The 72,089-nt window shown below is 38.2% G+C and overlaps 4 protein-coding genes and 1 pseudogene across 4 annotated transcripts in view; 3 read left to right on the top strand and 2 right to left on the bottom strand.

The window, feature by feature from the left end:
- The first annotated feature begins 29,030 nt into the window (after positions 1-29,030).
- LOC133994479 (lathosterol oxidase-like) lies at positions 29,031-34,046 on the top strand. The gene is made up of 5 exons (XM_062433739.1): positions 29,031-29,069; positions 30,175-30,392; positions 30,544-30,676; positions 30,780-30,880; positions 31,812-34,046. Exons 2-5 carry the CDS (start codon positions 30,183-30,185, stop codon positions 32,274-32,276), a joined length of 909 nt encoding a protein of 302 aa, XP_062289723.1. The 5' UTR covers positions 29,031-29,069; positions 30,175-30,182; the 3' UTR covers positions 32,277-34,046.
- Positions 34,047-34,445: 399 nt separating this feature from the next.
- plekhb1 (pleckstrin homology domain containing B1) lies at positions 34,446-38,811 on the bottom strand. The gene is made up of 6 exons (XM_062433771.1): positions 38,775-38,811; positions 37,313-37,465; positions 36,665-36,767; positions 36,539-36,578; positions 36,358-36,448; positions 34,446-34,579 (listed from the first exon to the last, which is right to left on the bottom strand). Exons 1-6 carry the CDS (start codon positions 38,809-38,811, stop codon positions 34,446-34,448), a joined length of 558 nt encoding a protein of 185 aa, XP_062289755.1.
- A 2,259-nt stretch (positions 38,812-41,070) lies between these two features.
- Positions 41,071-43,053, bottom strand: LOC133994168 (tripartite motif-containing protein 16-like; annotated as a pseudogene).
- A 1,657-nt stretch (positions 43,054-44,710) lies between these two features.
- On the top strand, positions 44,711-60,571 carry LOC133993799 (tubulin-specific chaperone cofactor E-like protein). The gene is made up of 9 exons (XM_062432888.1): positions 44,711-44,752; positions 45,929-46,024; positions 49,894-50,033; positions 52,036-52,178; positions 53,613-53,794; positions 54,874-55,130; positions 55,241-55,367; positions 55,467-55,583; positions 59,386-60,571. The coding sequence occupies exons 3-9, from the start codon at positions 49,904-49,906 to the stop codon at positions 59,753-59,755; spliced, it is 1,326 nt and encodes a 441-aa protein (XP_062288872.1). The 5' UTR covers positions 44,711-44,752; positions 45,929-46,024; positions 49,894-49,903; the 3' UTR covers positions 59,756-60,571.
- Positions 60,572-70,875: 10,304 nt separating this feature from the next.
- The window catches only part of tecta (tectorin alpha), a 20,729-nt gene continuing 19,515 nt past the window's right edge, over positions 70,876-72,089 (top strand). The window contains exons 1-5 of the mRNA XM_062432883.1: positions 70,876-70,939; positions 71,074-71,213; positions 71,373-71,660; positions 71,808-71,945; positions 72,075-72,089. The exon at positions 72,075-72,089 is cut by the window's right edge and continues 151 nt beyond it. Coding sequence (XP_062288867.1) covers positions 70,876-70,939; positions 71,074-71,213; positions 71,373-71,660; positions 71,808-71,945; positions 72,075-72,089 — 645 coding nt within the window. The remainder of the gene's footprint in view (positions 70,940-71,073; positions 71,214-71,372; positions 71,661-71,807; positions 71,946-72,074) is intronic.

Here is a 72,089-nt window from a genome sequence, read left to right as displayed (position 1 = left end):
ATCTGACAACACTGTGGTTAAATTTGCAATGACTTTCTTTGCCACTTGTGGGCAGTGTGAACAAATTGTTAACACAGCATTGTCATGTCATCACTTTTTAAGTCGATATGTTGTACTTGTTCGTAATAGTTGCTGATTTATATATCCAGTCATTACAGAGCAACATCATTATTCATTTGGAGTTACTAGCACAGATGCAAGTCCAATATCCACTCTCCATTAGCTCTGTTTTGAGGTCGAAGTTCACTATCTGACTATACTCATCTTTGTCTGTTTGGTACGTAGTAGATCGAATACAGTGGGATTTTAGAGCTTTCATTTTTTTGCATTTTGTCTTTGAAAACAACTCTATGCAAATTAGAAACAAAAACTGTAAAGTCACTATAAAGCTTCATAAAGTTGAGGGGAGCTGCAGAGTCACTGACGATTCTCTTTGGGTTCGTCACTTGAAGCGACACCTTTAACAATACACATTGTCATTTGATATATTATTGTTATAAAAAAAAAATATCAATTGTAACTGCTATTGGCAACTTGGTTAGGGTTAAGGAACATCATGGTTTTGGGTAAAAACTACTACTTAATTTGGGTTAGAGGACTTTTGTTGTCATGGTTACATTAATAACACTTTGGTTACAGTTAGAGAATAACCATTGTTGTGGTTGAAAGAAATTAATATTGTCCTAACTGTTGTAGGAAATGGAAAATGAACCACAGCCTGTTTTAGCTTCCAACATTTTGTTGACCTGCCCATCCTTTCCAACCTTCTTGTTAGATTTTCTCCAGGCTGACAAGAGTTATCATTTCACTTGAACATGAACATGGTTTCTGTCAGAGAAAGGAAAACTTGACCACCCCTGCAACAGAGGACCAACAGCTGCTTCTTCAGTGACCATAATGTTACCTTTTGAACAAAACTGTTAGTACTGGCAAAAATTTAGGCAGTCCTAACTGGGCCCTTAAAGTGGTCTGCATCACCTCCTTATTACCTAGCTTAGAAGGATCTACTTTATAATTTTCTGTAATTTTCAGTAACTGATCTTTGGTACACTTATCCAATAATTCCACATTTGGAAACTGTACCATATCCTCCACAGTTGCCATCCTTTCAACAGGACCAAACCAGGCATTAACTCTTTAACCAATGGAGACAAAAGAACCAACTAAATCTGATAAGTAACCACACTACTACCTTAATTCTCAACCTAAGACAGACGTAATATGGCACACAGCCATCAAACAATCACTCAATCACCATGCCAGGCTAAACACAAAACCCTTATCATTGGAACCTGGTGTACTGACATTTTAAAAAAGGTATATAAACCTCTGGAATACCTCTGCCAATCCAACACTACATTCCCTCTCAACCCTAGTCTTCGTGCTTGTCATGACGGGTGATTTAAACAAAAAACCCAATTACCTGGTAAACCCCCAGCACTGCTGTTACTCACCTAGACAGCCATGGTTGTGTAACCAAGATCTTCTCTAGGTTAGTGACATCTTAAATCTTAAATACAGGTGAATCAGGCTGTACAAATGTGCCACATCACCTCTGAAGACCCTGCCTTTCAATCCACCTACAAACACCCTTGACAATAAGACACATACACAACACAAACGGGGTAATTACAGGGTCGTCACAGCTGAAATGACTAATGCTCTCATTTTTCATGGAAAGACCATTTGTTTGTTATATGCCCTCCAGAAATATTGCCACCTTTTCAAAAAATAATGCAAGTAACATGCTGTATGATATGAAAATATATTAACCTTAACATAAGATTGTATGTGTGCAGATTGTATGTATGCTCTTCTAATATAAGGGATATCAAATGATTTACTCATGAAATACAAGCCTTTCTATTAGTCTACATCAGTATAAAACTGGATTATATTCATCTTGATGAGCTCATATTTACCTTTTTATTGATAGGGCTGGAAATTTCAAATAACAACGTCAAGAAAACTGCACTAACCATATACTGAGAGTTGTCTTTTTTCACGTTCATCTGTCATCTTAAAATGTTGTTGTAGATTTCAGGGAATTGTGTAGACAACTGGACTTTTGTTTACAGCAGTCTTAGCTATGAGAAATGCAAATTTGCTCTATATGTTGCTGGTTAGACCTCCATCCAAAGTGCCTCTCTCTGTGATTCCAGTTGAGCCGTGAAAAGGTGCTAGAGTGCCTTCTTGTGGCCAGATGAGGGAGTGCACAAGCAACAGTTTATCAGTGGCAGCTCACTCACACAGAATAAACTGTATTTAAAAGGGACACAGTGACAAAAATATTCAATTCAACAGTGTGAATGACAGATTAAGGGTGTGTTACTGCCACAGTTTTTCTCAGCATTTTAAAGTATATTGGATGCTCTTCCTACTCTGACAAAACCTACAACCAAAAATAAATCGACTGTCATATGATGAAGTGCTGTTTTAAGCAATTAATGGGGTTTTTTTGTTTGCTCATGACATGATTGATAGCTTTCACCAACACCATTCAAAAAACAGAAGCTCTATAAGATAATTACCCGCTCTAAATGATTGTAATTTGAGTTGAACATTACTAATTGGTGTCACTAAATGTAAAGATTTTCATTAGCCTTTGTGTAATTACCCATTTTGAATGATCTGGCCTCTTATTTATTGACATGTAGAACAATACACAAGAATCCTGAATATCAACCTAATAGATCTTATTAGCCATGTCCTCTAGACCAAGGTGAATTAATCAAAGCAGACTTGATTTATATACCCCGCCCCTTCCTTTCTTCCTCCACCTCTCTTCCTTCTCTCTCTCTCTTTTTCTTGCACTCTCTCACACTGAGGCAGCAGGGGATTCATTTGTCTTGCTGATTAATGATGAGAACCATATCCTCCACAACACCAGTAAATTAAAAGAGATTGGGGACAGAGAGAAAGAACATCAAGGTCCATTCATCCCAATCAAATTTCACAGTAGGTCCAATTCATCCTAAGCTTTATTTGCATACTCTTCTATACAAACATAAAAAAAAGAACTAGTCATTCACTTTCTCCTCCCAGGCCTTTTCTGGCAGACTGGGGATTTCAACTGGCACCTTTCCAGGTGCATGCTCATTTTTACAGCCTTCAGGGCACAACCATACTCATTGCTTCACTGGTATGAAAGCAGCATGTCTGTTTCAGATGGTAATTGTTCATCAGCTGCAGCCACTGTGGCTCAGTGGTTAGCACTGTTGCTTCTGTCTGGTTTGATGTCCTCCCAGTCTATAGAAAAACATGTAAAGGTCATTGGAGACTATATTGCCAAAAGGCTAGTGATGTTGGTATGATACTGCATAATATTCTGTATTTTACAGCATTTTTAGTACATGGACTATGTGATGTAATGACCAGAAGAATATGAACCCTCAAACATAAAATATTTTGAACAAAGCTTAAGACTCTGCAGCTATGCTGGCTGCTCTGTGAGGTTGTAGTTAAGCACAGCAGAGTTCTTACATGAATGCCACTGTCAGCATACTAACATACTTACAATGACTGTGCTAAGATGCTGGTGTTTAGCCCATCCTGTCTCCTAGAAATTATATTATATACTACTGAATTTTTCCCCAGTTGTGTTGCATAATAACTGCCTGGATTATGTTCACAGGCAGTGTTTGTTTGTTTTTTTAATGAATGAAGCTAGTTCATACACGAATTATAGCACTAAAATGGAGGTTGGGGTGGATGGTCGGCATACAAAGCACAGGACTCTAGAAACCCAGGTTTGTATTCTGAGTCCTGCATGTGATTATGTTTCTGCAACAAAAGCGCTTATACTAACCTCTATACCTGAATTTTAATATTCTATCTCCAGTTGATAGACAACAGTAACACTGTTTAAAACTTAAAATGTTCTGTATGCACAAATGATCCATATTAATACATAATGTAATTTCTGTAAGCAGTTAGAGTTATTATCAGTTGTTTATAATCTGTTTTTGTTGTCATTGATACAATTTTTTTAAATAGTAATGTTTACAAACAGCTTTTATATCCTGTCCCTTTCTCCTGTATCATATTACTGTAACTGTTGCAACAAACCATTTCCCCACATGAGGAATCAATAGCTTTTCATCTTATCGCATTTGTTGGACTTACCAACTGCTGGACTATCAACAGGACAGTGCAGAGTGTGGAAGGTATTTGTACATTGGGCAGTGACTCAATCAGGTCCTAAATTTTTCAATTATCCCCACAGTGTTTGGCAGTTTCTCAAAGGGCATGAGGCATCCCAAGTGACTGACATCCAGAGGAAATAGAGGGCAGTTCTGAGAAGCACTCAGGTCACATCTCCTTAATTAATGCCGCTTTCCTCTGCTGTTTTAAAATCAACTGTAGTTTCCATCTTTTTTTTCCTGTGATGCTTTCATTCATACCCCCGTTTGATCAGTCACTGCCGTCAAAGTCACTCATGTTGGATAGAAAGATGAGAAGTTACGAGGAAGATTTGACAGTTTGAAAATGTGAACCTCTGCTGGGAGAAGCAGCAGGAACGAGCATTAGATGGTCTGTGAGGTTAGTAACCAGCTGATATTCACTAATCATTATCTCTGTCAGAACTATGCAGTAATTAAGAAAGGCAGGGATGTGATAAACATTAAATCAACAGCAAACAGACTCAAACACTGGTGAACAACCTGTTGAATAACCTTAGCACAAAGGGCTCCAGTGGATAGCTGTTTGTGGGCATGTGCAAACAATCTCAGAGCAAGTTGAAATCCTGACTTTGAACTTTTTAGGCAGAATGTTTGCATATGTTAACCTCAAGTTTTGGAACTTTTAAACAAAACTAGAGAAAAACAATCAAAAAGGATGCCAGTTCACGTTCTATAGCTGAGCCCAAATGGGACAGTCATTGGTATTACAGGAATTTATTCATGAACCAATGTTTCAAACAAACAAAAAATTTGAACATAATGATGACTCTTGAGGAAAAGTGAACGGACTGGACACATTTTCATTTCAATCCATCCATTGGTTTTCATTTCACTCAAAACCACAAATGTCAACATCATGGTGGCACTACAGTAAAAGGTCAGGGCATCAACAAAGTCATCGGGATTCAACCACTAGTCACCACAGATAACTGTACCAAATTTCATGGCAATCCATCCAAGTAGTTGTGTGAAGACATTTTTCAAAAGGGCAAAAATGTCAAACTGCTGGTGGTGTTAAAAGAAACACCAGGGGATCACCAAAGTCTACTGACTGATTCATCCTCATCCACCATTAATGTAAGTGTCAAATTTTGTGAAAACCCATCTAAAAACAATCAACAGAAAATGTATTCATTAATTCACTGATTCATTTGAATGGCTAATACTCAATCTCAATAAATCTTGAAGGACCATTGAAATTTCCAGCTGAATCTGTCTGCATCTGTAATATTATAATATCCATGACCCTCTAACAGTCACAGGCCGATCAGTAGCAAAAAAACAACAACTTTATTTTCTTTACCAAATTAAGCAGCTTTGATACCAAGTTACATGTTACTTGACCAGTGACAGTAGTAACAAATGAAGGATTTAAGATAAAGGCAGTTTGAGTTTTTAATACATTTAGTAATATTATATACTGTATACAGTAGTTAAACTTCTAAATGCATTTTAAATCCATTGCTAAATGTGAAAACTGAATCAAAATCTACATATGTCATCTCAACTTTTCCAATCATTTTGTTTACCCCCACTTTGGTCTCAGAGTTAGATTTCCCAAAAGTGAGACTTCTAATAAGGAAGCATTAAAGTGTTGCAGGTATGTTCAACAAAGTTCACACATGCTGTCCATTATTTACACCTTGCAGTGGCCTTATCTTGAGAATAACTAAATGTGTGGGGAAGTGTCAAAGTTGGCACAGTTTTTAATGCACTTTAAAAAATAAAAATAAAAAAAAAGTTTTTAGATCTGAGACTAATCAGATCATGACCTACTAGAACCATGAGACTAGGACACTTTAACTTTAACTAATGGAACTTTTTTTTTGTATTTACTTTAAGATGTGAAATGATAGCATTGGTCGTTTGGGAAAATGCATGCATTTCTTTGTTTGCTCTTAATTTGTTGAAACAATCGTACCAGGTATGATGACATATGTTAGATACATCACCCACTATCCCTGCATGTGATGCCTTCTTCCACATCAAAATAAAAGCTTGCTCCATCCCAGAGTCACTCATCTCACAGTGATAGTACATCATCTCACACAAATGTGTGTGACCAGTTACATTTTGTGGAACAGAAGTCTTGTTATATATTCCTATCCCCAACCTTACCATATGTTACTTATTTAATAAAAACCTGGTCTATTTGTTTTTATTTTTTATTTTTTTTAAGTCACCACAATGTGTCCGTACCATCATATTTTTCCTGGTTAAGTTATTTGTTGATGACTCTGTCCTTCGAACTTAGGAACTTTGATTCACTTAAGGGTGAGTAACACTAAAGCCAGACCTATAATTGCAAGCTTTTTTATTCACCTGACCATTTATCCTTATTTGCATTCTTGCCAAGAGAGGTGTCCTTTAAGATGAGATGGAATGGACTTTCCTCTCCACGGCACTGGATTACCCTCAGTGCCAATCTAATTCCTGTTTCTGGTCCTGTCTGGTCCTACTCTATCCTTTAATGATCATATTGTGCTCATTTCATGACATTTTTTGGACATATCCTCTGCTGAGCAACTGGTGTCTGGCTCATGTTGCCACAGCAGTATACCATCAGTTCATACCAAGAGCAGAAATGTAGGGAGTGAATCACTCATTATCAGATGTGTTCTCATTTGGTCTCTGCTTCAAGCTTACTATCACCGCCAGAAACACTAATACCATAGATGATGCCGCAGCACTCAAAGCTCAGCAGTACAACAACAGGGTGTCAGGGTTGCAAGCTCTACAAACATTGGCTTCTTTCTACACACAGCAACACACACACACACACACACACACACACCCCTCCACCACCGCCGCTGCTGCCTCCAGCATGTGCTATTTTGCCAACTGCAACCCTGGGCAAGATAATAAGATGGCTAGCAGACATTTTGTCAATATTTCTGTCTTGGCTCAGAGTGCGCCTGGCGAGAGGGGCTCACTAATGCAAAGCAGTTCATTAAAATCAGGCACAAAGCATCTATCAGGGGGGAGGGATGCTGCTAATCAGTGCCTGTGGTTAGTCCAGCAATATGTAAAATGGAGATGGTACACTCCTCAACTGTGATCTTGTCTGGGGAACAGCAGACTTGGTTGATGCTGAGGAGGCCGTGCAGATGATTGGTTTTCCAGAAGGATGCTTTGAGACTCTGCTCTTAGTCTGCCATCTGATTAACATACACAGCATTATTCATGTCATGAATATACAAAGAGACACGGAACAAATAAATACTGACATGCATCCAGGAGCTGATAAATATTAAATGGAGCACACATGGCTTCAGATTTTACCATTTCATAATTTGAACATTCATGCTGTGAGGCCCCTGGCCAAGGTCTAATCTTGGGTTTAAACAGGTTGAGCAGCCATGTGAAGAGACTAAAACTTCACAAACATATTGTGCTTCAGTTAGTCTTAGAGGTTCATTTAATACGTTTCCACTGCATCAACGGTCCAGAAGGGGTTTCTGTATTAATGGGATGTGAAACCTTCATAAAAATAAAAAAGGTGTTATGGGCAGGTGAAGAAATTGGTGTAAGTGTTCATTAGTGAGACTTGATATCATGACTCCAACTGATTCAGTTTCATGGTTGTTACATCTGTGTTTTTGGGCTGGTTTTGTTCAAAAATGATGGTGTTGTGGTCGCATATGTGTTCCCACTCTTCATTATAGCCACCTCTTTAGTTTTTATCACTTTTCTTAACATTTTACACATTCCACAATACCCTTACTAACTGTGGCAACTGGCAGACGGCTCAATGCTGATAACTGAGGTGATGTGATAATGATCTGTTATTTATAAGTAGTCTAGGTCAGGTCATAGTTAAATTTTGTACCTTGTCTGGATTGAATTTGTATTCAGTCTGGATCCGGAGTCCGCCTATTGATTATGCATGGTTTATAGAGTATCACAGAACTGAATGGCAGCACCTCACTTGCTCCCAAATATGACTCTTTTACACATTTCATACAGGAATTGTTACACATTAATGCTGATATTTTTATCAAAAAAATAGCTGATCTTACTTCATTTTTTATTGTTTCTTTTGACAGTTGGGTTTTGCTACAAGATGTTAATCAGTACTGTTCTGCTTTTAGAGAGGCTGATCAAATGGGCTGAATTACAGCTATTTGGTGGCATATAAACTTTAGAAAAATTAACAGTAATTAAATGATGAAGTGTACACACAGCTGAGGTTTATGAGAATGTCATTAGTTAAGCAGGTATTGGGTCATAAATGAACATAAAAGAACTGGACAAATTGGTATTTTAACATGAGGGGGAAAAAACACACAACATGAAGCTATTATAGTTAGTTAATCCCTGGGGGGAACATGGATGTCTGCACCAAATTTCATGGCAATCCATCCAATAGTTGTCGAGGTATTTCTCTCATTAGTTCACTCAGAGCGAAAAAATGTCAACCTGAGAGAGTTCAGGGGATCACCACCAAAGTGTGGGGACAATTTTTGGGAGCTTGAAAAAACTCGCTTGAAAACTTCTTTTCCTTTAACATAAAATGACCAAAGTCAAGAAAGAAGAAAAAAAAACAACCACATATGCCTAGTGATTTTTAAAAAAGCCTTAGATTCTCAGACAGGGAAGCTGAGGGGCGGTGACTACAAAAGCCTGGTCACCTTTAGTTTTGAGTTGGGACTTAAGAGCAGCCAGTAAAGCCCTGCATGAGGATCTGAGGCTGTGCTCTGGCTCATGGAGGAGCAGCAATTCAGCAATGTAGCTGAGAGCTGAACCATGAAGTGCTTCAAATGTTATCAGTAAAATCCTAAAATCAATTCTGAAACGTACTGGTAACCAGTGAAGAGAGGCTAAAAACAGGGCTGATGTGATCTTGTCTTCTAGTGTTTATTAAAAGCCAAGCATATTCATTTTGTACCAGGTGAGGGCATTATTTTTTGGATAAACCACGAATAAAATGAATTACAGTAATCTAATCTAACAAATAAAAGCATAGAACACCTTTGAGATCAGTCAGAGAGGGAAAATATCTGATTTAAGATGCTCCTTAATGGATAAAAAATTGAACAACATTTGTATTTTGCTTTTTAAAATGAAAGGTCACTGTCAAATATTACACACAGGCTTGATATTTGTAGACAGGGATCCAATGTGTTTTTGTAAATTAGGTAATTTGATATGAAGATAATCATTTATGGTTTGTTTTCATTTAGCTGGAGAATGTTTTGGGACATCCAGAACTTTTTCTGCCGGACAAGATAAAATGATGAAAATTGTCTTCACTGGCTTTTATCGGGACATAAATCAGTGTGTCATCTGCATAGATTTTGTGTTTGTGGGCTATGTCTTTGTCTTTCGGTCAGAGGAGGCATTTCCCTTGACTACTGAGAAAGTTGATAGATAGTATTTAAACCAATCTAAAGCAGTGTCCCTGATGACAACCCATTTTTCAAAGCAATACAATACGATAGAGTGATCCACAGTATCAAATGCAGAGCTCAAATCAAGTGTAATTAAAGTTTAACAATCACCAGCAGCAGCTGTAAGTAAGAGGTCGGTTGTCACTTTGATTATAGCAGCTTTGGTGCTATTATGTGCATGGAAACCTGATTGAAATTTGTCAAAAACATAATTCTTGATTTAAAAAAATCTTTCTCTAAAACTTGATCAAACTAATTGAGAAATAGATCTAAAATGTTTTCAATTGGTAGGGCCAAGGTTAGGTTTCTTCAGCAGCCGGTACACTATTTCATACTTAAAGGCAGAAGGGAATACAACCAGTGGACAGAAAGTTTTTATTTAAACAAAAAAATAAAATAATGGTACCAACTTTGTTAAAAACCCCTTTGTGGGATCTGGCAGGCATAACATGTAAAGGACTCGAAGGCTTTAATTTAGCCATCATGTCCTAATGCACTTTGAAAGGGCCTCAAAGTTATTGAGTAAGGCAGAGGGATTGCAGTGTGAAGAAAGAAAAGGTCAACCGTCTGGAGTTTTATTTAATTTATTTTGTTTTTGAAGAAGGAAAAATTTGCTCACAGATCATGGGGATGGCTTCAGTTTGTTGGGTAGGAGGGTTTAATTACAGATTTGATGGTTTTGAAAAGAATTCTGGGGGTTATGATGATTTGTTGTAATGATTTTGGAGAAATAGGAGGACCTGACACCCGCTTCTTACTGATCTTTGATAGGTAGACATCAGTTCTTTCACTATTTGATATGACACCATTAGACTGCCCTTTTTCCATTTCCATTCAGCTTGTACGCATTTTCTTTTTATTTACTCTGGTGTCAACAAGGTGAGGGGAGAAGGTGGACCCACATATAAGTAACAACAGGCAGACAGGTTCAAAAGCAGCATATGCACTGAGGAAAAATAATGAAAAACCATTCTTAAATACTAACTGAAGGAGATGAGGTAAAGATGGGGGAGATGGGCGGAGAAGCTCAGGTGAGGGGAGTGATGTGAAGAAACAGGAGAACACACAGTGAGCCGATTGGCTTGGGGAAACAGCGGGAGCAGGGTAGGGTTGATGAGGCTGATACAGGGCAGATGTGAAGGGAAGGGCAAGCTGGGGAAAAAGCACTGGGAGCATGGAAGGTCTAACGAGCTTGATGCAGGGCAGGTGTGGAGGGAATAACAGGCTGGGAAATGAGTGCAGGAACACAAAAGGGAAACAGGGAGCAAAGAGAAGGCCAAATCCCAGAGAACATAATCAATTTAAATAACTGAGTATGCTATGAGAGTTCAGAGCAAAAATAAAACCTAAAACAGACTAACTAATAAAAGCAACTTAATATCGTGGCAGGTAGTCTTTCAGAGGGTCCAGTCTTCACAGAACAGGGAGAACAGGCGGTGGTCTCTTCAGAATAGCAACCAAGGGACACTGTGACAGAAAACTTAACAGGCTCAATAACCATAAAAAAGAAGTGGAACTGAACAGACACACTTAGTGAAAACAGGGACCCAAAAGAACAAAAACACAAAGAGTCCAAAAACCATTAGTCCATGACACTCTGGTATTGTTATTTAGCCAAGGCTTTCCAGGTTTTTAAGGGTGTAACTGAAGGAGATGAGGTAAAGATGGGGGAGATGGGCGGAGAAGCTCAGGTGAGCCTTTTGACTCTAGTCAAGTACAGCTTTTTCAAGTATTGTTTAAGTTATTTGGCAATTCATCAGTAAATATATTTGATTGGTATGAGGTTATTCGTGAGTTTGCATTGAGGAAATGGGAGGAAATGTAAGTCTCCACTATGGGAGCAGTTTGTTGAAAAGGGTTTTTAAAATAAAAGTTTTGTGGTCACCAGAGGTGTTTTTAGGATTGTGGAAAAATTGGTGGCTTTAGATTTCACCACTTTGCTTCACCAAAAGGTTCCAGTCAGGTGTGTAGGCTGACTTTGACAATATGAAATCAAAATCAAATAAAATGAGTGCAATCTGAGTTCTCATTCAACTTTGTTATTATTTTTATTTTTCTGCAGCAGGAGTAAAAACCCTCTGAAAGCCTTGACATTGATGAAGCAGTCATATGCTAGATTGTATTTTGATAATGTTCAATTTAAAAAAGAATTGGCCAACCCTGGTCTCATAGATTGTGTGTCTATGTTTGACAAGGGCTCCTTTTCAACTATCACAAATTTGAACTGTGACAAATTGTGTTAACTCTGTGTCTTATCTGTCTATCAGATATTCTTCTCTTCTTCACCTCTCCAGTAGCCCTTTTTGGTGTCTCATCTGTCTATCGCACTCCTCATCCCCTCTGCTCTCTCCTGTCCTGCTCAGAAAACGGATGCAATCAGTATATGCCAACCAAGATCTCAACAAATGTTTGATTTTTTTTCTGTGATGATTAGATCACAAACATTATCTATAAATTTAATTTATAGCTAAATGTACTTATTCAATCATTTGAACACAGCAATCAATATCAAATTGTACAAAAGCAAACCATTAATGTACTATTCCATTACACATGGGCCAAATAATCATCAATGCACGTTAATTCACATGGGCTGACAGTCACTCAACACAGCAACAGCTTCAGGCCGATGTTCGACAACACAGCAAAAGTTGATGTCAATCAGCATCCTATTGCTATTTATATGCTTACAGCAGTGTAATCAGTAGATTCTGTGGTCTCTCCATCTGATAACATCTATCTTCATGGTCTTATCCTCTTTTGTCCACTTGTTGCTCTTTCAAGTTATCCCTCTCTCTCTCTCTCTCTCTCTCTCTCTCTCTCTCTCTCTCTCTCTCTCTCTCTCTCTCTCTCTCTCTCTCTCTCTCTCTCTCTCTCTCTCTCTCTGTTATTGTATCTGTAACCACTTCTCTGTATCTTTCCACTCCAAACCATTACTTTGTTATCTGTTGGTGCCTCTGCCCCTTCATGTCATGTCTTTTCATCCCCAAAATCTTTATTCTTCTATAGTGTTGTATCTCCTCTCCTGGCTTTTGTACTGTTGTGTGCAAATATGTTCTATTTTTTCTTCGGGAAAGAACCGCCAGGGTGTCTTCACTTCAGTTGGGAGAATGTGTCAATCATATTGTCATCATCCAATACCTCCAACCAACTCTCTTTCAGTTGAAAACACTGCCAGATCATTGAGCCTATCCTGGCTCATAGTGTGCCTGAGCCAAGTATGTAGTAAGCAAAGAGCACTAAATGATCTCTCACAGCTGCAGCTACAGACCAGGATAGTAAGGGCCACCTGTGAGATTTCCTTCAATGAGGGCAACATCATGGGATCAGGAAGCTTGAACACACTCAGTATTTCTGGGAGATCTTCTGGCCTGTTCCTGTTCAAAATGCTTTTCACCACCAAGACCTCTTCTGGGACTAGTTGGATGTGGTAAGGCTGTGTTGCAAAGCTAATTTCTCTAGAGACTGCATTCACAGGAAGGTTTCAGAGGCAGGTTGATGTGCTTGGATGCCAATCATGACCTCTCTCCCAAAGCATCTGCTTGAGATGTTCTGAATCATTGAACCAGTCTAAGCTAGAGCCAGAGGACACCTCCACAACAAAGTCTTCTACGCTGTTCTGTTTCCTTCTTGAAGTGAAAGAAGGCTCCTCCTTGTTCTTCTTACATGGTCACTTTGTCATGGCATAGATGTCTTCAGCCACCTCTGCAGTTTGCTGGCTGACCAAGGTGTCATAGACAGCGCTCAATCAATCAATCAATCATTATTTATATAGCGCCAAATCACAACAAAAGTAATCTCAAGGCACTTTACACATAAAAAATCAAAAACTCACCAAAAAATCCCCTGTTTCGCCAGAAAGGTGGTAACCAAAACAATGGGACAGAGAACGACCGTACTCATGGTGGGATATTTTTTGGTGAGAGCCAGTAGTTTACCATCGATGGCGGCCAGGTGAGCTCCAAGGAAACAATCGACAGCTACCTCCTCACCATGAGTCCCCTATAATGCGTTTGGAAGGGCCAGTTCAACCAGGTACCTCAGCCGTGGGAGGAGGTGAAGCAGCAATGCCACTTGGTCAGTGCTTGGTCAGGATTAACATTAACCAGAGGGAGGAAGCAATTACAAATGGTGAGACACTTAAGCAAGTTTTCCTTCAGAGCCATACAGCAGCAGGTTTTCCTTCTACCTCAGGGGGCCTCCTGCTTGTCCCTAGCTTGCTGGGGAGTTGGCTCCTCCAGATGGAAAACAGAGGTGTTAAGCTAGGGGGGAAATCACAGGTACCCACATCTTCACTGGAGAGAAACTTTTTTAGCACATCCAACTTGGCTTGTAATATGGTTACCTGTCCAGCAAGCACCTGGCAGTCTTTGCATTGAGGCAGCTGGCTGGCAAACACCTCCTTAAGCACAATGGGGGAGCAGGTAATCTCTTTCCACTCTGGATCAAATGACTCCATAATAAACTGTCTATCTCAATATGTGTCTAACAGTTAGATAACGGTTCAAATTAGTCAAATCTGGTAAAAGTTGCAGATAAAAACAGATGTAGATGGTAAGAGCTAATGCCAAGCTGAGAGAAAAACCAGATAGCAGTCCAGTTGTTAGATTTAGATTTATAGTTAGGTTAGGTATGTTTGTTGTATATTTATGGATCCTTGTAAAAAAGTTTATTTTAACATGCAGAGGCTAATGTTCCACATTATGTTTTGTCATGTTGGACGATGTGACTAAAAACTAACAGTGGTAACTGTGCTCTCAGTGATTGGACATCACGTTATCTGTACAAACACATACACTCTACACAAATATAAACTGTGGCAGCTTAGAGCCAGCAAATGATCCAGCTGTGCCTCTGTTATTGATTTAGAGAATGATGTCTCATTCTCTGAATATGTTTCCTTAAATCCTTCTTTGCTTTTCTGGCATCTGTTTTGGCATATCCCACTAAAGACACAAGTAAGAGGAAAGAAAGAAGACGACAAAGACAAATGAGATTCAACAATATGTTTTATTTTGAAAAGTGTCTTGATTTACCCAAAAATCTGTATCAAGTCAGTCCCACCAAGGGGCATAATTCTTCTTACTATATTGTAAGTGTGATTGAAATCAAGCCATTGTCAAGGTCTGCATTAAACCATATCAAGTATATATTACTTAATAATCTAAATAATAAATAATTGAATAAATGCATAAAGATGAGCAGAGAGGTTAATCATCATCTGTACCACATGTTTCAACATGCAATGAAAGACGTCTGCATGCAACCATGTCAAGTTTACATTCCTTTTTAAATAACAATATAAATAACAAATAACTGAATAAATACATACAGATGAGTAGAGAGAGTAGGTTGATCATCCTCTGTACCATATGTCTAAACATATAATGAATAATTGCTGCATCTGCATTATTCAAAACATCCATGCCTAGTAGCAACATTTTTACATTTGCTCCCTAGCTCCTGTACCTTGACTTCTTCTTTCTCTTTCTAGGCATCAAATGATGTATTCTGTTTGGTTTGCACTTAAAGGACTTGGCTGTCAATTTTCTATATTTTTGTTACTGTTTTTCATGTGCAGAGCCGAAGAAACAATGAAGTGATCCTACTCGAAGGTATTGTATGTGTATCCAAAGCCTCATCAGTTCATTGTTAGTTTGGCTCTGCACATGAGATTTGCTGTCAATAAAACAATATAGAAAAAAGCTCATTGTAAAGCAGAGTCAGGATTTAATTGAGGGCAAGACCAGTCTGAACCGAAGGAGATATGAAAACAAGTTCTAAGACACCAGAAAAGTTTCATCCGAGACCAGAATCCTGCAAACACAAGAAAGAAAATACAGCTAAAAGTACTTTACGCACTTGTCTAGGTGTCTTGTATATGCATCACAGAGCCCAAAATCTGGGGTTGTTGCCTTTGAATCATTAAGTAAAGAGTGTGTGTTTGAAGCTTCTTGATATAATGATCCTTGGCAACTCTGAGAGTTCAAAGTAAATTGGTAAGGGTAAAAAAGGGTTTTCTGCCACTGAACAAAATAGAGAAATCAGCCAGCTATGTTTAATAGTATTTTCATCAGTGCTCAACCAGTCTCTCAAATGGGTTATCTAAGATAATGGCTGCACAGGTTCATTACCTCCTTGTCAAATTAAATTTCTTTCTCTCCTCGGGGCAGATTGGATAGTGATTACATATCTAGCCAAAAGAAGGCTCCAACATTCATTCTGTAAAACTGGGAAAGGACCACAGCAAAATGAGTCTATTTCATTCTCAGGACCTTTGTTGTAAGCTGACCCTGTTTCACATCACAAAGAGAGTAGGTGTTTAATGTGGTAGCACTGTGTATTGTCTTTATTTGCCTTGTTTTTCTCTCTTTGTGTGACTCTTGTACCTCATAAGTGAAGTGTCTGTTGTGAGAATGGAGGTGATGCATAAGGAAACAACTGACATTTACTTAAATAAAACCAAATCTCCAGATACTGCATTGCAGTAAGACTTAATGGATTCTTATTCAGATTTTTTTATTTTTTTAAAGGAAATTAAAATGTTAAATAGTGCGTAGAAAACACAGACATTAAACTCAACAGAAACATATGAAAAGTGTAACTTATCAACCAAAGTGATGCAACTGTAGGCAGAAGACTTATTACTCAATCATTTTTAATTATGATCTATAATTTAAGATTTCAATCAAGGTAGATTGCACAAAACCTGTGGTTATTAATGGTAACAGTGTTTTAAACAAGCAGCAACTACCATGTCTTAAAAGAAAACCCAGTGTGGAATTACCTTAAATTGTAAGTCCCACTGATGGCTTTTAGATGTTCAGGGTCCCAGTTGCCAAATTTGGGACCTCTAATAAGTGTAATGGTGGTCATTTTGGAAATTATTGCTCCATTAATAAGATTTGAAGACTTATAAAATGTTTGATGGTTGCAATATGGGCCTTGATTGACAGCTTTGATTAACAGTTAGTTCTCCCCAGCTCCAGGACTCACACTGAGTCGGACTATTGTTGCAATATTTAACAAAGTTTAATGTCACTTATGACTTTAACCCAAGTGTACACCACTCAGTGTTCCCGGTAAGCTAGTGTTCACTCCAAGGTAGCATGAGAGGCAACATCCTGCACTCCTTATTTGGAAGGAGTTGGCTCCAAACAGAAAAGATGGTGCTGACCATATGCTGCAATCAGGGGTTCAAACCAGCTCCACATGTCGAAGTCTCCCTGAGAAAGCAATGTTCCTCAATGGTTAAGCCAGTGCCTTGAATGGTACCTCCACATACACTCAATGTGTGAATGAACAAGAGTCACTTTAAGTGAAAACACAATGCAACACATTTACCATTTACTTTGTGCGTGGATGCACAGTACAGGCAGATTCCACCAGTAACATTGCAAAGGCAATTAAAGTAAATGGCTATTACGAAGAGAATAGTAAGACTAGTAATTAAAAAGAACTATTTATAGTATACTCTTTTTGCAGGTAGGAAATCAACAGTTTCATACCATCAGGAAATGATGCGTTTTTTCCAAAAGATTAGGTGTTCCTGGTGTTTCACCACCATCTACATTAAGTTTGAATGTTTTCCAGATATCCTCCTCTATTACCTTTTTGCATTGCATTGCTGCAGAATTGTGTACATCAACAGCACGCTTATAAATCAGGTTGATTTTTCTTTTTCTTTTGTTTAATTATGCATACTGACTGTGCACTATGCATACTATGTTATTCTGCACGAACACACCACATACTCAACACCTGATTGGGCTTAGTGTGTAGTAGTATGGATCTGGGACACAGTTTACGAGTCTACAATCATACTCGTACTTAAAGTTTGCTTTGAGCAAAATGCTAATTTGACCATACTTTTTCTTCTTGCCACACTGATAATGTGACTAAAAATGGGGTTTGATTTATTTATTTTTTTTAAATAATAGGAATTGTAATTTCAAGAATTGCTGTAGCACATTGTATCATATAGACCACAGTTAGTAAAAGTCATTTTGCAAGCATGGACTACTGCATGGCAACATGTTTCATTCACTTATACTGGTTGTTGGCAGCACATAAAAAACAATAAAAAGACTTTCCTGACAAAAGGAAAGGAAAAGCTTTTTATTACATCACAAGTTCAAATTAAAGAAAAAATACAAGCAGAAAAAAAAAAATGTTTTGGCCACAGAATGGCCTTCAACATTGGGGAAGTACAAAGCAAAGTGAATGGGGCAAATAAAAAGCTCAAGAGAACCCCTCCAAAAAGCATTTTCTTTTACTCCTCTGGGAGGAAGAATTACATCAGGCTGCACCTCTCAGGATGTGCAGGATCTACAAATAGACGGCTTCAAAGAGATGGAGGTGCCACTTGTGTGATGAGTGAACTTTAATCATCAAAGTGGAATGTTGGAGCATGTTGTGTCCAGAAGGCAATTTGCATTTAATGTATTAGTTGTTTGATTCAACAGTATGTGGATATTTTAAGGAGCCAAATCTCACCACAGCAAATACTGGCTCTCTAAAGAGTTCACTAACTGATATTAGTCTAGAAAATATTAAAAAAACACTGAAAAGATCTTACAGTGTCTTCAAGTGGGTTCATTTGATGTGGTATTCATGACGCCATACATGGAAATGAGTCAGATCTGACAAGTTAATATGTTGGGTTTTTTTAAATGTGGGAGCCTATGAAAATGACATTTTCATAATAATTACTTTTGTCATTAAACCTTTCTTATTTCAAACACAGTATTAAAATGCAGGAAATCATTCACCATTTTTTGAAAGGTGACAATGCAATGCCTATCTTAATTGTCGGTCACCTAGCAACAGTGATCTCACAACTTAAACTACTTGAATGTCAAGCTTATTGTGTTCTTGACTTCTCATGTTGGAAACACGACCTCGAATCCTGCATGTTCTCATTTTACTGTAAAGTTCCTGTCCATCAGTGACTGTGACTAGTTTGAATTCCTCATGGCACACCTGAAACAGTAGACATCTCTCTTCATGAAAAGACAGTAAAAAAAGTGACTTTGGGGTTAAGAAAGTACAGTAGTTTAATGGTTACCTTCGATTTAAACATTTAGCATTAGATATGGTAATTCTATCTTGTATACAAAAACTTCTGAACTTCTAGGTCAACCAGATTTCTAAAGGCAGAACAGAAATAAATGAGAAATTAAAAAAAAAAAAGGTAAAAAGTACTTTGCAATTTAGTCCTTTTTTATTACCCTTATTAAATGTGTTGAATTTCACACACTTTTAATCAGTATCTTGGGCATAACCACTACTATAACTCTGCTGCCATTTTGTTTTGCTGAATGTTTCTTTCTTTTTCATCGGAAATGGATTGAAATGCTTTCATGTAAATTGAATTGAACAAGGCTGTGGCTTTGAGTCAAGTGCTTATTAAACATCCAGAAATGATGAATTCTTTTTTTATAAATGTTAATATTTGACTTTGACCTTAAGAGTCTTTGTATGTGAGTGGACATTTTCTGTGCACAATTGATAGCATGGGAGTAAGGTGTAGTTATCAGATTTTCCATTATTTAGTATACTGTATGCCTACAGCTTGGTGAAACTGAATTTGGGACTGAAAGGGAGAAGATATGCCACTGGAAATGTGTCCAGAAGTGGGCGAAGCACTGGGACAAGTGTGTGGTATTTTTGAAGAAGGCAAGAAAGATACTACTATGAGATTTATAATGATTTAGAGGAAATTATAATGAAGATGTTTTGCATCCCTCCTCATATAGATTTGACTTAATACACTTCACACTTCATAACACAATTTTTGATCATCAATCTCGAGTCATTAGTGTTTCAGGTCTGTTTGACTTTGTTAAGTCAAGTCTAAAGTCTTTAGATTTATGACTCAACTGTCGACATAACTTGAGTCCACATCTCTCATCAGAGCCACCTCATCTGCAAAGCATTCATATTTCCTGGGCTAGCTTATCTTGAGCTTCCAGAAGTTTGTGCAATGATACCCTGATTTTCAAATATGTGCAGAAATACTGTACATGCAGCATTATGTTTGTTTTCTGACCAGAAAATGAACAGTTAAACATTTGTAGTCAAACTTGTCAGTACAAAATTCCATATTAAAAAGAAAAAAATCAATAGCAGAACATTTGTCAGATCAATGAATAGCTAACTAAGGAAAATAGTTTGATATTTTCCTCAAACCACGACCAAATCACTGGATGAACGGGCTGCAGTGTACAGGTGGAAAATGTAAATCACTGTTCATAACACTGTGATGTTAATACAGTTGAAGACTGTCCTCAAATCAGTTGTATAAGATCAGAGGCCTACCGTATACAGAGAGCTGAAGTGAAACCAAAACTTAGATATACCACTTACATTACTGTTAAACATCAAGACTTGACAACGGAGTGCAAGAGTAAGTTGAAGTGTCGTTGTTAGAAAAAACCAAGAGGACTGAACAGCGCAAATGTTTTTAGACAGCAGTGATGATTAAAGCTAAAGTGGTGGGAAAATTACATTAGAAGAGAGCTTTGGTGAAGGGAGCTATACTTTTATGTATTCTCAAAAGGCAAACATGCAGCTTTAAATGTATTTTCTGAACTTCTTGTGTGACAACAGAATCTAATCTAAGCTTTTGTCACATAACTCCTTTCATGGTCATGGAAAAATATGTTCGCAGCATTTAAACACAACATAATCTGCATTTCAGAACTAATTCTCATTTCATGAAATTTTATGAGGCTGTCTTATTTATGAGCAGATGCAACCCCGACCCCAAACTGACTAAACAGCAGCAGCTGTGTCCTGCACCATCCAAAACCAAAGAGGAGGTGAAGTGGTTCTCATGGCTGGCTATTTTATACGTAGAATACTCTGATCTTATGACCAGGATAAACAAGATCCTGCCCAATTTTGTCAATAAGCGCAGGATTATGAATTATCTTGTGCAGGGTCTTCTAATCTCCTTTCCAATTAACTGTGAATGTTGTGATATGCATGTGTGTTGGCCTGGATCTCATACTTATTGGTGTTGCTGAGAAGGTACGGCTCCAATGTGTCCCTATGAAATATGTGGATGTCAATTAGTTTGTGCTCAGCAGCACCCGGGTCTGCATGTGCGAGATATGAAGCTTGGAGCTGCAGAAAAAGTGAGCATAATTAATCTTTTTGGATAAAATTAAAGGATATTATGGTTTATTATTATTATTAACTTTGTAATTTGGTCATCGTTTTTGTCACTTATGATAACATTGGCCTCACAAAAGTAATTGCTGAGATCTGGGAACCGTCCACAAGCCAAGAGGTCATGTGATCCAACTGAAACCAACAATTTAGCCAGATTATCGAAATTATAATATATAATTCCTCATGTTACTGTGTTTTACTGAGCGTACGTGCACAACTGCAGCAGGTCTGGCAGATGGGAAGTTGGATAAGACTGTGATGGATGGTGGAACCTGTCTGATTGAGTGACCACTCATCTTTCTTGCCTTGTTGGATTTCTTTTTAGCATGGCTGCTTTCCCAGATTTCAGCAATTAACTTGGTGAGTACAATGTTTTTATTACTGATAGTAATTATGAGAATTATATATTAATATAACTGGGACATTTTGGAACGGACACCCATGGATTAGCTATGAATAGTTTATGATGCCCAAAAGCGAACTGTTCCTGATGTACAAAGAAAGATAGTCTGGTGATGTTTGATACAAACCTACATGAGGAAAATATTGTCTGATAGAAAACAATACAGTGTGGAGCCTTATGTGAAGCAGAAATGATCAAAAAGTCAAAGATGGTTGTGTGCATTAGATATGAAAAAGAAACCCCACATGAGGCTTTTGTTTGTGTACCTTTCATCAGCATTCAACATGATGCAGGTGCATCTTTTAATAGAGAGGTTGCTATGTGACTTCAATGAGCATTACCAGGTTGTATTATGGATCTTGGACTTCTTGACTGACAGCCCAGCCAGCATGTCCATGTGGGCCCCATAAGGTTCAATTTGGGCTGCAAATAAGGGTAGCAAATGGGTTTGTCTGCAGTTGCCAATGTGGCCCCAACTGTGTTTGCCCATATGGGCTTCAAGTGGAATCTGACTGGGTTTCAGGTGGGGACATGTAAGCCCAATATCTTTGCCCATATGAGGTCTAAGCAGTGGCGTGCACAGACTTTTTGAAGGGTATGGGCGATATGGAGTTTATTCCCTATCTTAATTCAAGAGCATATAAAATGAATTTGAGAGCAGTATTTATTGATTTCATGCTCAGATTTTGTGATATTTACTCTCAAAACTCTGCTCTCGCGCTCAAATTTGCTCTGCGCATGCTCGCACTGTGTCCTCGCACTCGGTTACAACGCTGCTCGCCTCGAGTTCTTCCTCTCGCGCTCAGGGAGTTTGTGCTCGTTTGTGCTTGTGCTCGCGAGAGTTTTGAGAGTAAATATCACAAAATCTGAGCATGAAATCAATAAATACTGCTCTCAAATCCATTTAATATGCTCTTGAATTAAGATCGGGAATAAACTCCATAGGGCAAAAAGAAAAAAAAGGGCACATACAGCGCGTTCTCACCACGGAAGAGGGCACTCAAGAAGGCAGTTTAGTGTGTTTTGCAAACCAGGAGGGCACCTTAGCATGCGTTTTGGCTCTCAAGAGGGCACTTTAGTGCACGTTTTGGCTCCCAAGAGGGCACTTTAGCGCACGTTTTGGCTCCCAAGAGGGCACTTTAGCGAACGTTTTGGCTCCCAAGAGGGCACTTTAGCATGCGTTTTGGCTCCCAAGCGGGCACTTTAGCGCACGTTTTTGCCACCCAAGGGGGCAGTTTAGTGTGTTTTGCCAACCAGGAGGGCACCTTAGCACGTGTTTTGGCTCCCAAGCGGGCACTTTAGCGTGCGTTTTTCAACAATTGCCCCCCCCCCCCTACAACATAAAAAGAAATCCTCATAACTACTATCTTATTAAAACTATTAACTATTAATTTACCAAAAAGTCATGTCAATAGATATGGGTCAAATTTGACCTGGAACAGCCTCAATGGACAAAGGAAAGTCATCGAATTTCAGGGTAAAAGACATTTGGGGTGTTTTTACAGATGTCAAATGTCAAAACGGGTCAAATTTTACACAAACAGTATGTACGGTTTTAAAAAAATTCTTGAGGTAGGGAACCTGTTGGGTTTATTTTATTTGAAGAGCCTGATATAGAAGTCAAAGCTGTTTGCAATATAAGAACTTGTGTTCTGTCTTATAGGTCGAGGTGAGCTGGGCATTTAAATATGCACGACACAGTTAGTACCAACCTATACTTATGTTATACCTGGAGAAGTGTGAATCAGAAAGGCCATATCAAGTCACATCAACCCTGTGACAAGATAATCAAATATCTGAAGGTTTAAAAAGTTGCACAGTGACTGTGACTCCAGTTGTGACAAGTTTCTCCAGTTTTTGATTACATTCCCCAAAGCGACACATCCACTGTTGTTGCCTACTGAGGAGATGATGAGCAGCAGGTTATCTGGGGCTCAGCGTGAGAGTTGCTTCTCTGCAGATATCCTGATTGGTTGATGTGTGTCTGAGCACAGAGGAAGATGCCTCCACAGACTGTTAGACAGCACCAGATCTATTCAAAACACCAACTTTTCTTCTAAAGTAGAGGCAGTTCCAGACAAGCTTCCACAAACAAATCTCTGTTAAAAGAACAGGGTTTCTGTCTCTATACCGACAAGATATTTAACAACTGTTGTACTCAGTGTGGAAAAACCTACTGAAAAACAAATAGATCTTACAGATAACGTGTGGTTTCAACACTGGCTATGTTTTATCCATTTCATCTATTTTGATATTTATTCAGGTGGATTGGTTTGGGAGCCTAATGGAACGGTGGCTTTTTCCCATTTCTTATTCAGAGCATAAAGGTTATACATCTCTTCTTTTATCATTTTATTTGCACAGAGAAAATGTTGGCGTTGAGTAATTTTTACATTTAAGGTCGTTAAATCACTTCCGACTTCACCCATAAGGATACCAAATGTCAGGCATATTGCATGAACAGAGGGAGTCGCATTCATGACATAAAACAGCCTACAGCTTTGTATCGATGAACACAAAGGGTGGCCATCTGCTGTCCTTCCAGCATCAAAACCAGAGCAGCCGAGAGGAGTGTCATGCTAAAAGGGTGGCGGGCATGCTCTATGTCATGCTAATGGAAGGAAATCTTGATCACTGCTACTGGCAAGCTAATATCTCTCAAAGTGTGTGTAGAGGTAGCACCAATGCCACCCTATAGCCACCAAGCCATGTTAAAAAACCTTTTCATTTAGTGCAGTAATTGAGGGGGAACAACTACTATTGATGCATTTCTTTAATTTTACTGACCAACATATGTGGTCAGTAATTGTCTGAAAAATAAAGTTCATATATTTGCAGAGACAGTGACCACACACACACACACACACACACAATATGAATAAGTGAAAACACTGGATACATTCTGAGACACGTTAGCAAATCAAAATAGCAGCTTGAACTCTTCAAACTCCACATTTGGCTGGCAGAGTGTCGCCAAATGATGCCAATGTGATGCTTGGAGCAGCAGTTGCTAATCCCCGTTTCAGTCAGAGACTCACGTCTAGGAGTGACCATTTATAACAAAATGATAATACAGTTAGATTTAGCAGAAAAGGCTCTGCTGTTTGAAGGAGCTCTCAAAGAATCCAATGCACTGAAGTGGATTCTGCTTAGAGAGCTATAAGCCCTTTAGTAAACATACATGAACATTAAATCTTAGTTAAAATTAACAATATAAGAAGGAGGTAAGGTGACTCAATGTTACCAGTAGGGTTGCAATGGGGTGGCAAATTTCCGATAAATGTTTGGTAAATTTCCAGAAACTTTCCATTGGAAGTTAAGGTGGGGACTTTTCCATGGGAATTATGGGAATTTACTGGAAATTTGGGGTAATTTATGCAAACTTTGCATCTGTGCATGTGATGGAGGAATGCATGTTGGGGGTGCCTGTTGGGGGTGTGGCCCTGCAGTTAGTAATGTGCTATGTGCAATAGGGTAGCTATTCAATTGTATTTACATTTAAATTCCCTGTTATAGGTAAACATGAAAGTTTATTTCTGTTAATACCCATGGAAAGTTTCCAACTTTGAAAATTCCTCTAATTGTGTAACCCTAGTTACCTGCCACCCAGATGTGGATGAGTGACTATGAAGCTGAAGTTAAGACTTCAGGGTTCTGCCTGAACTATATACTCCATTTACTTCTATTTTATTGAGTTATTGGCACAATTTTGAAAGGTGGGTATGTCAAACCTCTGCACAATAAACAAAAAGTATCGGCATGGCTTTATAGCACTAGCACCACTAAATTATTTGAGTTTTTTGTGTGATTTTGATAAACTGTGTCTTTAAATCTTAAGAAAGAAAATTAAAAAAAAATTATGTAGGATTTGTTGAAATGAGTCAGAAACTCTATACAGGAAAAAAACAGCTTGAAAGGTGCTAAAAAACGTTTCTTTTATTAGTATTTTTCTTTGGTTATCTAGATAGCGGCACAGCAGCAGCAGCTTCTCTAGGTCCCATTGTTACAGTTAAACCCAATTTTAATGTTTGTTTGCATGTTTGCTTAATGTGTTCAACGGGACCTGAGTACTGTATTTTGTTCTTTCATGCACCTACATGACTGAATGACGAAGAAAAAATCCTTGAATCTTTGAAGTACTGAATCCTTTTTGTGTAAAGTATGAATCTCTTATTGTAGGTGTGATTTAAAATGGTGACCGGGCATCAGCAGAAGCAGCAGCAGCAAGTGTAGCATACTTTACACCACTTGCACTATAGGTGACATTGTATTTCTTAATTACAGGGTTATAAGTCACTGTATAAGTTAATCAGCTGTTTCTCATTACCGTAAAAGGAGGGTGAAAAGAGTATAAAGTCATGTCCAGAGCTACTGTCGGAAGAATCATGCTTACAATAGAACTACGGTCACCTTTGCAACATTGGTTTTGTTTGCATCTCAATGACCTCCCAAGTGTCTAAAGGTGCCTCTTGAAAAATGGGAATAAATTATAAAGCCAGTTGGCAATGGCTCCTGACATTCCCCAAGGACACAACTTTTGAAAGTGAATAGAAGATCAAAACCTTTTTATTTACAGGACTTAAAGTTGATTGAGGGCCCCCTATGGCAATTTAAGGGTTGTGGGTGGAGAAGAAGATTCATTTAAAATCTTTGGCAGTCCCTGGTGGTAATATATGCATGATAATGAAAATTGATCAGTAGGAAAATTGGCAATGGCTTCTATTTAGGAGTAAGGAATGAAACCTGAGGGAGAAAGAACTACCGGCTTAAGAAAGAAAGTAACAAGGGCACAAAAACAAGACCGATTCTTTAGAGAAAATGATGAATTTACATCATGCAGAAAGACCAAATTATTCAAAAGCCCCTTTAAGTGGCTTATTGACATGAAGATGTATAGAAAAAAATGCAGAGTGCACAAGCTCTTAATTGGGAGGATATTAAAGCTATGAAACCAATGCCTGTCCTTATTATGGAAATGGGCCACTTTTCTTTATGAAACCAACCTTATAAACCTCATAAAAGTAAAGTAAATAAAATTACAGGTCAGGTGGATGGCTATAAGCTTCTCTCTGCTGTAATATTTGTATAATTTTAAATGAGCTTATAGTGTGTCTAATTTAGCATCTTTTGATTAGCTTATCTCTATTTTTACCACTATAATACTCCTGTATATTCCAACAATGACTCGTCACCCAGTGCAGTTCATCATACGCTGATGCTGCTATTTCTCTTACCTTAAAGCAGTGGCGACATCTTGTGGTTGGATGGGTGTCAGTTTAGCCTTTCATGCTGTTCATTTTCTGAGTCAAAATTAGTCTTTACACCAATTCACATTCATAAATTCCCATAGAGATTCAATAATAAATGTTTCAGTAATCCTTAATGAAGTTGTAAGACATTCAAAATGACTATATATGGTGCAGGATTATATTTGATAGAATATAAGGAATGTTCATTCTTTTCATTTTTAATAAAGGCAGTTCAAATTTGGACATTTGCATAAACAAAAATGTATATGAGCTGCACAAAAATGTCTAAAAGAAGATGCATTGTATTTCCTTTTTTTTTATTATATATATTTGGGGTTACATTAGGAAAAGTCTACCCTAGAAGAAAGGTGTTTTTACAGCTCTCAAATGTAAAAGTGGGTCAAATTTGACTCTGAACAGTATATAAAAGGTAAAACAGCAAAAAGTAGTTTCTCTGTATCTCTGCCATTAAAACAAAACTATATATATTTTTTAAACATTTATTCTACTTTGAAAGTGAAATTAAAACGTTCTGCTGTCAATTAGACAAAATGCAAAACTTACATACAAACAAGGAAAACTGAATGTTGTCTCTCTGTTGATGTAATAAATGTCTGAATTAAAATATGTATTTTAAAAGGCTGTATTTTCTATAATATTATTATATATGACACCTCCCCCCTGCTCATTGATGCACTGTACTGTAGTGACAAACTACCCCCTTTATGTCAGTGATATCTGTATATCTTTACACTACTGACACACTTGCACCACTATTTTATCTTCACATTATCCACAATCAACTTGTGAAAAGATGCCTGACACAGTTTAATGTCCAAATGCACTGAAAGCAATAACTGACGTACTTCAATTGATGCAGGCAGGTGCAAAGCAGAGAGATACAGGTCAAAATGAGAAGTGTTTCCTCAGAAATACACATTGTTCTCAGTTGTCTGTTCTCAGCACTCAAACCCAAAATATGCTCTATGATGTGAATAAAACTCTTATCTGTTCTCACCATTTCTCACACATTTACACAATGTGCACTACAACCAGCACTTAAGTACCACCACACCTTCCTTTAAAACAAACCTATTTTCTGGAACAAATGATTAGAAGAACTCTTCTGTTTGTTGTTTATCAGTTGAGGATTATATCTCATTTTGTCTCTGTGTGTTTCAGGCTGGATCTCTGTCTCAGCCTCTGAGTTTCACACTATGGAGGTCTGGTTTGGTGAAGAAGTCACACTGCTGTGCTCCAACGTTTCCACTTCTCCCTCTCAATCTACTTTATACTGCTCAACAGAACCAAGCCCTGATGTTTCCTCTCTGTACAATCATATAAAGCCTGCTTTTTTCTGTAATAGGAGTCAAAATGGAAAATTTGAAATAACATCCAACATCTACACTTTATTTCTCCAAATCAGCCCTCTGAATTGATCTGATACTGAGTTGCACTTTTGTTGATTTTACATAAACAGATTAAGTAACATTCAATGAAATACATTACAAGATATATTATGTAGGATTTTCTTTAAAAACATGCATAGGCTCATACAAAAGTAATTCCTCTCAATCATCTCTTATGACTCATCAATAGTGTGTGGCAGTGTACTTATCTACAGACACTTTGCACTCTGTCTGTATTTTTTCTTATTATTTTGCTGTGTTTATTACACTTGTGGGCTTCAACCGTTGGGCAGTGGGTGCATATATAATAATATATCAGTCAGAGGGACCAAACCACTACTTTTATTGTAATAATTTAACTACATCAAGATCATAATACTTATGTACTTTAATTGTAATACTTTACTACATTAAGCTTATGTACTTTTACTGCAACACTTTATACATCAAGCTCATGATACCTATGTACTTTTACTGTAATACTTTCACTTCATCAAGCTCATAATACCTTTGTACTTTTACTGTAATACTTTAACTAGATAAAACTCATAATAATTATGTACTTTTACTGCAATACTTTCACTACATAAAGCTCATAATACTTATGTAGGCTACTTTTACTGTAATACTTTATACATCAAGCGTATGTACTTTTACTGCAATGATTTAACTACATCAAGCTCATAATACTTACTTTTACTGTAATACTTTAACTACATCAAGATCATAATACTTATGTACTTTTACTGTAATACTTTATACATCAAGATCATAATACTTATGTACTTTTACTGTAATACTTTAACTACATCAAGCTCATAATACTTATGTACTTATACTGCTATACTTTAACTACATCAAGCTTATGTACTTTTACTGTAATACTTTAACTACATCAAACTCATAATACTCATGTACTTTTACTGTAATACTTTGAACTTTTACCTTGTAATGGTGTATTTTTTTTACTTTGCTGTACTGTTATCAAACTGGATTTGAAGGGAAAAATTTGGGGGCGTTTTCAGTCGCTGCTCCAGCTATGCCCACAGTAGCGCTGTTTCTCTTGCCCCATGATCAGATCCTCCAATTGGCCAATGGGATAACATAACAAACCTACCGTGATGAGAAACTGCGCGCTGATTGGCTGCGCTCTGCATGACATAACAGGTAAGTGAGTGCTGATTGGTTGCTCGTCTGCCTTTAGTTTAGTACACAGCTCTCCACTGTTGTTCCGCAATACGAGCAACCAACCCAAGGTACAGTGCTGTTTAAATTACAGATAACTTTAGTAGATTAATATGATATCACTGTATAATATGGTCGTGTAATGCAGCTTGTTTTATGTTTGTTAATGCAACAAAAATGTGTAGTTTTTGGCTATGTTGTTGTTCGTAATGGTCGATAAGGTAGTGGTTACATAAAAATATACAGGCTCATTTCTAACGTGTTTGCGCAGAATATGTATAATTTAGACAACCCTTCAGATTATCTAATGTGCATATAGTATGTGTAACTTCATGTTCGATTTGTTTTTAATTTAAATAGCTGCATAAATCAAATGTAGCATGATAGAAAATGTGAATGAAGTCAGGATGTGGCCACCAGTCAGGGATCAGAGGTCCAGTCAGGGTCCATCATGTCAATAACTTAAGAAATATACATACACACATGATACACAACCATACACTCACTGTCTATTATTAAGGATATATAATGTGTGTGTAATGTGCAACATATGTTAGAAGAGAGTCAATACTCATTATCATACTTGTTTCTCAGAAGAAGAAAAAACTCCAAAAGAAGATATTAACTTTCATTTTTGTTTGGATTGTTTGTTTGAATTCTGGTTTAAAGCTTTATCTTTTTGTATTTTTGTCTTTATATTTGGCCTGTAACTAGTCTACTCCAACTGAAACATACTGAGCTTATAGATACTTTAATTAGTCAATAAAATACCTGTGACATGTACATTTTTGTAAAACTACAAAACTCAAAATAACACATAAACTATCATTGTTATTTGTATTTTTGAAGGCTGGTTTAAAGATGTATCCATTAGGGTGGAAAGAAAATGTGGACATCTTTTTATTTGTCTTTATTTTTGGCCTATCACTACTCTAAGTGAAACATTGTGAGTTTATAGATACTTGAATCAGTCATGTACTTTTGTGTAGAACTACAAAACCCAAAAGAAAAAAAAAGACATTAACTTGAATTATTTATTAAAGTGTTAAGACACAATAAAATGCCTACAGAATATAATGAAATGTTTTGTATAATTTGCATAGTATCATTTTATAATGTGCCCTTATGTGATATCGGATATCGGATGACTTCCTCTCTTTGTCCCTCACTCCACAGATTCAGCCATGGATCTTGTGCTGAACGTAGCTGACTATTACGTCCTCACGCCATACGTGTACCCTGCGTCGTGGCCTGAGGACGGGGCTCTGCGGCAGATTATCAGCCTGCTTGTGTTGACAAACCTTGGGGCTGCAATCCTGTACCTGGGCCTGGGAGCCATCAGCTACTTCTTCATCTTCGACCACAATCTGATGAAACACCCTCACTTCTTAGAGGTATTAAGCCTGTATCTTAGTTTATGATTGCTACAGTAATAAACTGAGTGTTGGCTAACTTTATAGGCACACTTCCAGAATCTATTTATGTTTATATTTTCCATCCTTCACTTCATATTTTTATTTTAAAATGTCTATATTTCCTATTTAGAATCAGGTTCGGAGGGAGATCAAATATGCAATGACCTCGCTGCCCTGGATCAGCATCCCTACTGTGGCTTTGTTTTTCGCTGAAGTTAGAGGATACAGCAAACTGTACGACAGGGTCGATGAATCTCCCCTAGGTGAGTTAAAGAGCGTCCTCACCGGCTCTCTGTTGCTCTGTTATCTCGTCATTTATCACGAGGCTAAGACCTGAAAGTGGTGACATGACATGTGTGCTTTCAGGTTGGCCGGGGCTCTTCCTGAGTATGATCTCCTTCCTGTTCTTCACTGACATGTGTATCTACTGGATTCATCGCTTCCTACATCATAAGCTTATTTATAAGGTGAGTACAATTGTGGTTTTTATTTGAACTCATGAAGTGGCTTTCTAATGCATTTAACATTAACACTTTATCAATTTGGTACAGTATGATTACTGAAAAATAGACGTAAATGGGTCTAAAGCACCTTTTAATTTCTGTAACGATGCCACATTATTGATTATCTCCCAATATGATAATATCAGTCTGGTACTATTTTGCGTCTTTAATATCATGAAGCTCCAATAAGCAATAAAGGGTTAGTTCACCCAATTAAAACAAAAAAAACTTGTTTCTTGTTTGCAGTAATCGACAGACATATTTACCCTGCTGATTTATCAGTGCCCCTCTCCCCTATTTAACCCATATGTTTTCATGACACTGCCTTTACTTCCACCTTGTTTGGGCCCCCAGACATCCCACTGATGCACTAATAATAGTAGCAAAATCAAACATTTATTTCCTTAAATATTTTTCCTTTTCTTCTGAGATTACTAAAACCTAAAATGTAACCCTTTCCTTTGCCACAAACTGGGCTTTTACATTTGAGTAAAGCCAGTTTGAGTATATTTTTATTATTTTGAGTGAATATTCCAAGTTTTATATATTATTTTGCCTATGCCAGGTCAAATACTGTATGCATTCCTTTTTGCATAAAAAGTTCCTCACAGACATATAAATGAACGGTATGTTAACCTGCATGGTGATGTTATATTGTTGTTTGGGCTCAGTTAGGCAATAAATATAATTATAAATAATTATTATCCTTCAATTAGAGGTGAAACTCTTACAAACTTCAATCCCTATACCTAACCCAACAGTAATCCAAATAGACTTTCAGAGGACTTACACTGTTTGAAAAGTAGCATTAACACAAATTACTGAGCTTATACAAATTTATTTAAGATCCCAGACAGAAGTAATGCGTCATTTTCTGTTCACCTGTCTCCAACAGCTGTTTCACAAACCACACCACATATGGAAGATCCCCACTCCCTTCGCCAGCCATGCCTTTCATCCAGTCGACGGTTTCATGCAGGGCCTCCCGTACCACATCTACCCCTTCTTCTTCCCCCTCCACAAGGTGCTTTACTTGGCCCTGTACATTTTCGTCAACATCTGGACCATTTCTATCCACGATGGCGACTACCGTGTCCCCAGTGGCCTGACGGAGGTCATCAATGGCTCAGCTCACCACACTGACCACCACCTCTTCTTCGACTACAACTACGGCCAATACTTTACTCTGTGGGACCGCCTGGGAGGTTCCTACAGGCACCCCTCCGCTCTGATGGGGAAAGGTCCTCACGATCTAATCCGGAAACTTCAAGCAGAGGGAAAGTTAGGAGATGACAGAGTGAAGGGTAAAGGGCAAGTGAATGGACATGCTCAGAGAGGAGTCACATGTAAAGAGGAGTAAGAGTAGGGGGAAGTTTTGATTAATCAGCTCTTTCTGAAAGTGATCACTATTTTTGTAAAGACAATGTGAAACACCCGCACTTAACTGGAATACATACTGGAGAATAATTTGAGTTCCTGTACTTGCCAAATAAGCCGTTGTGAGATTTTGAGTTCTGGTGGAATAGGTGAATGTAAAATGGCTGCCCCTGGATTGACATCACTGTAGGCAAGCTTTGGGATCGCTCCATTCTCTGACATACCAATCATGCCAATAGGCAAGAAAGCAGATCAATATCTGGCGCTGGGTTTATAATCTTGCAGGGCTTGTTATTGAAGCAGGGAGCGATAAAGTCACTCTTTTTGTGTGCGCCATAGAAGAGTTTGTAGGGAAAAGCTTTTCACAAATCAATACACAACAGAGCCAAGAGACTTGAGGAGCAACAAAAGGCTGGAACTATGTGAGCTGCTACGCTATCAGTGAAAAGACTCTTTGAATGGAAGTTTGGCTTTGTGATCATGAACTGGGTCTGGTTTCATCCAAAATGACTTTGATTAAAGTTAGATTTAATATGTATTTCATCATTGTAAGTTGAGAGTGAATCTGAAACACACGGAAAACCAACAACCATTTTAAAGAAAAATGATGGTAATTTCCAACAAGTCTCATAATTATGGCCATTCTGACTAATGGCTACTGCTAATTACAAATACACATAAATAGAAAATCAAGCAAAACTATGTACAGCATATCGAGGCAAGCAGGACAAACTGTCATAGGTATTCAGAAATGCTTTTAAAAGACCTTCAGAAATTGTGCCAACAATACATACCATATAAACAGACTCATTGGAAATAGTAATTGTCACCTAGGAAACTTCTGATATATTACTGGATTAGAGTTGGTGATGTACTCCTCTTAATTTACTTGGTCTTTTCTGGAGCTGTTTAAATCACATTAGTTTTAAGCAAAACCTCAGACCAGCTTATCTCAGCAGACCATTAATTCCGTGGTGGCACTAACTTGGTATGATGAGGCTACAAAACCATTTATTTTCACTCAAGAAAATAAAAAAAATAGTTCATGGCTCCTTGGTTCCTTACAAGAGTTTTTCAGTAATCCTGAATATAAGGGACTGCTAGGATATGCTTCCTTTAATTACATTAAAATGTACTGTTTTTAGTTTTTCTTACACAAAATTATACACCGGATGAATATTTATGCAAATAATGTAAGGTAACATTTCACAGTTCATGTCTTGCCTCTGTCTGTTGAGGTGATTGCATGCATTATTTGTATGATTAGAGAACACCTTTGCTACCAATCTTAATGTGTTGGTACAGAGTTGACATACTTTTTGGATATAAACTGATAATAAATACAAAAAATGCAACTTACACACTGTTTTCACTTTCTATTGTCTCTGTGGTTCTATATGAATACAAAAAGTTCATTACTGACTTTAGGATTAGCACAAAAAAATAATCTCATTAAAGCTCTTTCTGGATCTTTTGACTCCACCTCATGGTCTTCATCAGTGGATGGAGCTTGCTTAGTAACCATGCAGATGGATATGTTCAAACTGAGCTTTGTAGCTGTTTGCATCCAAGCATTTTTACAACTTCTAGTCTGATGTGGCTTAAAGAGTAACCACCAAAGTTAAATCCTGTTCTTGGAAATAATACTTTGACTAAACAGTTCAATCTCATTAGGGTTTGTTTGTTGTATACAACCAAACAATGACTCCAGATCATCCTTAATTATATTTTAATAAATCCATTTATTTTTAAATATTGACTACATTTTTTTTACAGAATATAACTTTTCTTAAGCTTTGTAAAGTGTAAAATTCAGGCAGCAGATAAAAGAACATTCAGATACAAAATGAACCTCCTGTTATTTTGCAAATGCTCATGAGTAGACTGAGTGTGCTGTAAGCAGGAAGAACATATCAGCTTTGTACATGTTCATATATGCATATATTGCACATAAGAAAAGAATAAACTGAACAACCAAAAGAGCAGCTGCTTGTTTTACAGCAGTTACCAAAACAGATGATACAAAAGACGAGGGGTTTTTGGGAGGCTGACCCAGAGAAAGCCATTCTACACGTGCTCAGTTGATGTCATGCTCCCTGTGTGTGGGGACAGACAAACTGTGTGCAGTCGTATTATGTCAGTTATGATCATCTCAGCAGAAAAAGAAGGGCATCCAGAGGAAGGATCGCATGGCTGCCCCTGCCGCCATGCCTGTCAGTAATCCCAGTGCAACAGTCTCCGCCACTGAATCAAACGGGTCCCTCTGAACAACCACCTGGTGGGTGCCTTGGAGAAAAGACAGAGGAGAGACACATTTAATGTTCACGGTCAACTTGTTGGCTGAACTTATGGTTGTCAACTCTGAATACCTGAGGGCAGCAAATTGCTACTCTGAAACAGTCTCCACCTTTGTGTCCTACATCAAATGTGGTGGATGTACACTGAGTATAAACTGAGTTTATGAAGTGGCTCCTATATTACGATTAATCTATAAATCTTGTTATCTTGTCTTATAGATGGATCATTTGAAAATCTAGCTTTAACAATTCATATTTGTATATTATAATACAAAAACCACAAACCAAATAAACACAGCAGATCTGGGGCCAGTTAATATTGACACTGATCAGTCTCTGGGGCTAAGGGCAAAATACAGAAATGTGTGTCTTGTGTAGTAGTGTGCACTGTATCTGATAAGAAGTTAAAAGGAGCAGGTACAGTACAGTAATACAGCCAAGGCACAAAATCCATCCCATAATACTCAAGCAGTTAATCATTCACAGACAGCAGATGAACATAACAGATAAAGCTCTAAATTGCACTTTGAAAATATGGGTCATGTTGCACAAATTAAATTGTAAGCAAAGACGTGAAATATTTACACCATCAGATGCCTTAAGATATTTCAGGTTTTTAATAATAGTACAGTATTTTCTAGACATTTTGGACCTTTGTTAGACATTACAGTTGAGTCCTGAGAGAAAACAAGAAGGGAGAAAAAGAAGAGGGATGAAAAGCAACAAAGGTCCCCAGCTGTACTTATAAGCCTACTGTGAAAATGTTCGTCTATAGGTCACCAAGCAGCTCAAAAATCCTCTAGATCCTTCTAGTGTTACTGCTTATCTTTGTTTCACACAAAACAGGTTGAAATGTCACACAGAAATGCTTTCATCTGTTCTCAAAGGACTCATACGTTCAAATCAAACTATAGTATGCCTCACACATATAGATCGGACTGATCTTCTGTGGGGTTTATTTGCAAAGCGAGTGTATCAACTGGTTACCTGCCACATGTTACTCAATACAAAGAAATTACACGATAATACAGATTAATATTATTATTGTACATCTACTTAAATCGGGCAGGTTAAGTGCCTCCAAATCGAACACTCCCACAATCTAATTAGGCTAAACATCCAGCAGGTGAGTAGGGTTAGAAATGTGTGGGAAGAAAAGAGAAATGTTTGCCTGATAAGAAAATCTAAATGTGGTGCTCTGAGGAAGAAAAAAATGTGAAGCTTGAAATGTCCATTGCATGTAACTGGATTATCACATGTGTGCATTGTCACTTAATTAATAAGGTATATTGGAAGATATGAGATCTGGCAGTGGGAAGCAAAGGGTCCACAGCCTCATTAATGTTCTATTAATTGCAATGTATTAATATAAGAATGTATTTAGCATCTACTGCGATGACTTGGTTGTTGATTATTGCCTGTTTGTTTAATAGCATGAGTTTGCTGCATTTTAATTAGTTCTAATACCACCAAGTTTTCCAAAAGTGTCAAATATTGATATCATGAGGCCAGGCTCCCCCAAAGCAGGTAAACTGAATAAGAAGTCTCTAAAGTTATTTCAATATTTGGATTTTTCATATTTTATTTGTGCAGTTTTACTTTTTCCCCCCAAAAAATGGTCTAAATGTTGTTTATAAGCCCACACTTCCAGTAAAAAGAGTCTGGTAATGAAAAACTGAATCCTTAATTATTTTATTTGGACTAAAAGTAGCCATATTTAAACTTAATTTTTCAAGTTCAGGCTCCAACATCAATCAGTATACATACCTGGTCCTGCTCCAGGTGTGATGTAGACAGTCTGATAGCTGTTAATGGGGATAGCCTGGTAGGAGTCATCATATGGGTCATATGTGAACACCTACAATACAGAAAGAAAACACAAATCTTGAGCACCGGAGCATAAATGCCAAACATGACTGAGAACGAACTGACAGCATGGATCACTCACCGGGTTTCTCTTGGTCTCTAGAAGAGTCAGTTTCCACGCTCTGACAAAGAAGTGAAAGTAAAGAGGAATTGATAGACAGTAATAAAGGGAGACCGAGCAGAAACGAGTGGATGGGAGAATACCTACATAGATTCATCCTCGCTGTTGGCACACAAGTTGACTGTTGAGCCGTCTGCGAGCTGAACCACGACGAGATTCTCCCTGGGATGACTCTCTGGTGGAGTCACACCTGCAGTCAAGTTGAAGGAGTTAAATATATTACCAAAGTAATCTAGATGTTCGTTAATCATTACTTGATTTAATTAAATCAGCTGGAAATCTTTCGAACAGTTTGAATACTTAATAAGATTTTACAGTTGTTTTAATTAGGGTTTTGACACAGGAGTCATGTTTTTGCCAACTCACAAATAACTCAAAAGTCCAATATTCAAGCTCCTTTTACCTCTGTTTTTGGTCTCCTCTGACTTCTGAGAGAAATATCTGGCTCTTAAGCTACTAAGTTAAATGTCTGGCTTTTAAGTAAGTCTCTAACTTTGTTGTTTGGTGTCGAGCAGGTGGCATACAGACACTTTAACAGAGCCTTTTCTATGAAAACAGGTTTGATTGAAAAAGGGTTTGCAGGCCAGAAAATCAAAGCAATGAGCTGAAAGAGGCTGAAACACTATAGATCTGCTATTAAAACATTGATTAGTGCATCTTGAGTCTGTGGGTCTGAACAATGCTTGTTCTCTACAAATGGACCCACAAAAAAGGGTAAATGGCACTGTGCTGTACCTCCACATTCCAGGCCTGACCGCACATCTATGCATGTGGTCTTGAGGCTGACGCGGTACTCCAACTCTCGTCTGCTGTCGGTCTTATAGAAGCAAAGACTCCCATCTATCCAGAGGTCACACCAGTTTAACTTCCAGCGTTTTAGGACAGAAGCTGGAGAAAAGACACAGTGTTACACGTATTGTTTGTAGTGAAATTTGCGAGATAATTCACCACAGGCCTGTTTTGTTAAATGCCTGAGGGTCGATAAAGTAATTGTCGTCAGTTAAATGATCAATAGCCGTGTGGAATGTAAGAACATTCCAGATCGATTATCTCCCCAGTTAATTCAAGATACAGGAAAAAGGGATAAGTTAAATTACATTGTTTCCCCCTTTTTCAATAAGCTAAATTAAAAACAAACTCAAGGCGTGTTCATTGATTAAACATCCCTCTACAGTAAACCCATTATCAGTTCAAAGTCTTTGTGTTTGTTTTGTAACTGCGTGTTCGGTCAATTGGCCCAGACTGAAATATCTTTGTGCTAATTTGCAAATGTTGGCATGGTGAAGATGGTAAACATTACACCTGCTCATCATCGCCATGTTAGTCACTGTGAGCATGTTAATGTGGCACACTGATGTGTTTTTGCTCAGAGTACAACAGATACATCCCCCATTGACTGGCCTTCGTAAGCCACTTAAAGACATGGCGAGGGACAATTAATATAATTATAAGGTTAGAGTTTCATAACAGGTTTTCACTTTCTAGAAAATGTTCCTGGTTGAAAACAAATCATGGTCGTCCTCAGAAGACAAAACCACCTTTTGATGTGTATTTAATGATGAACTTCAGGTGAGGAATTTGTGTTAAAATAAAATAATATACTGCGTGTGGATTGCTAAATAAATTGGGTGGATATATCAGACATTATGATCTTCAAACAAGAAGTAACATCACAGAAATACAAAATATGTGTTTAAGGTAATTTGATCCATATCTTTTAACTTAACAAAAAAGTTAATCATAAAAAGCTGACTTTGGTAATTTATATTTTAATATATAATTATTCAAACATAATTCTTATAATCTATTTGTGTTGCATAAAATGTTCTGTTTCAGTTATAGCTATAGCTCAGACTTTAAAAAAAATATCAATTCAGAAACGCTGCAACATAATGATTATTTTAAACCGTAATTACTTTTTGGTTTTGTTCTATAACATGTCAGAAAATAAGGACAAATGTTCTTTGCAACTTCCCAGAGGCTTTTCATTTTTCAGTTGCAGCAGTTTTAAATTTAGACAAAGGTTTTTTGGTCATAAAGACGAATTGATAATAAACATTGTCAGTAACTTTTCTGTTGGTAAAATAATCAATTTATTGTTTAAGCACAAAAAGTAAATCAGAACTTTAGTTTGTGCTCCTCATCATAACAAACCTATTATTCTCCCTTTGTGCTATAAAAAAACAAACAAACTCACTCTGTCTCCACAGCCAGCCTGACCTCAGGAGCGCCATGTCTCCAGCTGTTGTCCAATTATTGATAATCCAGTAGAATAAAAGAGTAGAAATGAACTGTTATTGACAGGATTTAAGTATCCAACACCTTGTTTTGGACTCCTCTACTTCAATTTATGTTCTTTATGTCCCACTGGCAGTGAAGTAGTGGTAGATTAATCTGAGGTTTGAGGCTGACTCACAGGATCACCCTGGATTAGGAGTGTTTAGCCACGCCCCCGCTAGTCCAGTCTCACATTGCTCGCTCTTTCTGGACTGATTTCCCTGTTTGACTATCACACCATGTGCCACACGCCACACCATGTTTATATTGTTGAATACTATTAGTACATGCTCATAAACTTGACTCTTTTGGGCACCTTCACACTAATACAGCATATGTAGAATGCTTTCACGTGCTTATCCTAGCACTGACATAACACCATGAGATTAGCCTGATTTTAACAGTCCCCAGGTCAGTTATGAGAGTCTTCCCATGCAGGACGTCTGCAGGCTGGTGACATAATTTCCTTTTATAGCTTGTAGAGAAAATTCTGGTCTATTCTGTGTCAGTTTATTCATGTGATTATGGATTGAACGTCTTAATTGGAACCTGTGTGTTCTTATATTTGTGGCCATGGTGTCTACAGGGAAATAGCAGTTAAACTAATTTGAGAGCCCTCTAAAGTGATTATTCACCAGCTCTGACATATTAGAACTTCCCTTCCAAGTACTGTGACAAACTCTAACATGTCTCCTCTTTCATAGTTTCATCTTTTCTATAACAGTGGCAAGCTAACTCATTTAGAGTAGCAAAAATATGTGTGGTAGGCCTACAGCATCTGAATTTGTTATGATTTGCAACTCTGATCACATCACTCAGTCAGTATACCGTTAAGGCTCAATGAAAATTTGAGGTTGGTGAGCATTTCCAAGTGAATAAAGCAGTGAGTGAACAGTCTAAATTGCCTCTCATGTAATAATTTAAAGTACTAAAACTCTCTGCCCCTGTTGTGTGTTGGCAATATTGCACATACTGCAGCATATTTTCATGAAAGTCATATTGAATAACATACAAAACCATACAAAGACAGTAAATAGCAGAAGATATGCATTAGATATAGCGGGCTATAGTTTTACTTCCCCCCAGGAGTTTTATTATATGAATAAATATGAATGAAAAACAACAGAATACTTATATAGAAAATATTGAAACCTCCAAAATTGATCATGGTAAATGTATTTATGTTCATCGTTATGCCTTATGCAGCAGTCACACGAAAACTGTCCCTAATAAAATACAGTTGAAAAATGACCAAAATTCTGATTTAATGAATAAATAACAATTCAACAATACATTCATTATACAATACATTCATTATATATATATATATAAATAAGAATATAGAATATTTGAATATTTTTTAAAGATTTGTATTACAGAACTGTGTATTTTAACCTGGTAAAAATCTAGTGGCCCTTCAGATTTATGTTGTGACCCTGTAATGTAATACCTCTGCATTTTCCTACATGCATGGTTTAAATGCAAGATTTTATTTGTAATTTGGGTATTTTTAATTAAACTGTTGTATTGGTACTTTTATTAGTACAGCGTTTTGGTGGAAGAGTGTCAACATACAAGTTAATCTATTAAAAACTGCATTTGTAAAGTCTGGAGTCAGTAAGAACACAAAATGAATGTAAATGGTAACATGTGTATTACTGCCATCTGGTGGCAATATGGGGTAATCATATTCTACTCTTAAAATTACTGTCAAGTATTTCTATTGCATATAATTCTAAATAAAGAAGAACCTTTAACTGATTAAGTTTAGCAGAAGGGCACAAATACATAAAAATGACTTTATGTATTTGATCAGATGATGGAAACTCTATTCTACGTCTTCCATTTACATGTTGTAAGTGTTACACCAGTTTATAAATCAATGTAAAAACCTTTTTGCATCCAGTTCCCCTTCATATTACATGGAAAGCCAAATAGTAACACCAAAGAGTTCCCATCTAAATATTCAGAATATATTTATGCTATTTGGAATTTAATGGATTTTTTGTTTGTTTTTTTGTTTTGTTTATTGTTTGTTCTTGTTTATTAAAGTTTTTGTTTTAAGCAAAAATGTATTTCCAATGCAATCATTAACAAGCTGCGGATGTTTGAGTTATTTTGTTATGCTGCATTGTCATTTATAATATTTATAATATATAATAGTATCAAAATAAGTGAAACTCAAAGCTATTTTATTGAAATTACATTGTCAAGAACAGAAGTTACATTTGTGCAAATGAAAAAATAAACTCAGCAGATCCCGCAGGTCACAAAAGGCAGTTTTCTACAGATTTAACACCTCCACCAAATGATATTTAAACAAACCACCAAAAAATCAAAGTTAAGAGAATAGGTCTAAGCACTGAAAACAGATTTGTGCATCAGAAATTAGTTCTTCTTTCCTCTCCCATTAATCATCACGCAAAAATGAAGAAATACAAACACAGAACCTGACAGATGAAATCTAAAATGGTTTCTGTCTATTTGACTTTACAGAATTATGTTGTACCTCCACAAGGATTATCAAGCCAAACTCCAGCATAGAGAGGTTCAGTGAATGTGGTCTGGACTCTGTGGAGGAGAGTCATGGTTTCAGAGACGCTGTAGAAGGACAGAATACCTGCTGTGTGATCCAGGTACACTCCGACTCTGGAGGACTGAGGACCTGAGACGGGAGTTGAGATGCTGTTGAACAAAAACGTATAACTGTTATTTTTACAATCTAGCGCCCAAGATTGTCATTTTGGCCAAATTTAATCCCTGCTCTGCTCATATTCTTGTATGCGACTGCTACATAAACTCCTTCCCCACTCCACTCCACCTCCCAGTAACAACGTCCAGTCAGACTCTCTCTACTCAGGATCTGCCACCATCCAGTGAATCTGTCTGGGTGACTAGAGTAAGACTGTTCTTTATGCATGGATGTTACTTTTCTGTTCCCCTCAGATAATAACAGCCGTGTGTGTGCTGTGTTTGGATCCAGTGTGATTTCGCATGAATATTTTAAAAACTCTGTTTTTGAATTAGACAGTAAAACGTCAACTTCAGTAACTGTCAGTGAGATGTTTGTCCATTTCTCTGTCAGGATGTCCTGTAGTTTATCTCTGAGCTCTGACACAGCTGCTGTTACATCCTCAAAGTATCTCAGAGGACGGATATTGATGCTGGATGAATCTGTAGATTCACTGAGTTGTGACAGTGAGGGGTAGTTGTGTAGAAACTGGTTGTGATCCTCTGTGTGTGAGAGTTGCTTCAGTTCAGCATCTTTCTTCTTCAGCTCAGTGATCTCCTGCTGCAGCTTCTCCTGAAGCTCTTTGACTTGACTCATCTCAGTTTCTTGCTGGGATCTGATCTGCTGCTTCACATCACAGCTTCTTTTCTGGATGAGACGGATCAGCTCAGTGAAGATCTTCTCACTGTCCTCCACTGCTTTATCAGCAGAGAGACTGACAGCCTTCACCTCCTGTTGAAGCAGCTTCACATCTTTCTCTCTGTCCTGGATTCTCTGCTGGATGTTTTGTCGACTCACCTCAAGCTCTCTCTGCTTTTCAGTCCTTTCTGCTGCAGCTGAGACTGTGTCGTGGCCTTTATGTTCCTCCACACAGCAGAGAGAACAGATACTCTGCTGATCAGTACGGCAGAAAATCTTCATCACCTCATCATGACGAGAGCAGATGTTCTCCTGGAGCGTTTTGGAGGGTTGGACCAGCTTGTGCTTTTTAAATGGACCTGCATCATAATGAGGCTGGAGGTGTTTCTCACAGTAAGAGGCCGGACAATTCAGGCAGGACTTGAAGGCTTTCAGCTTTCTCCCAGTGCAGACATCACAGGCCACATCTTCAGGTCCAGCATAGCAGTGATCAGCAGGAGCAGCTTGGAGTCCAGTCTTCTTCAGCTGCTCCACTAAAGCTGCTAACATGATGTTTTTACCCAGGACAGGCTTCGGTGTGAAGGTCTGCCTGCACTGAGGGCAGCTGTAGATCTTCCTCTGATCCTCCCCATTCCAATATGTTTTAATACAGCTCATGCAGTAGCTGTGTCCACAGGGAATAGTCACCGGATCCTTCAGTAGATCCACACAGATCGAACAAGAGAAGGTTTCCCGGTCCAGCTGAACTCCTTTCTCTGCCATTTCAACTCTCAGTGGCAACGACTGTCTGACTTTCTCTTTCTCAGAAGTGAAACTAGTTTGAGCTCTGATCTAACAGCATTAGGCTGACAGCTCATTGTACTTCAACCCATGTTGGTTAAACCCATCTTTAAAACTGTAGATCTGAAGGGGAGGGAACAAGGAAATGTGTTTGAGAGCAGGAAGAAGAGGGAGGAGTTATCAAATTGTGATTCATTCCAGGAAGAGGAGCAGTTTGAGAGAGACGATAGAAACATAGTTAAATATTAAAGAGACAAGACAAACATCAATTTATAGACTTAAAAGTTCAAAGTATAGTAATATACAAACAACTGCACTTAAAAATAACTTAGCAGCTAGAGTCATTTATCTTTATCTTAGTAGATGTTGCACATACAAAACAAAACAGACCTAAAAAGAGAGTGAATGTTAATTTACATTTGTCAAGTGGACAGAAACATGACTGCAGATTAATGCTAATGTTGCCTCTTGTCTGCTGGATGAGTAAATTGGTAACTGTTTGGTAACATGTTCACCACATCCTCTTTATAAGGTGATAATACTGTATTCTGCCAGTGATGTTTACAGTGTGCTCTGCTGCCCCCAAGTGGTCAAAATGATGTATTTAATGCAGGTTAGAAAAAAACACTTAAAGTTCCCTTATTTCGTATTTGTTTATTTATATAGATAGAAGAAACATGTAATAAGCAGTTTATAAAAAATGTACTAATAACTTTCCTTGGTCTAGCTCCACTTTGCATTTCTGAACTCCTCACGCCTAAAAATTGTAAGGCTACTAAATTAAATGACCAAATATGAGTATGCACATTTCTGAATGTTTTGGCAGATATAAGGCTGCTTTGTAAAAATAAAAGTATGTCTAAACCAGTGTCCCAGGTTACAAAATCCACAATTCTGAAACTTCTGAGTCCAATACCTTAAATTGTCTTCTGATTTAACAAGAAAACATCCTTCATGATGGTTTTAGGTGTTGATATCATGTACTGGATTCATATGTAAATAGGGTAAACAAGTCAGAATTGCAAAGTGTCCCACATTACCCTAATCCACCCTAATACTAATACTTATATACTATTATTCAGGGGCGATTCTAGGATCAGTGGCGTCAGCTCCTAATGAGAAGTTGACATAAAATGTGCTGCAAGTGTTCAAACCCCCTGCTAAACTACTCATTTCACTAGATAACGCAAATTACAACAAGAAATATTAATACATAGTAGAGTGGTCTACTATTTTGTATAATAAGAATGGTTCAGAATAAACAATCACAGATTTCTACAGAGAGGACTCTAAGATAGTTAATAAACGCTGAGGGAAACACAATAATAATGACAGAGTACATTAAACCTGTTAAAATAAAACCAACCATCAGACGATCTCGCAAGATAATACAAAAAATTAAAAAAACAATAATATTTTATTTATTTTTAGGGGTACTGAGATAAAAGGGTGCTGCATCTCTAAAACGTGTCTAAAATCGCCACTGCTTTTATTTATGTAAGATTTTTCTTGCAGGACTCTACTTTTAAATTTAGTTTTAGTTTTTTTACATTCATTACATTGCTGTATTGGTACTTTTACTTAAATAAAAAATGTGAGTTAAAAAAAACCACCCCCCCCCCCCCCCCCCCCCCTCGCTCTCTAACAAGACATTTAAACTACGTCACTTCCGGCGAGGTAGGTGTGTCTTAAACCGTCAACTAACTGAAGAACAACAAAAACAAACACGGAGGGGTTCCGGGGGGACGGTGAGTGCCAAGTCTCTTACATATATATACCGTAAAAACTCAGTATCAATGCATGTGGGGGGTTTCTAGGGAGGTCATCACATTATCTCGACACTGAAAAACTCATCATTACCATTGCATTATATTTATATATATATATATATGTGTGTGTGTGTGTGTGTGTGTGTGTGTGTGTGTGTGTGTGTGTGTGTGTGTGTGTGTGTGTGTGTGTGTGTGTGTGTGAAGGTAAGGTTAGCCACAGCGATGCAGAGCTTGGTGTAATATAATAGTTAACCCCTCCTGCAGCTTTTATAAAATGTCGATTTCTTTAAGGTTCGTTGTTTTTCAGTATTTTCGTCTTTGCAGGAGAGCAGGCCTCGGATGTTCTGCAGAAAATCACTAAATTAAACCTATCCGTGTTTGTCAGCGAGTGTAAATAACATATATATTAAGATATTTTACCGTTTATGAATCTACATGGATCGCTTTTCAATTCGGTTTTAATATATAGATTAATATGTTTGTTGTTTTCTGTAAAACTGGACATGTTTATCTGATAAGTTTGGCTTTTGACGCCTTGGAAGTAGCTACCGACAGAGGGCAGTAGTGAGCAGTATCAGGAGTTTATTTACTTAATAAATGCACATTTTAGCAACAAGGCAATTCAAATTTAATTATATAAATAGTTCAATGCATTGAGAGATTATACAAAAGGAGACACACCTCAAAATGACACTATAATACAAGCAAAAACAGACAATGAAAGAGCCAACAGTTTAGCTTTTAAAGAAAAATAACTTATTGCTTGATTTGTTTGCAGGATTTAAAAAGGCTGAAAAAAACAAACAAACAGCCAATCTATGAAAGGTAGAAGTATAATTGTAACTGTAATATTATATGGAGTTTTTCCCCCTCTCCATAATGGGGAACATGTTTACTAGACCATTTTTACTAAGAAAGATGTCTATCTTGTCCCTGCCTTAAACCCAGCTGTCACTCCACCTTTATTTTGTCAGCCTTACATAATGCAAGTTTAAAAAAGGCAGTTTTTCATGGTATAATGTTTTTTCATCCATATAAAGCTGGTTAACTGTTTATATTTGCATGCATGTATTTTAAATAGATTTTCACTTATCTCCAAACACTGTTTAGCTCCTTTTTTCTTTTTTTGAGTCTCCTCTTCTTGTTTCATTCCAGTTCCGATCAACATTTTCTCTCTCCGGTGGGAAGAAAGCATGTGATCTGATGTGTTGTTGAAAACAAGCTTTCCTTTTGGTCTCTGCCACATCAGAGGTAAGAATCAAGGGATCTGTGAAATGAGAAACTATCTATGACAGAAACATCAGACAGAGTCCGGACGCGACGCTCAGTCATTTGGCAAACGCAGCACCTCAGGTGGGCCGAGTTTATAGATGATCATCAGACCCCGTTTGTCTGAAACTGATAGCGCTGATCAGAGTTGAAGAGAGACTGTGAGTCCTGGCACCTGGATGCTGTGTGTAGACAGACATGTTTGAGGTTATAACAGTTAAAACTATCATCTTTGTAGGCTAATTGATTAATGCAACAAAAAAACTGGAACATTTAGTTTTTTTTTTACTATACTGAACTTACAATACTGTTAATACTTTTGTTATAACGTTAATTTCTAATGTTTCTTCCACTGCTGCTGCTGCTTTTTCTACTGGACAGGACGTTAGTATGTTTTAGATTTGGTTGGCAGGCTGGCAACAAGCCATCAGCTGTTAGTTACCAAAGATGACTGAATGGTCTGTGTATTTTAATTATTTATAATTGGAGTGATAGGAGTCCTGTGTCCTTGTTTTTTTTACATTTTATTTTTATTCCTCATACGTCATTAATGGAAAATTAAGTAGTTAAAACACACGTTGTACAACACAAATTGCCATCTGGTTTTGTGTCAAGAATACATTTGGGGCTGCAGCTGTTTGTGTCACATCTATTAATTGCATCAATTAATTATTAATGATTGTTTTTAGCCTGTAAAATTTCCAAAAATGCAGATTTTAACTTCCACCCTTTTCTCTCTTCCTCCACCTTAACAATAATCCCAGAAATTTGTGTCACAATTCTATAAAATAGGGGGAAATTAACAAGCTCCTTTGTTTAAACGGTAGATCATGAGTCGAAACTATTCGTGATGCATTCATGATTCGATTTTAAGCGATTGGGCAATTAATCAATTAGTTGATGAACAGAATATCAATCAAGCAACTATTTAGATAATCAAATAATCGTTAAGTTGGTTTTAAAAAAATCAAAAATACCATAAATGTGCTGCTCTAAGCTTCTCAAATGTGATGATTTAATGCTCTTCTTTGTCACATGTGAGAGAAAACTGAATATATTTGGGTTTTGGACTGATCTTAAGACATCATCCTTTAAATTGTAACATATTTTTTCACAATTTTATAGCACAAACGATTAATCGGGAGAAAAAAATCTGCAGTACAATATATATATATATATATGATATTTAATGCATTTGTTTCATATTTACACATCCTGGATGTCAGTATGAACAGGTGTCCCGTCTTCACTAAGAAGTGCTCTGGTGTCAGCTGTGCACTTGCTCTTGTCAGTGCTGCTGTACCTCTCACGTTTCTGCTTCTCTTGTCTCGTCAGTTGATGTCGACGGGTTATTTTTAGACCTTTTTTTTTATCATCCAGTGCACACACACACACACACAAACACACACACATACACACAAACACATACACACAGCAACACACCAAAACAAAAGAGATAGAAAAATGTCGAAAAGCAAGACTGAGTGAAAAGGTTTGAAGTGGTCGACAGTGATCTAAATCTGGTGGCCCGAGGGAGCCCTGTCAAAACCTGCACAGAGCATACGCACGTAGATACTTCTTCTTCTTCGATTTTTAAATCGAATAACAATGTTTATCTGTCTTGTCCCTGTCAAATAATCAAGTAAGTAAACACAGTTGCTCCTAACTGCAGCTACTAGTACTACAACTTCTGCTGCTTTGGAGCTTTTATTTTTTAATTGGGTTATTTTAAAAGGGAAAATGCAGATTAATAAACACTTCAAATTTAACGAAGCTCATTTTTGCAAGTTAAACAAACTATTATTACCACTACTACTGCTATTTTAGTATTGTAGTTAAACTAAATCTACTTCTAAGTAGTATGAACAGAGGTGATAGTCCTTTTCAACTAGTTTAAATCCTTTGTCTGGTTGTGAAAATCAGACTTGATGGTGTGATTTTGAATGTTGTGTTTAAAAAGCTCTTGGAAATGCAGGTCAAATTGAGGATTATTGCAAAAAAAAAAAAAGACTCCTATTACATACGAAGTGCATTTAACCCCTAAAATGCTTCAGTTAAGTTACACTGGTTAAACTGGTTACACTGGTTCAATTTTCACTGTGTTACTTACTTATGATCATACAAGTCCTTTTGCATGTTTTGGGGCTTTTAACTACAAATCTTCACCACTTAACATTTTCCTAAATAGATGTCAATCCGTACTTTTGGTGCAGGTTTATTCACACTCAGTGCAGCTTAATAAATGTCTGTCTTTAGATTTTTTTAATGTGCAAATGAACTGATCAGGGTGTTTATGGTGGGGCCACTCTGAGCTGTGCATGAAGAATATCTCCCAAAGTGCTGAGTTCACTTTTAGAAGGAACACGAGTAGCGTGTACTGTAAGTGTGTGTGATCCTTCACCTCATAGGAGATTGACAGGCAGAGCGACACTGAAGGTGCCTTGAAGGAGAAAATCCCTTCCGGAGTAAACGAAACGTGCTCACAAATGCTCCCATGTTTGCTCTCGTGGATCTGTGTTTGAGCTAATCATTACAATTACCACTGTAAGTCCTCACAATGTTACAGAGGACACTTAAATTTACTGTTACTGTCGCCTTTTATGCTTCCTGATTATTGAACGTTACCTTAAGTGCCGGCAACAGTTGCTTTTTTCAGCTTTACATGTTAATCAGTAGCTCAAAAAAGTAAAATAAAAATGTAATTAGAGCTGCAATGATTTGTCAACCAACAAAAAACTAATTGCCAAGTATTTTGGTTATAAATTAATTAATTGCATCGAGTCAAACATACTAAACATCTGCTTGTTCCAGCTCATTAGACTGATATAAGTTATTCACACTGTTGTACTGGCTCACGTGTGCTGTCATCACCATGAACACGGACACTAGTTTATTTTGAGTCGATCCCTTGTGCCATAATTACTCCCTAGTGCAACGTATCCGCAGCTAAAAATAGCCCCTAACAAATTCACTATTTATTTGCTATAAATCCATCAAATAGTCTGTGTTATTATAGTTAATTAAAGACTAAAACTTAAACTAGCAGTGAAAAAAAAACTAATTTAAAAAAAACTAAATAAAAACTACAATGAACAACGCAAAACAAACTAAAATGAAACAGAATTGCAGATAAAATCAGCTTCATTCTGGATATTAATGCAGATTATTTAAAGTGTTGCTTTTGATTTAAGCTTCAGGTGATAATTACTGAGCATTGTTAATGGTTAAAGAATAAAATAATAAAATGGCTTTGTACAATATGATACCTTTTAATAAACAGTGACTTAGTAAACCATATTTGGTATCATGTGTTCTTTCATCCTCCTCCTAATACCTGAAAAACTAAAACTAAATGAAAACTAAACTAGAACTACTTAATCACTTGTTAAACTAACTTAATTCAAACTGAAATAATTGAAAAGCTTTATTAGGATAACCCCTTCAGATGTGCCATCTTGTTTTCGAGGGGAATCCTTAACAAAATACAACACAGCAAAAACATTTAACAAAAAAAATTACATTAAAACAAAAATAAAAAATGCAACAAAAGCACTACAAACATACAGATACAGACAAGACAACATAATAAACAGCAGGGAACAATGATCATTCAGTATATAGTACAAGTGTAAATGTAAAATGAAAAAAACAAACAAACTGAGAAACTAAATAAAAATAAAAACTAATGAAAATGTCAAAACTATAATAACCCTGTAAATAGATTAAAAAAACTGACTCAAGCTTTGTATATTTGTTGTATTAAACCCACACTACTCAGTAAATAATTACTGAATAATAATTAACAAAATAAGTAAATAACTGTTGTTTTCACCCCTCTGTTTCTTGCTCAGGACTGATACAATGGAGTCCTCTGATGAAGACGAGATGCACACCTTCGTCCAAGTCATCAGTGAGAAGTACAACCCCGAGAATTTCCCCTATGGCCAAGGAGTGGTGGTCCTACCCAGCCCTCCTGGATCCCCAGTAAAAGGTGACAGATGATGATGATGATGATGCTGGGGATGATGTCAGGGTTATAACTAGGCAGACTCCAGGAACCGGTCGCACCAGCTGTTCAGAAGTTCAAACTTAGCCTAATTACAACATCGGTATTTACATAGTGGAGATTTACACGTCACTAAACGTCACACAAATAAGTTCTTACACCTTTACACCTTCTACCTGCCAGGTGGAATGACCCAACTGACAAAGCTAACATTAGCAAGAGGAAAAAATAGGTAAAATGGAATATGGTTGACACATTTCACTTAACCCTTACATACTGTTCATATTTCACAGCATCCCCTCATAATTAGTCTCTATACATAATCTCAGAACCTCAAATCATTCATGAATAACCTCATCAGTCGTTAATAAATTGGTGATTAATCCTTAATGAAGCTTTCAGACAGCAGAGAGAGTGTATTATTTAGTTTTTAGGGTTTTTTTTTTGATGGAGAAAAAATATTTACAATCACACAATATAATAACCCAATGTTACACAGCACTGGAGAACATAACGCTTTCAATTAATGACATTACATGTGAATAAAACGTGTTTTGTTTTTTTGTTTTTTTTAATAAATGTGAGTCAAACCCTCAACAAAAATGTGTATAAGCTGCACAAAAACATTTTTGTAAAGTTTAAATATTTCCATTTTTTCTATTTTCTGGGTCACATGAGGGTGAGTCATCAAATTTCTGGCTAAAAGGAAAGTTTTTAAGGTGGTTTTTTTTCTTCTCTCAAATGTAAAAAATGGTCAAATTAGACCCTGAAAAGTATAAGGTTTAAAAAAAAATACACACATTAAGGCCCGTATTTAACCGCACAAGTGCAACAACAAATGCAAGATGTCAGGTCTTAGGCGAACAGGCTGTGTGAGCGTCTCCATGCACACTGGCTATTTTAGTTTGTGTATGTGCGGCGGAGCAAAGTGTAGAACGGCTGGGTGAAGGTGAGTATAGATAAGCGGGTGTGGTGATGATGAAATACTCTGTCGGCCAGTCATATCGCTGCTCTCGCTGCTCCGAAACAGTTGTGCTAATCACCGTTAAACGTGATAAGGACACCTCAGTGAAGGGAAAGCTTGATAGCTCTAGTAGAGAATAAAAATATAGAGCTGTAAATGAGCATATCAAGCTACCTTAAAGTTTTAACGGCGCAAACTGATTTATCAAATCACGACAACGGTTAGCTGGTGCAGATTCAAAGACATAATTCATTTAATGAATCATGTTAACCCTTAGATACTGTTCATATCCTACACCCTTGCAGTATATATCCCTTCATAAAAAGTGTCTATACCAAATTGTCAGCCACAGATCTGTTTAGAAAGCATCAATAGTTGATATGACTTTATCAATAAATGTGTGATTAAACCTTTATTCATGTTTCAGAGAACAGAGAGAGTGTATTTTTTAGGTTTTAAACCACTCATTTTTGGAGAAAAAACTGCTCCTATCACACAGTATCATATCCTATTTTACCTAAGACATGAAAATATAACAAAGCAATAATGATTGAAATGTTATTTTATTGAAACTGAAAATGACAAGAACTTTATGGAGCTGTGGGGTTTATTGTATATCCATTAGAGCCATCAGTCTTCACTGCAACATCATAAAAAAAATCCTCATAAGTACTATCTTATACTATAAGTATACTATATACTAAAACCATTAACTATTCATTTAACAAAGAGACGGGTCAAATTTGACCTGGAACAGCCTCAATGGACAAACTTTTGTAGCACCTTTACAGAAGTGAAACATTTTTAAATATTTTAGTTTTTGTGCATTTTGGGCCACTTTAGGAAAAGTCATCAAATTTCAGAGTAAAAGATATTTGGGGTGTTTTTAAAGCTGTCAAATTTCAAAACTCTGCCATGACTAGTCAAAATTACAACTTGACATCATCACATAATTTTCAGTGCACACTTCCTGCATATCTTAAAAGTTCAATTAAAGGCTAAATCGAAAGTGTTTTCTTTCAGTGGAGCGCCTCTTCTTGCCCAGCATCCTGGTCCTGAACGACTGCGGGATCAAAAAAGCTGGCGAAAAGTCGGACATCGCAGCTTTCTGTGCCCATGTGGTGGAGCTGGACCTTTCCTACAATCAACTTAACGACTGGGTGGAGGTGGGTGTCTTACACAGATCTTGAAGTATTTCTCAAAAGCAAAACTAATCAGTCTCATTTATTTATTAATGTCGACCACAAGTGGTTCCGCTATTATTTAAGTCGTCATTTAAATCCAGATTTTTTAAAATTTAGATGCTTATGACTCATTCAGTAGTCGTACTTCACATCAGCTGCTGCAGAGACAATACGTGTCTGGTGACTCCTCTCTGCAAATGTCTAGACAACTAAAGCCTGTGTGGTGTGTGACTGCCAGAAGTGGGACAGGGAATAAGCTTGTGCATGGAGGCGTGTTACCAGTTTTACCACAATGAATTCTTCAGTGGCTCGTATCTATATTTCAGATTATTAAGAAGCAGTGCTGCATAAGAATTATTTCTGTGCTTCGGCGGTTTGGAATAAATTATCATAGAAAATTCAACGTTTGACCGCAGGTGTTTAATTTAACAATACTAACGATGGCTCTGTTCAATTCAAGTGTCCCAGTAAGCTATGACAGTGTGACGGTGAACCACAACAGAGGTCTCCAACCCTGCTCCTGGAGAGCTACTGCCCTGCATGTTTTAGGTATCTCTCCACTTTAACACACCGGATTTGTATAATTAACTTGTTATCAAGCCCTTTGACAAGCTTCAGCTGCCTGATAACGAGCTAATAATTACAATCGGATGTGTTAAAGTGGTGAGATACCATAAAACATGCAGGGCATTAATTCTTCAGTAACAGGGTTGGAGACCACCGCAATACAAGGAGCCTGAAAATGAAGCAGCCAAAATGAATTCAGCCATCGTTAATGTTATTATTCACACCTGTGCTTTCCCTACTGTGACATGTCACAAGTGAAAAAGGGTCCATTGTATCTGTGTGTACGCTGTGCCTGCAGGTTGTTAATAGGGATGTACAAAAAATACACATACATCAGTTGGATGTAAGCAGATAATCCCAGCTGGAGGCTGCGCCACCTGTTCCCACTCAGATTAATTGGCTCAGGAATGGTAACAGTGCCCTTATTTATTAATAGATGGGTGTGCATGATTGTATAGACGTTTAGTGATATTATGATTTGTGGTTGGATCTTTCCATTCGGTGAGTTTTGCAGTTGTTAATCAAATAAAAGCAAAAGCTAGAGCTTGATGTTGGAAACATACTGTAGAAAGGGAGATTTGCATTTCTTTTTTTTATTTATTATAAAGCAGGTGTAGGTGCTATAAATACTGTGAAAGTGTCAACACGCTCAGTCCACAGAGAAATGCACACAACCCATATACAGAAACGGTGAAGTCCTTTAAACAAGATTATGGAAGCTCATATAAAGCACTCCCAAAAAAATGATTAAACCAAATCAAAGTTCTATGTTTTGTATATAATCAGTGTTCTTTGTAAAATTTCCTTTTTTGTGTCTTTATTTTAATATGAATACCTGTGGGTCACCAGATCTCCACCATCGTTTCCAACATCCCCCACCTGGACTTCCTGAACCTGAGCATGAACCCTCTGACCGGCGTAGAGCTGGAGCCCAGCATGGCCGACGTTTTCTCTCGAGTGCGACGACTCGTCCTCAACAATACGCACGTCAGCTGGGACACCGTGCACACGCTCACACGACACACGCCGGAGTAAGTGATGAAACATGTCTGTCGTTGTCTGTCGTTGTGATGTTGATGGAAAGCACTGAACAGACCAACAGGCACAACACAACCCTTCTTTCCACGTCTATATACAACCATACTGATCACATCAAAGTTAGAAACACACTAACAGAGCTCAAAGCAACATTTAAGCAGTCTTACTAAACCCTGACAACAACAATTTGGCAATCTTCTTATTTGTCACTGTTAACAAATCCCACGAAAGACCAAAATTACAAATTAATTGTTCCTACTAACAAGTACTGTGTGTGTGTTTGTGTGTCTGTCTGTGTGTGTGTGTGTGTGTGTGTGTGTGTTTGTGCATCCGAATCCTGACATAATTCATTCTCTCAGCTCTATTGTTGTCCAAAAACTATTATAAACACATCAGTGACTCACACGGTTGCGCTGAGCGACATTTTCCTTAATTACATTTTAAACCCACATGCACCATCCTGCTACTGCCAATACTGATCAGAGCACCAAATGTGTATTAATCCACTGCTAAAAATAGTCCCCTACAAATACGTCTATGCCTTACGTATTTACTCGGCTGTTTTTGGAAATGATTTTTTTTTTAAACCCCAACGTAAGTTTTCAACCACAAAGAGCCAGGAGATGCTCAGAACTGTCATTTTTGCAGAAAACATATTAAATGAAGAATGTTTTATTTTAAGCCTACTGTATGTTTCTCACACTTTTAACAATTTACTGTATCTCTTCATCCAAATTCACCTCTTCACTGTAGCCTTTAACTCCCTTTTACGCCATCTTCACACTAATGCACGATTGAACTTCTTTTAAAATGTTGTATTTTACTTAATTTTATATATTCTATTTATTCTATGTCTTAGATACTTTTACTATCTACTTTTTAAATTATTTCTTTCATCTTTGTTCTTTTTTTAACATTGTTTTATTCTCCTTTGAGGCCCTTTATATGTGTAGCACTTGTTGCATGTATTTCTTTTGTTGTAAAGCACTTGAGCTGCATTTCTAGTGAGAAAGGTGCTATACAAATACAGTTATTATCGAGTTACACAATTATTATCATTATTATTATCCAGGCTGGAGGAGCTTTTCCTGTGCCTGAATGACTACAACACTGTGTCAGACACCGAGACGTCCTGCCCGTCGCTACGCCTGCTGCAGATCACAGACAACCAGCTGCAGGAATGGGCAGAAGTGAGGAAGTTTGGGGTGATGTATCCCAGTCTGAGCACACTGGTCCTGGCCAATAACAGCGTGGCCTGTGTGAGCGACACTCAGGAAACACTGCAGCGCCTCTTCCCCAACCTATGCAGCATCAACCTCAACAACTCAGGTCTTGAGAGAGATAACAGAAGACCGTGCACATTTTTATCTGTCATTGTCACTTCATGGTGTGAACAAGTATTCAGTGTAACCCTAAACCTCTGATGTTCTGTTATTCAGGGCTTAGTAAGTGGGAGGACATTCAAAGGCTGAATTTTATCCCTAAGCTGAAGGAAGTCAAAGCGAAGGGGATTCCTTTATTGCAGCCTTACACCACCCACGAGAGACGTAGCCTCCTTTTAGCACAGTAAGTCCGAACATCCACATCAAATCTTTATTGCCCTTCGATCGATCTTCATATTTCCAAATGAAAAGTCATATTTTTTTGCTCCGCTGTTGCCTGCAGGCTGCCGTCTGTGGTGGTGCTGAATGGGGGCGCGGTGTCTCATGGAGAGAGAGAGGATGCTGAGAGGTTCTTCATCAGGTACTACCAGGACTGTCCAGAACAGGAGCTTCCTGAGAGGTACTCAAACATAAGCATGTGTTATACACACACACATACGCATACTTCTCACTTTACACCTAATTTTAAAGCAGGTGTATTTAGTGATGAAATAGCTGGTATTGTATTTCCTTAACACCCAGAAGAAAGGGCAGCATGGTGCTTCAATACCACCAGAAGTAAAAGAATAACAGACAGTAGGGAAATTTTGCTTAGACTTTTTAGAACCAATACCAATCACAGAGAGCTTAAAGTCGAACTAGAGTCATTTCCAAATTTAGAAGGACTGAAAATTAAAAATTAAAAACATGTTTTTCCATGATTGTATTCTTGAAAGAACAGCTTGGTTGGACACGCGTGTGGAGGAGAGTGTTCAAAGGTGTTGCCACAGCGGTGACACAGCAAAATATAATCACCTGAGGAATGCGTTGTATTTGATGTCAACAATAGGACTGCAACTAACGATCGTTTTAAGTATCAGTTACACTGGTGATTATTTTTTATTTTCGATTAATCGATCAGTTTTTTTTAAATGTTAGTAAATGGTTAAAAATGTCACTGTTCCCCAAATCCTCATCTGACAATCTGTGATCAGAGAATTTTGATAATCGATAAATTGGTGCAGCTCTTTGTCCCAATGCTACAGAAGCAGGTAATGTTGCATGTCAAATTCAAGTACAAAATATACAATCTTTATATTGTATATTAAATCCATTATTTTACTATGTAGCTAGGACTTTTTATGCTTTGTATTAATAAGGAGAGACTAAATATACTGTATAACACAATATAATTCAACAGGACCACAAAGTAAAGCCTCAAAATGACCAAAAACTGAACAATTTTAACTAAAACTGAACATTATAACCTTTATGAAGGTTGGATTATACGGATTTAGTCTTGACATAGACTGCATTTAGCTCGGGCAACCGACTGTTCAACCTAACTTGGTATAAATGACACAGTAGCTCAAGGATGGCTTAAATATTTATTTATACAATATAAAGAAAAGTAAATCAAATATTTGTTATATTTTTGGTTAGGAACGGCCTATCAATATCAATATATTCAATTTATGATTTAGCCTCCATATTGGAAGTCACAGCAGACGTAGAATAGACTTCATGCATTGATTGACGCTGAGACACGCAGGTATTTAACCCCATTATACAGTCTGATTTATCATAATCTTTCCTCTCTCACAGGCTTTTGAAGGAGAGTTAAAGATTTCAGCATCTCAAATCCATAAACATCGCTGCCAGCCGTTAATAGCCCGCATCAGTGAAAAGCTAAAATATTAAGCAGCAAGTGTCGACATGTGTTCCCACTTAGAGGATTCTTACCTGAACACCTGTAAAGTTGGAACAATAGCGACAAACCCTGTGCTTAGTCGTCAGTACTTTTACAGTATGAGATACAATTTTTTTTTGTTTTGTTTGGCACAAATAATTGCCCACACTATTCACCGACTGCATTCCACTTAACCTCAGCAGAATGTCGGGGAGGGATTTGTGAAGGAAGGTGTAGTCCCTGACTTGGGGGGGAAACTAACCTTTGGGAGACAATGCCACCAGTCTCTCCCTGCTCAATGACTCCTTTGTGCTGCAAATTCTCTGATTGGAAAACTGATACAAAAGGTAGCAGGTTGATTTTTTTCTTCTTTTTTTAAATGTATACACCTACTCTTGTCAACTACAAACCTTAAGTTGGGAGATTGATTTGTTTTCTGATGTCAGAGGAACTTGCGAGAACCCAGATGCATTTCGTGATCATGATGTGTGCTTCTGAAGTCGTGTTGTGTCCATCATGCATCAAGACATTTTTACTGAACACCACGCTCATTTCCCCTCCACGTGAGCCGTGTGTTCGTAGTCTTGGTACAGAGCCAGGTTCTCAGTGTAAATCCGAGGTTTTGGGGGGGATCACCATGACTGCATGAGGGGTGTTGTGGGGTTGTCGGACACGCTCAGTAAGCAGCGAATGCACCGCTATCCCCTTTCCTTTTCGGATGGGGCTGTGGCCTTGCTTACCCCCAGAGATCAGAGCTTGCAGGGCGGGTCGCAGCCTCTCAGGTGAACAGATCTGACATGGTCTGGCTTTGAGTAACCATAAACGCAGCTTCAAACCATAAATCAGACTGATTTCAGAGATCAGAGATTGATTGAAAAAAAGAAAATTGGATAATCTGGGAGTGCGGTAGAGGGTCAGCAGTACTAAGAATCTTCCAGGCCTAGTTCCAAGTGTTTTGATTAAGAAACAGACATAAAAAAGAAGGAAATGTGTTGGCTGGAGAGGAAGGATTAGTTGCATGAAAAAGAGAGAAATCTGAGAGTCAGCGTATCCAGTAGAATAAGTAGAGAGGGAATGAGAGGGGGGGCTTAAAGGAGACCGGGCCTGGAACAGAGGACATTGAGGGTCAGTGTGGGAGGTGAAGTGGGGAAATCAACATTTTAACTTTTTGAAGCAGGTCATCTTTCAACAAGAGGTCCGTCGCAATGAGAGAATGAGGTGGGATGAAACGCCAAAAAAAAAAAAAAAGAAGGCAGCTAAGATCTGGTGTAGATAGTATCTGCATTAGCTCCAAAAGCTTTTATTTCTGTTACTACTTTACTGTCCATTATTGAAGAATGCTGGAAAGGACAATAGGAATGCTGGCTTGTTATCACCTGCCGCATTGTTTGTCCCATTATACCATGCTTACCATCTTAAATGAAGCCTTTTAGCTAAATGGCCTCTCTCAGAATGGCACTTTGTGCGCCGTGGCCTAAGAGGAGAATTCCCAGGGCGTACCACCAAGTTTTGGCCAGAAACCCCAGGCCAGGGGATTGGCTTTGTGGGGACGTTTTTGGAGAGGGAAGGGAAATTGCTTTGATTGGCCCAGCTGTTACAGTAGCTTTGAAAGCACAAGACCTTTTCTCCTGGATTTTATTTAATCGTTCCTGGGTCCTTATCTCGAACATGCATTCCCCGGAGGTGGCAGAGAGCTTTCTCACGGCAAGTGAGAGGCAGAGAACTCAGTGTTTCTCTGCTGCCTGTTAAACACACACACTCCAGGCTGGTTTTAATGCTAATTTTTTTTAAGTTTGCATGTAAAATAACCCTGAGTGGAAATACTGACTGAGGTTAGCATGTTGAAAACGGGAAAATGTAATAAAAAAAAACGGTTGGAAAAAGTTTTTTTTTAAAGAGAGCGCCACACGGTTGCTGTGTCTTGCTCGATAGACGTAACATGTCATACTTCTACTCACCGTTTAAGGCCTCCACTCTACCAGAAAGAAGAAAAAAAGTAAAAATGAATGGAGGGGTGGATGTAACTTCAATGTCCCAGGTTTAAGTCCAGACAGTCTATATTGCCATTCTGGCGTGATGTATAAAAAATCATTTAAAAAAACACGCACACACATAAATGCAATCTTAGGTGGGAAGCATCAGTGAAATGCCATGATGTATCATTCATTTATCATCATTGAGTGTTCTCCATAAATTAAGTCGTACCATCACATCTTTTTAAATAGATTCACATGAAGGTAATTAGTGTAAACACTTGGATTCATATTTTATTTTGGGGAATTTTCAGGAATAAGGCGTAGGAGTAGTTGAACATTTTGAGAATGCTTATTTATTGTATGTAAAAGTTAAGTAAGTAAGTTATGTAAAACACAGTTACACTTGTACACATATACATATGCAGCAAAAACCCTCAAATGAAAACATATGTTAAGAATTTTTCCCATCTTCACAGAAATCTTCTCACCTACTTGTCACTCACTCGTCTTTAGAGCAAATAATAGCAAAACCCTTCATCAGCTCTGCTCTCTCCCAGGTATCACATCCTTGTATCCAAGTATGGTCAGCTGGCCCCGCTTGCAGAGGTGGACCTGCGACCCCGCTCCACCATGGTGGATGTTCGCTGGGGTGAGAGGGTTGAGGCGGTCAGCCTGCGTCTGGAGCAGACGGTGGGAGACCTGAAGAAACACCTCAAAACTCTGCTGCAGCTGCCCACCAACGGAATCAGGCTCTTTTACATCAACCGGGAGATGTGTTCAGTACTTGGACCTGAGGAGTTGAGGTGCGGCTGCCGGGCCCTCCACTCCTACAGAATTCGAGATGGGGATGAGATACTAGTGGTGCCCAAAGTCAAAAGCCGCTGCAGCTCCTCAGGGGGGTCAGGGGGCTCTGTGGTTTTTGATTGATGGGACTTCAGGAATTTTAGATAATGAACACTTACTGGATACTAAACTTTGACTTGAGCCTCTTTTTTTTTTTTTGAGTAAAATAAGGTATATTGCAGCCTTGAATGTAAAGATGTTTGCTGTCCACCATATAGATCAAATATATACAATATTCTATTTGCACATAGTTGTTCCACATTTACAAAGATTTATCTAAAGTATTCCAGTCGCACATTTTTGTGATTGAGTTGCTTTTAGCTGAGACTACAGTTTACATCTCATTTCTGAAAAGTTTTATATAAACAAACACGGTGCGAATAGTCTCTCAAAAGAGGAAAAAAAAAAGCTGCCATCATTTCCAGTCGAAAATGCATAAATTGCACATTCATTTTAGAGCTAAAACCACTTTTTAATTAGAGTATTTTGTCTGATTAGATCTGAGATTAGGTCTGAGATTGTAGGACTTGCTTGCCTGACTTGCTGGTGACACTGCTGCACCATGCATAAAGAATAAGGTAATGTATTAGTATTTATATTCAGGTGAAAATTGGGTGAAAGGAAAACACAAACCTTCGGATGGAAATTGGGTTTAAAATCCACGAGCATCTGTGTTTTTACATTCTGTAGTTTCAATTGCGTTTTCTTAGTGACTTGCTGGCTTTGCTGCAGCATAATCAGCAGCTCTTATATGTTCTTTGAGACCCGTTAACAGCAAACTGTGAATGGTGTTCTCTGGCAGCAGTGAAGAGTTCAATGTTTAATGTCTGTGACTATGCAATTTGGGTGAAAGTTTATGGGTGTTGGTACTGCCAAGTGTTTGCATTGCAAAAAAAGAAACTTCTTCATGTTGGAAAAAAAAAAATTACCGTTTTTTAACCATTATTTTGCCAGAGTAGATTTGCTAATTAGACTTGCTGTTTTCAAGGAACACAAATCTTTTCCCATTTCTTCCTATTTCAAATCCCTCTCTTTTCACATGACTCTTGATAGCAGTGAAATATCCTGGGATAACCCTCGAAGTGAAATCTCAAGGATAACAGAGCACATGGCTGCCGCTCAATCAAGACGCCCTGGCAGAAAGATGAGACAAGTTGTAGGTGAGCTCGGCTCTGGGACGGAGAAAAGAAGGAGTGTAAGACACTCAAGTTACTGCAGGTCTTCTAGCTGTCCAGGCCATGAATGGAACAGCTCTCTCTCTTCTGCAGAGGCAGCTGAGAAACGTTGAGGCCCGGTCTGTATGGAAACCACACACCAGTTGCTGTGTCATGGACACTTTGACTGCATTTAGGTTAGAATAGGTTCACCCAACAGGCTCTCACCCCTCACCTGTTCACCTCCATCTCTCCTTCACATCCGTCTCACAAGCACTTTTAGTGTTCTGCTGTTTCACGGGACGGGGGGTTAATGAACTTTTCCAGTGGCTCACATTGGCATTGATTTTCATGACAGACATTGGGAGAACTTGGAAATGACACCAGGATCACTTTTCTGTAGGCTGCTTTTAAAGAAATTGCTGTGTGCAGTTTGTTAAAATTTGTCAAATTCTAAGCCAAACCTTGAGCCTTTTCAAGAGGATTTATATAGCTTCATACAAGGAATCACTCTGGTTTCCTCCCTTTATCCAAAGACAGACAGGTCAGGTTGACGGAGACATTAAATTAAATTAAAACTTGAATGTTTGTTTGGATCTTTTCACGCCCCTTGCTCAACGTATGCTTGGATAGATTTCAGCACACCTGAGCCTAAACAGCTCAAACATGTTGAGATGTGTGTTGCAACTGTATACAGTGTATAGAAAATCGGGATCAACTGCATGTTACCATAAAACCAAAACTAAAAGGTCGAGCAGGTCTTTTAAAAGTCTCAATGCTGTAAGACCTTAAATACAAAAGAGTTTATGTAAGGAGGTGCTAGGTGAAGTGCTTGTGTCAAAGATGTATGATATAGTCAGTGATTAGAGCTGCCTGTATAAAGTGTTTCTCTCTCATACACGTCTATACAAACTATACCTTCCAGTGAAATTTAATGTTTTTGTTACAGACAAAAAGAAAATGTGTCAAGGTGCTGTCGTCCTGTAGGAGCCTTACAGTGCCGTCTGGATCACTCCTCTGACACAGACTTGCTTTGTGTAGTAGATAACTGGAGATCTCTTTTGGGTGTTTTTTCCTGTACTGTCTTGACTCACTTGCATTTGTATTATGTTATGATTGCGTGCTTTACATGGGAAGTAATGGGATGATGGTGAAGTGGATTGCCGTAAGGTTTTGGTTTGCATATTCTGATATTTCTTTGATATGTTTGATTAAAAATGTCAGCGTGCATAAGATGTGTCATTTCAGGGAAACTGTGTCATTTATGGGCATTTGTAGTTTTGACATTTTAAAATATAATTTGTGCTCTTGTCACCCTCACCTCTATCTTCCAGTTATACCAAATGCAGAGGTTATTTACAGATGTAAAAAAAATTATATAAGAAAAGAGATAACTGCTAATCTGTAATACACTTTGCCTTGCGCTGTTAAGAATATGGTATTTAATTTATGTCACATTTGCTCTCTAGTTTCTTACATGTATCATGGTATTTTTAAAGGTAAACTCTTGTTTTCTTTCTTGAACTCATAATGCCATTTCCACACCTGTACTGTATAATGGTGTTTTCACTTCTATTAAAGAAATAAATTATAATTATTCCATTTTATTGTAGTATTTTTAAATTAAAAAAAGCTCTCAGCTAGTTTAAATGGACATCTAATTTAAGTCTGCAGTTATACCCACATGATGCACTCTTCTCAGACATGCTATACTCTGCCCTCTTTTGTGCATTGCCATTCTCACCTCTGCAATTGGTAAAGTACAGCATGAGTTTTTGCTAAAAGTCTTGTTTCTCTCTTGGCTTTACTTGAGCACAATGGCGCTGAGCTAATGCTACATTTACATTGTGCCGTGTAGAACTAAACAATGATTTACCAAAGTTATTGCAACTTATGTGAAGGGAACATGAATGCACCAAATTTGATGGCAATCCATTCGACAGTTGTTGAGACATTTGTTAGCCTCATGGTGGCATTAAAAAGCAGCTACCACTATTTGAGGTAAAAGCAGGCGGGGAGTTGCGGTCCTCTGAAATAATGCCAACGCGGAAGTAACTTAAAACTGCATTCTATCAAAAGGCCACCAGGGGGCGACTGTTTGGTGTCAAAAGGACTTCCATCTCAATACAAGTCAATGGAGAATTCACCAACTTCTCACTTGATTTCTAACCTCAGTAAACGTTTTCAAAATGTGTTTATGGTCTCAATCGCTAGTGTAAAGCCTTCTTCAATGCAGTATGATGTTCATTTGTGAAATTTTGGCCTCCCTGATTATATTTGACGATAAAGCAGGGTATGCATTAGGGCGTGGCTACGTTGTGTTTGACAGGTTGATTGGTTCACAGGTTCAGGAGGGCGCCTCATGCCCCTCCTGATGCCCATATAAGTAGAATCCGTGTTTTTATTTTTCCCGGCATGCACCTGAAATTTTCAAGATGGCGCTGCTCAGATCCGATACTATTGGCTTCCGAGCAGCAGTCCACAAACCAATGGGTGACATCACGGATGTTACGTCCATTTCTTATGCAGTCTGTGGGTAAAAGCCAATGCAAGATTGCCAGATGGTAGCATGGATAAAAATTATTCTTAATAAATCAGTACAACATCACATTTGACCCCACGACTAGCTGTGTTCTTCATCGACACACAAGCTGAGTGATCCACCACTGACCGAGCTGTCACAACTTTTTGGATGTTTTTTTTTAACACAGTGGTTAACACTGTTGCCTCAGAGCAAGAAGACTCTGGATTCAAACCCACCGGCCGGCTGGGGCACTTCAGAGGGGAGTTTGCATGTTCTCACCGCGCCTGTGTGGGTTCTCTCCATGTCCTCTTAATTGGTGGTAGTTGGTTAATCGGTGACTCTAAATTGCTCATAGGTGTGAATGTTTGTCCTGGTTGCCCAATGGCAGCTGAGATTGCCTCCAACTCCCACGTGACCCACTGGAGGATAAGTAGTAAAGAAAATTAATAAATCAGCACAAGTACAAAAAACACATTGTATAACTGAATTGGCTTCCTTACAAATTAACCACTGTATTTCATTTCAAAGTCCTCATAGAAAAACAAGTTATGTAGTAGGGCAACTCTGACAAGATCACTCATGTTACGAGCAGAATGTACATGTGATCAGCGTGCACTGCTCTGTTTCACAGGCTGAATGCTTGGCTGTGGAGAAGATGGGATTCTGAAGATCTTCTCTCTTTCTGGCAGGCGTGTTTTAGCTGAGCTGCAAAGAGTCCATTCCATACATGTCAGGCGGTGTTGTGTTTCTGGGGCATTCCCTCTATTTTCCCCCTCCCTTTCTTCTCTAATCCTGTGTTTGATATCTAAGCCACCCACTACCAGCCACACACCTTCACCAGAACCACTGAGCCATTTGGTCACAAAATGTGTTCTTCACGTTTATGTAATTGTATTAAGGAACAGCTCCTGAACGAAGATACACAGTTCAGAAATACGTATGTGTACGTATAAGCCTTTTTTGCACTGGTCTTTCATAGTTTATCCAATTTGTATCTCAAGTTGGTGAACTGTTTCATTTGGTAATCTTCCACTAGCTGGTTGGCCATAGTTTTTGCGCACATTGCACCAGTATGTAACATGACAGCATTAGAAAATTAAAAAATGATCTGTCTTACTGGTTTGTCTTTTCCAAATATCAGCCACACATCCGCAATGCAGTCACCTTTCCCTTGAACGCACTCCAACCCAAGCCCAACCTGAATATACAGCACAGGTCAGGATGCTGAACTCCAGTTCTACTTGGAAATAGACCCAAATGGATATTGAATTTCTAGATGGAAGCAAATATGACCATTGGTAACAAATATGCTGCATTAGTCTTAACGTGTTGGGTTTTTTTTAGAGATAAAGAAGAATTCCTCAAAGGTCACTGAGGTTTCACAAACAATGCATCGATCCAAGAGTGTGGCTGTAACCGACTGCTGTGGTTGAGCTTGGAGATGTTCACTGATGCAAGATGAGACTGAGGTTGGATTGATGTGGTTGTGCTGTATCGATCGCACCTAGCATAAGCAGGACCTGGCTGTGTAGTTGGTATTCTGATCTGCCCCCTGATCTGCCCCATTGCATTATGAAGTGGGATTGAGGGCAGGGGGGTGAACAGGGCCTTTTGTGCACAGAGGTGAAGGAGTCTTTGGGGTAAGAAGGTTTGGGTTACTGGAAGGAGGTTCACCATTGTGAATGGGAAGGAAGGAGAGGAGGGCAGGGCAGGGCAGAGCCAACCGCTGGGCATAGGGGTTCAATTAGAGTGGCCCACTCCACGGATTAGGTGACTGCCGAACAGAGCTCAGCAGGTATCCAGTCCAGGACCTTCTTTGTGAAGGTCAGGCTTGATGGATTCTCCAGAACTTGTGATGCTGGATACTTTGACCCTGTTCCCACACATTACCCTCCTGCAGCTTTGAAATCATTGGTGTAATTTCTGTCTTTTCAAACAATTGGAAAGGTGGTATTAAAAAAAAGCTTCTTCTTCTTTGAAGTCATTGAACAAGGTCCAATATTTGGCTTTAAGAACACAGCAAAGTTTGAAAATTCATCATATCTCTGGTATTTCATGACTCATTGATACTCTCAGCCCCCATCTACATCCATTCTAACGATGGATGAAAGACATTTAAAATCAGAGCTGCAACACGTTTTCTATCTGCAGTACACTGACATGTTTCTTGTCTTAGGCTATGACAGCTCCTGCTGTTGCCTCTTCTCCAGGGATCAAAGCCCTTGGGCTAACTCCATTTTGACTTGATTTCTTGAACTATTGCAGCATCACTGAACTTTTTCTGCATCTCTATGTCAAGTATGATGAGTTCACAGATGTGCAATATACGATTATAGATTTGACATTAATATGACGTGATGTTGTGACAATGAGTGAGATAGAGTCCATGGCTTAAAACCATTAAGATAAAATGTACTAACCAGAAAAAAACTAAACAGCCAAGTTGTCAGGATGCTGATTTAATTTGCTTGACTTTCTGTGTTCTGTTGATGGTCTTTATTGTCCCACAATATAGAGTGCAAGAGACAGGGAGGACTACAAAATTCAAAATGAAAGAAAACAGAGGACTATTGTGAGAAAAAACAAAGTATCAAATCTATCAAACACTTTTTTCATCGTTAGGTTTCCATATGTGAAATTGGTTGTAGCACAGCATTAGGACACATCAACTTTCTGCATCCACAGATTTTAATACCAAATGTTGATGGTTTTATGCTGAAAAATGACTTCAAAGCTAAATATAGATCCTTTGACCACTTTTTACGCAGCATTGATATATCATCACCTTAAAAAAGTTGCAAATAATTCTTTATTTACATTATTTTCATGCATTCACATGGCCTTTCCTCGCCATGTGACAAATCCTATATTTCTTTTCCTTTCCACCAACTCCTGAGGGAAAGTATCTGGCTCTTAAGGTGTTATATTTACCAGCTAGTCACTAACTTCTCCTGTCTGCAGTTTGGTGCTGGGCGGGTAGCATACAGTGGGTAATTGAGAATATTTTTACCGAAAACAGTCTCCTGCTCTGGACATGGGGTCAATGAGAGTGGTCTAAAAAGAGTTTTCAGGCTGTAAAAAACAAAAAAATTCAATGAAAGACACTAAAACACTTTGTAGCGTTGCAGAGTCCAGTATTTTCTTTATAGGTTCGTCACTATAAGCAGCCCCTTTCACATGTTAATATAATAAGTTAAGCTTTAAATCGACCACCCAAGTATAGAGGAGAAAAAAATGAGGGTTTATAATTTCCTATCATGTTTTCTATTCCTCATGAATTGTTTTTGTGCCAGTGAATGGGAAAGCAAGGGTGCAAGTGTGAGATATCAGGTGTATCAGTTCCCCATCTTTCCCACTTTACCTTCCTTTACCACCCATTTCCCAAAACACAAACCCTATGGTGAAGCCCCCCCCAGCCCAGCGGGTCATCTGTAGCTGTTGAGTTTTTTTATCCCTCTTTGTGCGACGCTCTCTTTCACAGGTTGGTTAAGATGTATGTGTCCATTTACACAACAGGATTTTGGAGGTATAAAAGATGCCTCCACAGAGAGCCTCGGTGCTGTTTAATGGGAGCCAGGGTCCTGCCCTCAGTCCTGCTGCCTTTCACACATCTTGCTCCCTACCTCTCCAATTACTTCCACTGTCCTCCTGCAACAAAGACCCAACTGACTGCCCTCTCCTTCCCAGACCCTATCGGTGTGGATCCACCTGAGATTTCCCCTCGCTATCTCTCCAACATCTATGGAAATGAAGTGTCTTGTGTAACCTTGTAAATGAGGCTGTTCCTAATTAAAAAAGGGGTTACACAGAGTATCCAAAGTGACTTATGTTGATTCTGTAACTCTACCTACCACAGAGCTTGAAAAGCAAGGATTCAGACTGTGTGTGTGTGTGTCTGTTTTTTGTTCATAAATGCCCCAGAGTGAGACTATACTACTTTGGTTAGTTTGTGTGCTCAGGTGCTCTGAGGTTTAACTGTACTTAGTGAACTCAGGCAATTTCTAAACCGCAATTGAGGCCTAAATCCAAAGGCAGAGTCCAAAGAAAAAATACCAAAACACTAAATGTACTGTCTATTTTCATAGAAATTGTCACTCATATGTGAGTGAAACATTCAATAATGAAGCCTCGGTTTTCAAATGTCATTGCCCCAAAAAGATAAAAGCCACAGTGTTTCCAGACATATTTTATCATCATTTGGCCCTTTGCAGGTGTCAATGACAGATCCTGCCCTGTATCAGAGCCTCTCTTTGTACAAAACATTCCTGTCCTCTCACATTTAGAATGTGTCGGGAAGCAGTATTTCTGTTTGGTTTTTCCAATTCTCTCCATCATTTCCAGATCTCTGACCTCCCATTTCTCCTTTCTTAGATATTGCTGTGTTTCCACTCCCTCTCTTCCCCAGATTCCTATACTGTCCCTCCCCTCAGCTTCCCTCGCCTTCCCACCTCACCCCATCCCCAAACACTGATCTCAGATTAAGTTGAACACTATCCCAGCTAAAGTTTGCACCTGCTTCTTTAGGCAAAGCTCCCTCCACAGCTTTCACAGAGGCATTGTTTTCCAATCTCTTCTAAAGACACCACCAATTTGAACTCCCATTTTTACACTTTTTTGGACTATTGTTGCTTCAGCTGTTAATTCTTTGGAGCTGGAATTGGACAAAAGTGCTCCGCTATCAGGACTTCCAGCTTATCTTTACTCCCTCTTCAGCAAGTATCACATCCACTGCCTCATTTTGCTCCATCCATCACCACCACCACTCTGTGGATGGTCCACTGCTGGATGGGACTCTGATGTGTGGAGGTTGCCAGGTTAGACTAGTTAGGAGCTAGATGTCCATCTTTTGAAGGCAGGTGAGTACCTCATTTTCTTCTCTATTTCATACATTTATCAATTGTTTCAAAGACAGCATTTTTCATAACTTTTTTTGTGTGGTATAGGCTGCTGTTGCTGATATTATTATTACTTTATTATATCTAATACAATAGTTCCCCTCCCCTTTTTAGCTTAAGGGGTCACAAACTATTTTTAAATGAAGCCTAGTCTAGTGGTGACTCCTCATCACGGGTTAGTGATAGTATGGAGATGAGTTGTGAGCAGCTCAACCAAAGAGAGATTGCTGCTTTTCAAATTATTATTATTATTTTTTTATTTTTTTAATTGGGGAACCTAAACAGTTAAAATGTATTTTGCACAAAAAAGGGAAAAAAAACATAAATATAAACAGACCTTTATGGGTTTCTTTCCAATTAATCATCTCTGGGGGCCCTTGGAATGATCTTGGGACCACTTGTGTGGCTCAATATGTCAACTCTTCCAGCGGGTACATTTCCACTAGTGTTAGTATCAAGACTATAACAATAGACAATTTAGATTGATGTCATTTCTAAACTTGCAAAATTGTGATTATAATTGCTTTACCACACATTTAAGCCTCAAAATGAATAAATACTTAATTGTGCTTCAGTGAGTGAATTAATTTGAGAGGAAGAATGAGGCTCACGAAATACAGGTGTAAGAGTTTCCTTTCTTTTAATATGAGCACATCTTATTCATCTTTAAGTCCTCGGGGCTTTATCTTAATTGCCCTGCTAAAAGGCACAGAGTCAATGTCTGACAGATAAGATGGTGAGTAACAAGAGTCAAAAGAGCAATTGTGGTAATCTTTCTGTTGGCAATGTATGATGAGAGGCTGATGACATTAAACCAGCCCTCTCTCAGCAGTGCCCACTAACCTTGGCACACCTGAACATCATTTAGCACAGAGCTGAATAGTATTCACACATGGGAGAGATGACAGAGATTTGAGAAGTATTCAGTTCACTTCACATAACTCTTATTTATATTAACAGTTACACATTAACAGTATTGTCTTCTCCTCAGGATAGTAAAGGTTTAGGTTGTGGGTATTCACCATCTTTGATTTTTTTTGTGCAAGTTTCCTGAATTCTATGGTATATTATTAAATCAAAGATGGCTGGATCTCTGCAGTCATTCAATGAACTTCAATAGTTGGAACTTAGCGAGTTGAATTCGGTAGTCAAACCTGATGCTATTTCCTGACATCACCATCTTGGCCTGATCCAACTTCAACATTATGGGGGCCCAAAATGGACACAGGTAATAAATAAATAAATAAATTAACACAATTAATTAAAAATAAATACATCAATATTATTCTTGCCAAAAAGGTAAGTAGTAAATGTCCATGTGTAATAGCACAAAATCTAACATCATGCACCACACTGCCTCTGTTTGTTTCTGTGTAATTTTGTATACTTACACCTTTTTATTATTCTTTAGCCTAAACATATGGCCTCCTACAAAAAAAACCCAAAGTATATCTTCCAAAATGAGTTCTAACTTCTGTTTAAAATGCCACAAATACATCAGTTTCACTTGGGTAGTAAGTTAGCCAAGCACTGCTGAAATAGGACTGTTCTCACCGGGATGACCACGCACACTGACTATCTGGGAGCTGGCCTGCTAGCCAGATGACCTGTGACACGTCTACAAAATGTCTGAGTACATTTTCAAACGGGTTCAACAGGTTTTCAAATAGGCATAGTTTTGATTAACTGAACACCTATTTCCAATCTAAACAGTCAATTTCTCACAAAAATAAATTTGATGACAAACCAACAGTTTTATAAAGGTGATGGCAGATTAATAGATTTAGCTGTCTGTCCTCCACCATTACTGCTTGTTGATGCAAAATGCATGGTGGGATACTTATCTACACCAGTGTAACAAAGGTCTATGGTATCCAGATGTGACAAATTTTAATTCATGGCTTTGCTGAAAAAGTTGGCAGTGTTGTTTAGGTCGATTTATGTGTAAATTCACTGAATGTACACGCAGTAGCATTTAAAGTTTCATTCTTTTTCATTTAACGATTAGTAGATAGCAATATGGTGACTGTAAAATCTTGGCTGTACACTCTACATTGCCAATGGGAAGCTTGCCAAGCCAGGCACTGAACAGCCCCAAAGGGCCACTGCACCGACCTTGGCAATTCAAACCCACTCACTTAAAGCCATTAGTGCCCCAGTGTTTACGCTCGTCTCCCTTTAGCCAACAAGGCATGGATGGCTCCCAAACAGAAGTGGTAATGAGGTCCTAAGCAGCCTCGCGGCTTCAGACACAGAGACGCTGGAGCAGAGCGGGCAATTTGGTCAACTGCAGGGAACCTAGGTACAGAGAGGCCCGTAGTCCACTGTTGCAGGCTCACATGGGACTGTAAGGCAAATGTGATCCTGACACATTGTTCTGGCATGCATAATAGGGCCTTTTCAGGGCTCCTCAGGGGAGAGCTGGGAGCCTGATCTTAAAGAAGTAACGTGATGTTGGTTCGATGGTTCCCCCTCTTCTTTACTTTTGTCAACAGCCTTGTTTATAAGAAAGTTGCTTTATGACTCATGTCTGCCTACATTCCCATTAGCTTTAAGGAAAATGTGAGACAGATTAAGTAACAATAGTTCAATGTGATCTCTCTTCTCATTTTCTTCCTTTTTTTTTTTAGAATGGTCAGGCCAGGCTGTCCAGTCATTCTGCTCCATGTCTTCAGCATCTTTGCACACACAGGTGGTATATGAGACATAAATATTGAGATTCCCAATTACACTTAAAATGTTGATAGCCAAGTTTCACAACAATTCCTTCATCTTTAATGGTTGTTTACAGCGCATTTAACAAGTTCTTATGCATTATTCTCCTTTTAGCTAGTGCTCAGGACGTTCTGTATCCATATGGACCAGGCCATACGGATTTAGAGACTCCCAAGATGGATGACGGGAGTTCTCCAGAAATTATTGTGCTCGTCCCCTTCGTTTTCTTCAATGTCCCCTACCGTTCCATCTATGTAAGATTTAAACAAAACTATCATTTCACCATCAATTAAATTACTATCGAGCAGAGAGCTGTAATCCATCATCCTCTTAAACTATTGCAATTTGTAATGTACTGTGTATATATTATTGTTTTTTATGCTAAAAGACAACCCTGTCCTTTCTGCTCACAGGTCAACAACAATGGTGTGATTTCCTTCAACGTGCAGGTTAGCCAGTTCACACCAGAGGGTTTTCCTCTGAGTGACAGCAGATCATTCATTGCCCCACTTTGGGCAGATGTGCACAACGGCATCCGTGGGGATGTATACTACAGAGAGTCCATCGAACCAGAAATACTGGAGAGGGCAACACAAGATGTTCGGAAGTACTTCAAAAACACGCCCACCTTCACAGCCACCTGGACCTTCATTGCAACATGGCACCAGGTCACCTTCTATGGAGGAAGCCAGACCACCCCGGTAAAGTCCAAACCCTACTTTGGCACATAAAGTATCACATATTTCTAGTTAAGTTACAATATGTAGAGTGGAAAAAAGATCTCCATTGTTTGTGTACAGCATATCTGTCTTTATAAAACTATTTTATTCTTCTTGTTTGATTAAAAGGTGAACACATTCCAAACTGTACTAATCTCAGATGGCATGGCATTCTTCAGTATGTTTAACTATGGAGAAATCACATGGAGCACAGGCACAGCCAGCGGTGGAGATCCTTTAACAGGACTGGGTGGAACAACAGCACAGGTATTCTCACAATGACCACAAGATAACTTCAAACAAATGATAATCCTTTTTGTTACATTAAAACATATACATATATATATATGTGTTAAACATTTCACCTCACATCCCTCACAACTTTCCCCTTTTCAGTCAGGTTTTAATGGC

Source organism: Scomber scombrus, chromosome 14, assembly GCF_963691925.1.
Source record: "Scomber scombrus chromosome 14, fScoSco1.1, whole genome shotgun sequence".
NCBI classification, from domain to species: Eukaryota; Metazoa; Chordata; class Actinopteri; order Scombriformes; family Scombridae; genus Scomber; species Scomber scombrus.
The sequence above is the reverse complement of the archived record's forward strand: the minus strand, read 5'-3'. Positions and strand labels throughout refer to the sequence as shown.

Excerpts from the sequence above, each read along its gene's own strand:
- LOC133994479 (XM_062433739.1), top strand. The coding sequence starts at position 30,183 with ATGGATCTTGTGCTGAACGTAGCTGACTATTACGTCCTCACGCCATAC. Across the intron at positions 30,393-30,543 it reads AACACCCTCACTTCTTAGAG|AATCAGGTTCGGAGGGAGAT; the intron begins GTATTAAGCCTG and ends TTTCCTATTTAG. Across the intron at positions 30,881-31,811 it reads ATCATAAGCTTATTTATAAG|CTGTTTCACAAACCACACCA; the intron begins GTGAGTACAATT and ends TGTCTCCAACAG.
- plekhb1 (XM_062433771.1), bottom strand. The coding sequence starts at position 38,811 with ATGGCGCTCCTGAGGTCAGGCTGGCTGTGGAGACAGA. Across the intron at positions 37,466-38,774 it reads AGGCTGGCTGTGGAGACAGA|CTTCTGTCCTAAAACGCTGG; the intron begins GTGAGTTTGTTT and ends TCTTTTCTCCAG. Across the intron at positions 36,579-36,664 it reads AACAGCGAGGATGAATCTAT|AGCGTGGAAACTGACTCTTC; the intron begins GTAGGTATTCTC and ends CTTCTTTGTCAG.
- LOC133993799 (XM_062432888.1), top strand. The coding sequence starts at position 49,904 with ATGGAGTCCTCTGATGAAGACGAGATGCACACCTTCGTCCAAGTCATC. Across the intron at positions 53,795-54,873 it reads CTCACACGACACACGCCGGA|GCTGGAGGAGCTTTTCCTGT; the intron begins GTAAGTGATGAA and ends ATTATTATCCAG. Across the intron at positions 55,131-55,240 it reads CATCAACCTCAACAACTCAG|GGCTTAGTAAGTGGGAGGAC; the intron begins GTCTTGAGAGAG and ends TCTGTTATTCAG.